Source organism: Corvus kubaryi, unplaced genomic scaffold (genome assembly GCF_017639235.1).
Source record: "Corvus kubaryi isolate FWS band 111438036 unplaced genomic scaffold, C.kubaryi_AGA036_p1.0 split1-131, whole genome shotgun sequence".
NCBI classification, from domain to species: domain Eukaryota; kingdom Metazoa; phylum Chordata; class Aves; order Passeriformes; family Corvidae; genus Corvus; species Corvus kubaryi.
In genome coordinates this window covers 19,335,273-19,407,361 of record NW_024582073.1, presented here as the reverse complement: position 1 = coordinate 19,407,361, position 72,089 = coordinate 19,335,273, and positions in this window count along the sequence as shown.

Genomic DNA, 72,089 nt, shown 5'->3' with positions numbered 1-72,089 from the left:
GAAGCTTCAGAGTACAGAGAACAGTGCAAGAGATAAAGACCAAATTATTAGTAGAATATGCAAACCAAGAGTCAATTCAAAACCCTTATGCTGCTCTTCATTTTTGCTTTCACACGGAGGGTTTATATATGCCAGTCTTGGTGGCAAGGGCCAGCATCCATGGTCACTCAGAGGTCAGCTGCCTCTGACAGAACGGAGGGTCGAAAACTGAACGATGAAGGTGCCTGCAGCTAAACAGATCTCTCCTAAACATAAAGTGTTTCTTTGGCGACAAGTAAATACTTTGGGTTCTTTAAGATTAGAGAGATCTAGTATGGTTGGCCAAAAATAACAGAACATTCAGAAAAGTTTGGCTCCAGAGTGTATCTCTATCTTGAATAAGCAGACTAAGAATTACTTATTTTAAACTGTTTTCCTAACAAGAGTGAGCTTGAATGTTTGGCTTGCTGCAGATGTACCAGTCAAGAGATACTAAAAGCACAAAACCTCAAGGATTGAAGCTTTTAAATTCATGTTCTGCCAGCTCAGCTTTTCCAGAAAAATGCAAACTTGACACTGCTCTCTGATCCAAGCTTTGAGACTTTCATTAACATCATGAGTCCTTCTGGAAATATCCAACAACATTTTCTTCCCACTTACAGTCCTCTCACGGTGTCCAAGGGAAGGGTTGCTGAGGCAGCTCACTGACATGGTGGAATCTGGTGAAACAGGGATCATGTTGGAGCATGGGACACAATCCTTCTGCTCCTTCCACCAGGTCTCAGAGGTCCTGTCTCCTTGCAGAAGGACTCACGTAAGGAGGCACTGGTGGGCTCAGCTCCTCACCCTCCTCCTATGCATTATCAGTGTGACAAAAGCAGTGTATCCCAAGTGACCAGCCTCAGGAAATTGTTTTTCAGGCAGTAAAACACTACTAGCTTCTAATACCAGTAACACTGGGGAATGAGTGGTTGTGCTGGCTGAGTTTGCTCCCCCACACTCCACTGCCAGGCTGCATCCCAACAGCACCCCTAAAGCAAAGGGCTCAGCTGCCTTACACTCACCACCAGAACAGTGGGGCAAAAGCATCTGTTGGGGCTCAGGTACAACAGGAAGAGAGAGGTAAAACCAGAGTTAAACCAGGAGAAGATAGAAGAAGGTGAAAGCTCTAAGGATCGGATGGAGCTGGCAGTACGTTACAGGTAACAGGCAGATAACCAGTCCCTGGCCAGAAAAACAATACTGCCATGGAAGGTGACAGAGACACGAGCAGGAGCTGTGCTTCAGTGGCTTTTGGGTGTCACTTTGGCTCTCTGCTGAGGGTGAGCAGCTTTCTTGGATGTCAGACCATTGGAAAAATTCTGTTTTCCACTCTGCTGTTCAAGGGATGCAATCATAGCTCTAGTCCTTTACGTGAGAAGTTTCTGCTCCATTTCACTCTCTGGGAAGTCCCTTTTGCTCTAGAAGCCCTTTTTATTGTTCACTACCCAGCAATATTAACAGCTCCATCACAGGCATAAAGGTTCTCCATCCTGCTTTAAGGAGAAATGAGCGTAAAAGCATTTGTTACTGCTGATAATGTAACTAATAATGTTTTTACTAATAATTGTTATTATTTGATGCTGTCACTGAAAAGCAAATAGCTTTCAAAGGCAGAATTTGCACCAGCCCCTACAGATTTTTATGGGGAGTTTGGCATCTATCTGACCCCAACAGTGTTGTAATTCTCCACTAATAATAACGAAAACAATACACAGCACCTAGAACATAAAAAGACAATTTTTATTTTATTTAACTCAAAGTTAAAAAAAGAAAGGGGAACGGAAGGTTAAGGGGAGGAGGACTGGGAAAGGGAATGAAAAGAAGAAGGGGAAGGAGAACAACAAAGAAAAAAAAAAGAAAAGAAAAAAAGGAAAAGGGAAAAAAGGGGGGGAAAAAGGAAAAGTTGGGCTGAGACAGTTCCAAAATCCAAACTCGCCCTCTCCTCCCACTCCCTGCAAACTGCTTTCTTATGCAATGGATTATGAAGTTTTCAAGGCTGTATTAGAGACTGCTATAAAACAGTTTGCCTGACACAGAACCACATTTAAATTAGCAATGCCATAAACGGCACTGAGAGGGAGGGAGGGCCTGCTCGTGATTCAAGGATATCATCTTTTGTATAATTTTTCCAGTATCATAAATTTCTGCCCTAAGTTCCTAGCAGAATAGCAATGCTCCAAAATATATTGAATAGGTGTCTTTCATAAAATGTTATACATGGAACAGAATTACATTTTGTGGATCACATTTATTTAAGATTAGCATAATTTATATAGATGAACCTCAACTGTATGATTTAAACCCACAGGTTTTTAAATGTAATGTTTTACCTTTCTAAGACCTTTGTGCTTAGCTGGAGGGTGTTTACTGTGACTGAGGTATTTTTCTAAACAGGGCGGCAGATTATTTAAAACCTTTTGGTATGGAAAACCCACAGTTTGTCCACCTCAAACAATCTCTTCCCCAGTTGTCACAGCAACAACTTCAGCATTTGAAAGGAATCTGCTTCAATAATCTAAGCCTCTGATCTTTGACAGGCTTATAATGAAGGAACAGTTTGTTAATGCTGACATAAACATTTTGAAAACTTAAAGGTACAATTATTTCATGTTGTTTAGGAAGTCAGCACTACATGGTCAAGAGAACAGCACTCTTCAAAAAATATTTACTCATGCAATTTCCTAGTGAGAAAAATAACTGCTGACTGTACAGCTGAACTGAGATTCCAGCCCTGTGGTTTGAGCAACAAGAATTTTTCTTTGTCTCCTGCACATTTATAGTACATTTTTTTCTCTCTTATGATCCCACGATGATCTTTTGGATAATTCCAGGATACATCAGCCCAATCTCTTTACTTTAAAAGATAAAAACTCAGGCTGAATCAGACCCAATTCCAAGTGAGTCTCCTGACTATGCTGCTTGTACTTAAAAGCCAGAACTGCTTCTCAGCCAGCCAGCTGTGATGGAAGTTGTTTCCCTGTCTAGCAAACAAAACTGTTATTTCTGCTGAGAGGAGGGCAGAAAGCTGACAAAATGACAAAGTTCCCCAGGCTGTGCTCAGCAAAGTAGTCCCTGCACTTTCTGGGCAAAGCAAAAGGCAGAGCAGGCTGCGAACTCGGGGCTGCACTTTGGAGTCACAGCTCCAGTTGCTCTGGGGACACCATCACTCTCAGAGCAATTTCCTACAGTAGCGCGAGGGCTCCAGTGGTCCTCGGGGGTGAAATCCATCATCCTGCATGCTGCACTCTATCAAGTGGGGCTCCGAGAAAGGGTCAAGTGGTCCGCTGCCATGCTGTTTGAGCTCATCAGAGACATATTTAATTTAATTAAGGTTGTCAGCACTATTGATTTTGGCAGTTTCAATTACCGTGCTGTTATGGCTTCTGGATCTACTGATCTGTGATGAGCCCTATCAGCACTGGCACACATTGAGGAAAAAGCCCTTTGTCTCCTTTAAAACCTGACACATCCTGCCATAGGCCATAACTTATTGCTTTTATCCAGCCCAGCTCCTCTTCTGTTCCTCATAATTAATTTCTCATTAGACAGCTCTTTATTGTTTAATTTGTGCAGTTTATAATCAAATTGGGCACATTAATTGTAGTTGAATTTAAGGCTAATGAAAAATAAAGGTTTTCAATAACTTACTCTTCAATTATTTCAGACAAGATAAAATAAAACACTTTAAGAGTTGTCAGCTTTTTAAATTATAAATTAGGTTGTTTAAAGAGCATGGGCATTTAGGAAGCAGTTATCACACATTTAGTAATTATAAATCCTATGCTCCAATACAATTATTAGGATATATTTACAATTCCTCTTAGTTTTTTTCCATCCTGTTGTTAGTTAACTGCATAACATCTAATTGTTGGTGGATAAAAATAGCATAATCTGAAGTCTCTGGGCCTGATTCCTCTTCTTCCACAGACCAGGCTGTAAATCAGCACATCTGAGGAAGTCCATATCCGTAACACTGGAACAGGAGAGGTGTCTGAAACAGAAAGGTGTCTGGGTAAGAGGAAGAGGTCCCCACTTGGTAGAGATTTTATAAAATGCCTATCACTCTTCTAAGCAACACTGTAGGATTCAGTCCCTTTCTTTCAAGAAAACAGTAATACATGATTTACATTAGGACCAGGACATCAGCTAGCAAAAATCAGCAGTCCTCTGGATGTAGACTGCAGCTTGTTTGAAAGGGCACATGGGAGGTGAGGCTAGGCTGCTAGTTTTTTTCATTTGTTTTTGGTTTGTGGGTTTGTTTTTTTTTTTTAGTTAACAGTGAACAGGGAGGGTGAAGGAGGATGGGAACGAATAAAAATTCAGGTAGTACCCACCTTCTTCCTTGCCAAGACGAAAATCAGGAAAACTGAGTTGCCTTCTTTGCTCAACGGCTGCATTCAATGCACAGCATTTTAGCGGTGAGCAAGGAAAGCAAAGGAAAGAAAGGCGAGTTTCTTGTCACTGCTGAGGGGAAAGTTGGGGTACTGTAGGTCCATAGTTTGGATGTGAGGAGATGATGGGAGAATTTGACTCCTTGTGTGTTCTAAGACCTCTCCTTGGCCAGATGTGCAGGGTCCTAGAGACCAGCACGATACACTGTGTTAGAGTACGTTCTGAGCATGAGCCCAGGGCACCCAGGGCAGGGATCCCCGGTCACAGTGTGTGTGTGTGGAGCGTGTGAGCTGCTCCACATTCCCTGCTCAAGCAACCAAATGCTCTCCCCTGCTCCTGCCCAGTGAGAACTGAAGCTGTGCCTGATGGTGCATCTGCATCAAGGAAAGATGAGTCAGAGCCAAAAGCACGTCTAGTAGCTACGGACCAGAAAACGAATAAACTGAAATACTGTAGAGAAAATGGTCACATCCACTGCTGCAAAAGTGCAAGGCTGTTGCTTGCCAGTCACTTGATATTGCTCTTTTTAACTAAAAAAAAAAAAATATGCTTGTGCTGTTCAAAAAGGGTAAAATTCACCCACGTCCTCACAAGACCTATTTACTAACCAAATCTTGTATATAAAAGAAGACAATGTCAGATATTTTCTTTGTGTACCCCAGTTCAAATTGAGGTTATTTTTTACTTCAGCAAAGTATCTTTGTCCAAAATTCCTTGGTGGGGACCCTACCCTTGTGGATTTGTAGGAATCTTCCAATTTACATATTGCTTCCTGTCTGGAATGAAGAGCATGTCACTGTTGCTAAATATTTCGGCATCATGTACATCCTCTAGTTCAAAATTATTTGGAACAGAAGGAGGAGATACTGTTTCCCAAATACTCCCAAACACTCCGCATCAACCACCAATTGAATATGACAATCTGCACCTGCCCAGCTTTTGGGAAGGGAAAAAGAGAATACTTTCCTGCAATAAGAACACAAGAAATGCTGGATGCAGGAGTTTTGTCACCAGGTTGTGCATCCAGGGAACAAGGGAGCTGGGGAATCAGGGAACCAGGCTGCACTCCCCCAGTGCTGAGTGCAGGGGCAGGAAAGGAAATCAGTGCATTGGCAGGAGAAGAGGGCTGCTGGAAACTCAACATCTGATAAGGGTACGTGGAAACAGCAGGGGAAAAACAGATCAGGAAACCTTGAGTAATGTGTGATGGGAAGGCAGCACTCTTTGTCCTCGGCCCTGCTTGGTATGACCCACCCAGTGAAAGCACTGGTGCACCTGGTGGCCACCACAGGCAGAGGTTACACTCTTGGGGCCGCTTGGAGTTACTCTCCTTTAACAACTCTGTGTGCACAACTCACTTCTGAGATGCTGAACCTACTGCTGTTGTGCTCTTTCTTCTCTTAACCTTCACGTTCCTGGACATACTTATTTCCAAAAACCCTGGCCTAAGGTCTGCACTCTTTCTAGGAACCAGTATCATCCAAGTAGGCAAGAGCAAAAGACCTTCCGTGCAGTTTGTCATCACCCCTTGACAGCAGTTCAGTTGGTTTCGTGCCGTATCACTCACAGGACAATCTAATTTCTGGCTGGCATCTAAGTAGAACCATCAGACCTGGTTGTATATGCAGGGAGTAGGCATCTGAACCCTATAATTATCCTTCTCTTTTAATTTAAAAACAGCAGAAAGATTTTTAAAAGGAAATCTACATTAAAAATATTAATAACTTTCAGCCAAGTTTCAGCTGTGAGGAAACTTTTATTAAGCAAGAAATGAACTCATGAAAGGAGAGGTTTATAATGGAACCAGTGAGAGACTGCAGCAGCACTGCTAACAGGTGCCACTGTTACAGCAGTGACAGGGTGAGTAAGACTTCCAAAGACACAATAGCTATGGCTGTGCCCACCCATGCAGCTAAAAATCTACCAGGATTTCTGTTATGAAGCTCTGTTTGCAGGATTTTGATATTTTAGTCATAAAAGCATACTGCAGGCTGAGAGTGAGAAAATAGAGACACAGCACTCCAAGGCAGTTGGAACAAAAAATAATAAAATCCACATAGGTGTTTTGAGGATCTCTTTGGGATTTTTTAATTTAAAAAAACCCCCACGCTTCTTCTGCAATTTAATTTGGCAGATTATCTGTCAATAGCCTTAACTTGTTGCATTTTAATTTAGAGCCCCTAAAATGCCTGTGGCACTTTTTAAGCTTAAAAAAATCTTATAGCTCAATTAAGGGATAACAGAAATAAACCAGTATTACCTGTGTGTACTTACACAGAGTTAAATCCAAGAAAACAATATACTACCACAACTCTCTTGGGTAATTTGAGCAGTCTCCCTAGGATCTTCAGAGGCAATAAAAAGGAAGGTTGTCTCAGCTCATACCTGAGCATTTACTGCAATATAGCAAAAGACTCTGAAGTCCAAAAGACCACAGAAATAGATGGAAAGACCTCTCTTTTTTCTTGATCAACCTTTTAATAGCCTTAAGGGATATGTTGCAGAACTGAGCAAACTCTGTACTGGGGCACAAATTAGATTCAATGCTCAACTGTCAAACTTTCTTATTGCGCTTGACCATTCTGCTCCCACTGTCTTCCCCATGTCCAGCAATATAGTACTGCAGTCCAGTCTGAGCTTAACTACACACACTTGGCAAGAAATAACTCAAATCAGCTAAGTGTACCCAGATCTGAAGGCAGAAGCTATTGTTTAGTACTTCCTAGGAGGACTACAAATTTTCTGTATATGTCAAATTATTCCTCAAACTGCTTTAAGATGTGAAGACACACTGCAACTATTTGAAAATATCAAAGTCAACAAAATACCCTGTCCCATTCCAAAGAACAGGAAAGTAGGGCAGAAGAGTTGGCTGGGGAGCAAAACAGCTTGTTCTTACCATATTGTGGGTGGGACTACCTAAACTCAAGGCATTTTTTGACTACCAATACCTGCAGCCACAGTGGCATGTTAGCTAAATTTAGCTCTCTGTGTTTGGAAATTGTATAGTTGGATGAAATTCCATCTGTTTGGATTTAAAATTTTTTGTCCTGAATCATTTACCCAAGCTTCAGTATTTACAGAGTAAATGTATATATGAATTATATAAGTATATATGAATGATATATGTATATATGAATGATACATAAGGATAAGGGGACCCACACCTTGACTGCTTGAGCAAATTGACCATAAAACCAGTGCCAACCACTTTCTTCCATCAAAAACTTCCAAAGGGAATAGATTGAATCCATCTGCAATTATAATATTAATTTCATTATAACGATCCCAACCTGGATTTAAACATGGGTATGTGAATAGCAGCACAGTACACACCGTATGCATGTAGTACTGGTATATGCCATGTCAGTAACTCAAAACACATGTCACATGTTTCTTAAAAGCAGCCAGGTAGAGTGTATCGCTGCCAGAGTTCCCTACCTGGACCACGTCTACATATTTATTGGTGTTAGACATGAAGTGGTCCTGCCCTCAGCTGCATTCGGTTAAACTCAGTATAAACGGTACCTTTCAATCCTGAGGTCCCTCACCAGCCTGGTGATAAGGCATCCATTCCTCAGTATATTATAGCAGTATATTATAGCCTGTGAGCTGGGTTAATTTACACCAGCTGAACTAGTCCTGCGCAGACTGGGCAGACACAACACCAAGACCCTGGGAGGCTCCTCATGTGTTACAGAAATCCCTGGCCTCCCCTTCGGAGCAACCTTTCCGCCCTCACCACTGTGGAGACAGTGCAAAGCATCTGAAGCTTGGGCCCTAACCTTTTCTCTTTGAACTTTTCAAATTTATTTTTCTATGCCTGAAGTATTTGCTTATAAAACTAACATGACCACCAGAATAAAAACGAGCAGTGACTCTAAGCTTTGTCTTTTGGACTCTGTTCGACAAGATATGTCTGTACACTCAGACAGGGAATGCACAAGGAGCACCAAAGGCAAGAGCTTGGAAACTGAACACATACACTACCTCTGTTCACCAGGGGCAAGAATCGATTTTCAGACCAAGGAGTGCAAATGGATATTTATTTTATTTTGCTGCTTAATTTTAAGATACTTGTAATCATTTCCCTGGCAGCAGGGTGTTGGAGAGGATGAGATTGCAGACTCAAAGGAATGACCCTTTCCATTCCATCTGCCGTTATTTAGAAATGATGGCCTCCATTTCTTTTTTAATTTTTTTAATAGAAAAAAAATCCTCTTTATTCTGTCCTTCAGGCAAGTTCACTGAGTCCACTGTATTTCAACGGGAGCTAAAGACATGGTTCTACTTACCCTCCCCCAAAAGGTCTCTATTAATTGTTTTCAAATGTTGGCAGCCATGTGAAACCCTGCCTAGCAAGTCTGGCTCCTTATATGATTTTTATTAAAATTCACTTTGCACACAAGGCACATGAGATTTATGGCTGAAACTAATAGGTTGGTTCTCACTAAGACATAAATCCATAGGCTGTTTATTGAGGCTCATGGACATTGAGAACACAGGTAATTGTTACTGTGAGTGTTCAGCTTAAAAATAGTCAGCTATGTCTCCAAGGGAATTTGTTTAACTAAGCAAACCACATAAGCTCCTGAAAAATTACTTTATCTGTGATGGTGAATGGAAGGACTGTGCAGGGTAAGTTCTGTATCTCATCTGTACGTTTAATTTCACTTATAACACTTTTCAGATTTTCCTTTTACATGGTGTCTTACATTATAAAGAGCAACTGTAAAAAGGATCCCATTCATTTTCTTTCCATGCCTGTTTTAGCCATTCTCGGTTTATACAGCAGAATTTCTGCTTTCTTGATACCAACTCTTACAAACTCCAGCTGAGGTTTTGCAAGTCCAGTTCCTTCTGGCTTGCTCATGATCACAATCTGCCACATGAACATCATTCTGGTGGGAACAGACAAGGTAGAGCAGATCCTGGACTGATCTTTTCCTCTTAGGGTCCGACCACATTGCCACATGCTAACAACAGCCAGCTAGACTGGCCAGGGAGCCAGCTGTACTCTGGAAACCATTTAGAGCGTTAGCTCAGTCCTGTGCCCAAGCAAATAGGTCCTGCTTCTCAACACTATGTTAGCTTTCAGCAAGACCCAAACCTGTCTAAATGGCTTTCACCTTGCATGTGCTATGCAGCAAGTCAACTCACAGGGGAGAGAGAGGTAGCTCATTCTGCCTGAGTGGATGTGGGTCTCACACGGGTGCCAGGTCATATCTGCCAGATTCACGCGACTGTCTTGAGTACCCTCAGACATCTCACATAGCTCTTGACATTTTCATCTATGCACAGGAAACCTCAGTGAAACGTACCAGCTGCTTCTAAAACAAAAATAAGAATCCCAGAATCATAGAATGGCCTGGGTTGGAAGGAACCAGAAAGATCACTTAGTACAAACTCTCCTGATGTCGGCAGGGACATCTTTCACTGGACCAGGTTTCTCAGGGCCCCATCCAACTTGGCCTTGAACACTTCCGGGATGGGGCATCCACAACCTCCCCAGACAACCTGTTCCAGTGTCTCACCACTCTCACAGTGAAGAATTTCTTCCTAACATCTAATCTAAACCTACTCTCTTTCAGTTTGAGGCCATTCCCCCTTGTCCTGTCACTACATGCTCTTTTTAAAAGTCCCTCTCCCTCTTTCCTGCAGGTTTCCTTCAGGTACTGAAAGGCTACAATTAGGACACCCCAAAACCTTCTCTTCTTCAGCCTGAAAAAATCACAATTCTCCCAGCCTTTCCTCTCAGGAGAGGTGCTTCATCCCTCTGATCATCCTGGTGGCCTCCTCTGGACTTGCTCCAACAGGTCAATGCCCCTCCTGTGCTGGGAACCCCAAAGCTGGATGCAGTGCTCAAGGTGAGTTGCTATTGCTTTTCTACCACTTTCATCATAGTGAACTTCTGATACCAGATTTATTTATTATTGTGGTCATATCAAAACCAGCCCAAACAGGTGAGCATTTCATTCAAGGTTGCACACACACGTAGGAAGGCTCACACACCAAGGTTGCTTACTGAAGTCTCCAGGAGTGTTTATGCTATGCATAGGTGTCGTATAAAGCAGTGTAGCCACATCAGTGTTATTTTGGGTTCAAAATAACTAACCATTCTGACTAATGGAGTTTAGTAGCTTGGCACATTGCTATAGCATTGCAGACATACTGCTTCAGCAATTTAAGCTCCCACCTCTCAAAATATTTGCTTAGAGGTAGACTTTTGTCTCTTTTGCAACATGCTGCCAAAACCAAAGCAAAGCAGCCCTACAAAATAAGGATAAAAGGGTGGAAGAGTGCCTACAATGCAGCTGACTATATTTTTAAGTTGATACCTCATTCATTTTGAAATGGTATGTAAATACTGAAACCCCCCAGACAGCTAAAGAAATACCTAAAATTCCATAAATTCTTTAGCAGATGAAGAATTAGCATGAGTACAGACCTCAACAATTTGCAGGAGCTTAGGTATCTTTATGGAAATGGTGTTTACCCCAAGTTTCTCATATGTCCTGGTACTGGTGCTGAGAGAAAGAAAAAGACATCTTCGGAGCACTTTCTTTCTCTCTCCCCCAGTTTTTCCTTCTCAACAAGCAGCTTCTCCTTTGCTCCTTTTTGCAACATTTGCTTGGTAGTCTATCAGTTTTCTGAATCTGTTAGGTTGTTGCTTGCTGATGAAGTCTCAACACTCTTGTCTGATCTAGTGACTAGGTCAGCAAGGTTGTGTGTCCTGGGGACTTGGGGAACTGTATGGAGGTGACCTCTGACACTCATCAAAGGCTCCACAGCACTGTTTGGCTCCTATCAGTTTAATCAGCTGGCTCATTTCTGCTCCTTCACCATTCATGACATGATTCTCTCCCTCATTGCCTGCCTTTCAGAGCACACAGCCCTGCCTACACGCTGCTCCCTCACACTGAGCTTGGCTCCTGCCAGCAGCCTCATGCAACGTACCATTCATTCTTGACTTGACTCGCATTTTACAGAAAACTTCCTTCATGCTGAAAGGGAGGGCAGCAAATAGGAAACTTTCTTTTATTTCAGAGACACAGAGGTCAGTATTATTCCTGAATCTTATCTGGCAGTTCAAGGTGATGCTTAAACTGTAAAGCCCATGTCTGTTACATGCTTTCCAAGAATTAGATGTATTTTCAAAAAAAAAACCAAAACAACCCTAAAACTACAAACTAAATAACATTTCCATTAAAATATAATGAAAAACACACATGAACCTCTACAGAAATCTGTCTGGTCTTATTTAGTGAAAATAAGAATAAGAAAAAAATGTCTCAAAATGCTACCTAATTTTTTAAAAAATTAAGACCCTATAAAACATTTCTCCAAATTTCTTCTGAAGTATATAAGACAGAGATTTATAAACAAAGTTAAAGAAGCTGCCCCAGGTCCCTTGCTGCTCCCTGGGTAGCTCCACATATTGGGAACACATACTCCATGTTACTTGATGCAGAGGGTATGAAACCTGGCTCCATGGCTTTGTCGTGGCTTCACTTGGCCTTGCCAGTGGAGGACATCAAACACTAAAGGTATGAAGGCAAAACAAAAATTTAAAATTTGTCATCACCAACCCTTAAAATCTATTAGGGGCTTTGTAGGAAAATTTCTCCCCTGTGATTTTTCAACTAGATTACAACATAAAGACAGTCACACATCCTGAATTACTTCAGCTGTATATCTTCTCCCCAAAACTATCAGAATCTCAAGAGTGATTGAGAAATTAGACTACCCAGGAACACTTCAGCCTTCTGATGGAGTTTGATTTCCTGTGAGATAAAGGACAAATATCATGTTCTTCTGTGCTTCATCCATGCAAGTGAAGGACAATTTGGAAGCAGAATAACATTCCAAATGGATTTAGATTAGCAAGCAGCCACTGCAACCACTGCTCCTTCAGACACAGAGAGGTATCCCACAGTATATCACAAGAGCTATCCACAACACAATGCCAGCAGGGCTCAGGCAACTTGTCTGCAATGAAAAGATCATGGTATAATGCTCTGTGGGCATTGACACAACAGCATGAATGTGTTTAATTGGTGCAATACCAACTCAGCTAAAGCAATATAAGTTGTGCTGACAATACTTCTCTGTGCAAAGAAATGCTTAAATGGTCTTATCTGAATGCATTTTTTTGCAACACAAGAGAGGTAGATTATATAGATTACAGCAGTTAATAACCTTTTGATTCATCATTGAATCTCACAAAAACAGAGAGTCTGAAGTGATTCCTGAGGTGGATAAATTCTGTTGTGTAATGTGAAGATCAGTCTTGTAATCCTTGGTAAATCAACAATTCTTTGCTCCCATTGAACTCAAAACCTGTCCTGGGAGAGCAGGAAGAAAAGTAGTCTTTCACTATAGAAAACAAAACTATTTCTAAATATTTATTACTTTTTTTTCCGGTAAATGTTATTCATCAAAAAACCTTCATTTTCTGTAATATATTTCAGAGCTTCTTCTTTTAGCCCTATTCTTTGCTATTCACTCTACATTCTGTAGTGGAAACTTAGACTAGCAATCTCTTTAGCAATTGAATTTGTCTGTCTAGTCTGATATGCCTGGCAATGACCTGTTAATATTAACTATTAAGTTTCCTTCTGTTTACTGAATGATCTTAGCCACTCAGCTTCATAGAATACACTAATTAAAGTGCATAGATTTATGTTTTCTTTAATAACTAAGCTAAAGTATATAAAAGACCTAAGAAGAGTTACTTCATATTTCTGTGATGATGTTTTAGCAAACTTTCAAGTTGCAAAATATACACTGTTGCAATGAAGATAACAAGAAGATGAACTTGTATTTCTAAGCTGTCAACTCTTCAACTGTTGCTGATTATGAAGCATTGCATCTTGGTGTGTAAAGTGAGGTTTTTCTCTGCCTTCTCATTCCTTTTGCTGAGTAGGTGAGATTTCTGCAATTAATGTGTATTTAATGCTATTTTTCAGGATACATCAACATCACTGTTACACAGGAAGAAAGTGTAATTATATATTTGGGAAACTGAGGCACAGACATGAAACATCAGGTCACTAGTAGAGCCAAGATAGCAACAAACATCTATCATGTTCCAGATTTTATCTCCAAACTCTGGTTCACCCTACCTTAAGAAAGGAAGGAATACTTCTTCTGTCATATATTTTAATTTAATAACATGGATTGGACAAATTCACTGTGACCATAAGTGAATTCCATAAAAGCTCCCTTAAAGCCACTGTTATTTTCCATATTGCTTTCCCAGAAGTACCTGGGTGGGGAGTCCCTGGCTTTGTGCACCTGCAGTGCCATGGAAATGAACGGGGTTCCTCTCACACACAGCCTTAAAGCTCTGCAGGGCAGGGTCGGAGAAAAGCGGGGATGTGCAGGGAACAGAAAGAAAAACAACACCACCACCACAAACAGCAAGTACTCAGCTTTGGGTACTTGCCCCATTTTTCCAGTAGCATGTAAGTAAAGGACTAGAAGTTCATTCTATGCCACCTTTTCCACTTTTAAAAGGTAGGAGGAAATCAGTTACCTTGTCTACCTCTTTTATTGAGGAGTAAAAGGCTCCTCCACCTGTGCAACAGTCAGGCCTCACCTTTATTTATTTAGCTAATTACCACCAAAAAGTTACATGATACAAATATGCATGTCCCTGTGACTATATTATGTTACACAAAGAGAAATATTATTTAATAGCTCAATTAAAATAATGAGCAAATATTCTGGATCTACCATCCATAGTTAAAGTTTCTAATAGGTATGAATTTCCATGGATTTTCTATAAAATTTTAGACTCTTAAAAAAGAGGAAGTGATTTTAAAATTAAAATGGTGCCATACAGCCTGCATGGAAGTTAGAAACAAATTAATACTTTAGAAGATGTCCCAGAATCTCAAGTACAATTTTTAGAGGTTGGCTACTAGCTCATTCAAAGATAAGAGAATGGCAAATATTAGTGTTTATTTCTGTTTACTATCCAACTAAAGATTCTGGGACTAAAGTGAGATGGTGTAGGCAGGTGATTTTATTAATGTAATGGTAAGACACTGATGATGGTGACAATAATGTGATGCAAGTATCCACGTGGGTCAGTGGCCCTGAGGCTACAGAGGTAATGCCTCCTGAAAGGCAACTTGCTTGTAGCATGACGGGGTCAGTGTTAGAGCAACTGTGCTGTGCAGGAGATCTTCTTCAAGAACAATTAATAAACAAAGGGCATGTTCAATAGGGAAAATCTAGCACCTTTCTTTGGATGCTGCATTAACTATTATTTAGCTAAAGCTTGGCCCCATGTTCAGATGAAGGAAACAGATCTGTGAAAGTATCTTCAAGAGTTGTCTGGTTGGAAATGATCCAGAGTCACTAATCCTGTCTTTAGGCATTTGCTTACAGCAGTTACATGCTTGGGCTTATAAGAGACATGGGAAACACGTAGCTATACCTGGAACATTCTGTCTTCAAGCAGGCACAGTTGGAGCTGGCAAGCTAAGGCAGAGATTTAGTGTCCTCCATCACAAGCTTTCCTTCATTCATCAAACTGGAGAGCTCCCAATGGGAACTCTTCTCGGTCACTACCTAGAAGCAGAACCAAATTGGACTTGGAGGCTCTTTCCAGCCTAATCTAATGTGTTATTCACAAATAAGTATGCAGATTAATTCTGTCAACCAAGGTCTAAAAAGGGAATCAGTCTTGTTTCACAGAGACTCTGTGTAGCATTTACTATACTGGCACTATTTTGGAGTAAACATTAGCAGTGCCAGCTAACAGCTCGGGAAAATACTGGTGCTTGAGACATGGAGGAAGAAAGTGGAGACAGAATAAGAGAATGTTAAAGTCATCTAATTAAATTTCTAATCCAGGTTTACATAATTAAGCAATAATGACTACGGGGAAGGGCATTTCCTGGCAGTTAATGACCGGCTGGAGGATTTGAGGGCTTGAGGTAAAGCCAAGTGTTCTTAACACTGTCAGTCATTAATTGCCAGGAAATGCCCAACTCAGGAGGTTATTACCGCTGTTATAAACCAAGAATAGAAAAATATAAAGAAAAAAGACAGCAATTACCTTTTTAAAGTGTTGAAAGCTGAGCACTGAACTGCCTGTCACTATGGAGACAGAGTTTTATTTATAGCATCAGTCCTTTGCTAGTGTTTAAAGACTGCCTCAGTACCCAGAGGAGGGCAGGAGTTAGTTCTCAGGGCTCCATTAGGTATATAATTGGTAATTCAGAACATCAGCTCTGTGCCACGGGCCACATAACATCTGCAGACATCAAGAGTATCACAAAACTTTACAACACTGATTACAAAATACTGGCAGCCACTCAAAACATTTTATAGTTACACATACCTTCAGAAAGCATTTCCAGTAGTTCCTGCTTTGATCTATAGAGTGTGTGTCTCTAAATAGGATCCTTGTAATGTCACATTGTGCTGCTTCCTAGAAATTAAGTACTTAGGGACCAGATCTTTAAAACTGATTAATGCCACAGGTCTGTGTAGCCAGACTATGATCACTAACTGATTTTACAATTGTGTGACTACTGATTTCATTGGAACAACTCCTGATTTACACCAGGTAGTATAAAGATTGAATTCAACCCACAGTGAGTAACAAATGCAAAGCCCAAAATCCCCTTCTTTCAAGCCTCTGAGAGAAATGATTCAATAGCTGATTCCTAATGCAGCTAGAAAGAAAAGTTATTTTGCTCCTTTTAATGTTTTAATGTTTTGCTCCTTTTTATGTGATACTGTATTTGAAATTTGACCAATGCTTCAATGAGCACAGTCTTCCAAATGAATTGGTCAAAAACTTAATTTCTACCATTTAATTAATTTGGAAAAATAATTATAACAAACAAACAAAATCCAACCCAAAACAAAATGAAAAAACTCCAATAAAGGACTTAGGAACCTAAATCAGAATAAAAGAAGGACTGAGGTGCCTGACAATAAAGTTCAAATCAGAAAAAATATTGCTTCATTTTTCCATCCTGCTAAGTTCACTGATTATCAGATTTATAAATTCTCGCTCTGTGCAGACACAGGGCCTGATCTCTTAGACATTCTCTGAATAGATGAATCGGACTTCAATAGAATAGTTTCATTTTAAAACAAAATTAGATCCAGGTAGATAGGTGGCTTCCACTCCCACCTCTCCTCTCCTCCACCCCATGCAGCAGCCTCGTAGTATGAGTACTCAGCCAGGAATACAAGTACTATACAACATCAAACACTGAACCTAGGTCTCTCTAATCCCTGCTAAGTGCCCAAACCATTATTACAGGGTGAGGATTCCTTTTGTCCTTGATTTCCAGCCCCATTAATCTTGCATCCTTTGCTGACTGCAGCACAGATCAACAGAGGGGTACTTGTGTTTCTTTATTTGGCCACATTTCAAAACAGAAGCCTGGGCCTTCTGAACCAAAACAAGTCCATATCTCAGGACTGATTTTTGAAATGTGGATCTTTAATCACCTCTCTATAAAAGCAAGCACAGAATTTTATGCTTAGTAAAATTAATATACTCAGAAAGTATTTACCCTTCAGAGAAAGGTGAAAGCAGTGCCTCCCTCTTCTCTCTTTTCCCTCACCTTGTAATTTTCCTTTAGTATTCCATCCATTCAGAGGTTGAGCCACACAGCTGGCTGTAGGCAGATGTGGCCTTGCTTTGCCTTTTCTGTGAGGTGCTGTGTAGAAGCTTTATTAGTTCAAGCCCTGTGCCATGCTGGAGTGGCTGTAGGGCTCCTGGACTGATGTGATACACAGCAGTCAGAGTTATCTAAGGTCAGAGAGAACACATCTTCAGCCTGGTGACTAAAGTAGGAGCTGCCTAATTGTCCAGAGACACTTCATGAGGAAGTCACATGCTGAGTACATGAAGACCAGACTCCATCCTGGGCACCAAACCCCTAAACTTTAGAGGCTACAAAGCCTTCATTGTGTTTAGGTGATGCTAGATACCAGGTAAATCTTCCATACATTTCCAAGCACTCCTCAACCTATTTAAGATAGATGCTGCAGCATCTTCATTGTAAGCTGTAGTCTGCCACAATATGGGCAGTTTTTACTAATTCCTGAATTTAGCACCTTAGCCTTGAAAAATTAATAATTTTCTTCAGTGCTGACATTTCCTCTGTTCTGATGCATGAGCCAGTGATATATTGGATGATGCCCCAGGAGACACACATGTCATAGCCAATGCAAGGACACAGCAGACGCCTCAGTCATGTGCAGTGATGAGGAAAGCTTCAGGATGGGATTCTGCTTTGAACATGATGCTGCGGCTTCTCTCCTGCCAGGCACAGCTGATTGGCAGAAGTGGCCAATCAGCCATATCTTGTACAAGAAGTCATGGCGTAGTGAAGAGGATGTGGTGCTGCCCTGTGAATGCACAAGACACAGATCTAGATGGGGAAGAGAAGGAGGTGAAGATAGAGGCATTGGCTTTGTCCCAGTGGAATCAGTTTTCTGCACTTATAGGGGGGAAGAAAGAAAGGGTGATTTTTTTCTTTAGGTCAATGTAAACTCTTGGCCTTTGGGTCACAGCGTCAAGTTTTTCTCTTTCATCATTAAATCGTGATAACTTCCAGATTTCTTGATGAAGTATAATCTCTATATATTTTTCTTCCTTTTTTTTCCCTTATAGAAAATCTTTAATATCACCATTCCATAGCATATTTTTCTCTCCAGTTCAGTAGTGACATACTTCCCTCTTGACTAGAAAAGGTCTATCCTATATCCAAATACAAAAAATGCTTCAGTACAGACCCAGCTGCTACTTTGATTGTTTTATTCTGGATTCTTTCACTGTACCCTTCTTCACTGATCCATAAACTACAAGAAATGAAATATAGCTAAAATATTGGAACAGATGCATATTCTTGCAAACACTGCTACACAATCTTCTTTGTAGGTGTTTGTAGGAACATAACATTGCTGTAGAACTCATTGCCTGTAAGACTGAGAACTACCCAGTGTGTTCCCCAAAGCAAAGTTAATAACAAGATTTTGCCAGCTGCTATCCCAGTACTTATTCTAATGACCAAACACAGTTGTGAATACTACAAAACTTTGGAGGAGCTCATGGCCCAAAGCCATGTGGCTGCAGCCATGTGCCCTATCATAAGAAACAGGAAGGAAAAACTGGGCTTGGAGTTTCCCCCCTTCAAACCAGTAACGTCCAACTGTCAGCAATGATCCCACACTCTTGCAGATTCCAGGTTCCCCAGCACGCATCAGGTAGTCTGTTTCATGTCCCTTCAGAAGACTGCAAAACAACAGCTGTATTATTTGGTTTTGGACCTATTTAGATAAGTTTAGCCCTGCTGCTTAGATTGGAGAAGAAAACATGCTCTTTATTTTCAAGGAAGGTCATAAGGCTTATGCAAAATTCTACAGAAAACCTTTAAGGATTCTTAAAACAGAAGATACTTATATAGAGAAACAAGCAGAAAGTTGTAATTTAGCTCTTCTTTGCTTTGCAGGCTTAGGGATTGGCACGTGGCTCCTTTGCATTCTAGCTTTGAACAAGGAAGCATTTAGATACAAGCTGGAGTTCACTCACTATAACTTAGATTTACTACAAACCTTGGAGATTATTACAGAGTCTCTATATTTTTTATTAAATATTTTTAAAGTAACAAATTGTAAGAAACTGAAACTATTAATTTAGGAAATTGGAATTTCACTGTTTGTAATGCTTTTCTTATTCGATGGCACAGTTCATAGGGGGAACAATAATCCAACATTGTAAAATTGGATTAATTTAAGATCCACTATATACAGCTAGAGCCCATTATCCCATAGCCTAAGAGTCAGCATGTTTCTCAACATTTACAATAATCTTTACTATTTTATGCCTAATTGAATGCCCATCATCAACTTTTCAGGCAAAGGTAAACCTGGTAACAATCTTAACTGTAAATCTGCTGCCGTACAGAGCAGCTGAGACTGTCCTCAAGTGTGGCCCAACAGCTAAAAGTATGGTTTTTCTCTAAGTCATCATAAGCTGATGACTTATAAAAGGAAGAACTCTCTGGAAGAGTTTAAGGCCAGGTTGGATGGGACTTTGAGCAACTTGGTCCAGTGGAAGATGTCCTTGCCCATGGTAGGGGTTTTGGAACTGGATGACCTTGTAGGCCTCTTCCAACTCAAACCATTCTGATTCCATTATTCAGCTTTCATGCAATTTCTTGTATTAATAAGCTTGCTCATGAACAAATTTCTACATGACTGAGTCCCTAAATGCAGTCATTACAGGCAAAGTGAATGCAGATATACCAATGGATATTGGAGCCTGCAGTTATCAACTGCAAAGCTGAAATGTCACAACCACACTAGGCTGGGTTGCATGTGCAGGACTTGACAGACCTCTGAGCCATGTGGTGGTAGCAAAAGATAAATATGAGAATCAAAAAAAAGATAAAATTTCTATTTCATAAGGTTTTCAGTAAATTTCCCTCATGACTGTCCAGAAAGTCCTACAAATTAAAACAAAATGCATAAATAAAATCCTTAAAAAATTTATTATGGTCACAACATTAAAAATAAGAAATTTTATTTGTTTTAACTGTGTCTTGTCAAATATAGTGTATATATACTAACCAAAAGAGAAATAAACTAATTTCAATATAAAATTATTAAATGCCTTTGCTCACTGAAATGTACCATTTCAACAGTTCTTATCTTCAAACTTTCATAATTTCATTTCACTTTGGCAAATATATTATATATTACTGTGAATTAGCATTTTAATTTAAACATAGTAAGTACTCCCCAGAAAAAAGGGGGTTTTTTAAAGTCTTTTTTTTGAAGAGGAAATGCTTTCATATTGAGTATAATTTTTTTCATATCTTTTGCCTTTCACTTTTATAAAAAGTGCCTTTATGCCTTTTATAAAAAAGGGTACACCTTTAAAATCAAATGTCTTTCCACCAAAGGGGACTTTTTCCAAAAAACATATGCTCGAGTCCTGAACACCTAGATTATTTGCCAAAATAATATATTTTAACGAGAAAAAAAATGGGCAAAAAAGACATCTTCTATTTGAAAACAAAAATTAAAATTGCTTTTTAAAAGATTAATAAATTTTGGATCAGCAGTAAATTAAACAATAGGAATGATAGTGATTTTTGTATGTGCATGATGAAAGGACATGTAAAAGTTTTCACTTGGAATTCCTAACATGTACTTTGGGGTGAGCATTAAGTCACCAGGTGATTATTACACATCAGGGAGCCAACACAAGAATCACATGGATATCTGTTATTTTCTGGCAGCATAATGTACAAATATTACAAAGCCAGTACTCTGACTCTAGTTTGGATTTTCCAGATGCTTAGGTCTCTCTATAATTCATTTACAGGGAAGTACCATCACACTATGGGGTCAAATGGGCCTCACTACACAAAAGAAGGGATCTGTAACGCTGGAGTCTGCAGCTCAACACAGGATCAGTAACCTGGACCAATAACTCTCTATAAGAGCAGGACACACAGCCACTCCTCAAGCTAAAAAAACCTTAAAGAAATTGTTTACTTAACGTATAAGAAATTGTTTTGATGCTGAAGTACAAGTACCATTAATCCAAAGACCACTGAAAGATTGCAGTGGGCTTTGGAATCCAATTTCAAAACTCCAGCGGAACCTCAAGCCCAAGCTACTTCTTGCACACCTCCTCACATTCAGTTTGACAGGTCACTGCACTAAGTCGTGCCCTGTTGTGCTGGTTTGGCCAAATTTAGAAATACATCTTCTGAGAGAAGGCAGGTTACAAACCACCCCTCCCCCACCAGGTTCAGGGAAAATAAATTTTCCTCAAAGGAAAGTGAAAGAGATAAAAACTACTTATTTAACAAACACACAGAAAAAGGAAAATAATGCTAAATAATAAAATCTCTCACTGTGGAGAAAAAACCTGGGAAAGTGTTGAAGTCCTCCCTTTGGTCTCCTTGGAGCTGGGACTTGGCTCAGGGCCAGGCCCTCTGTGCCCGGTGGAAAGTCCTCCTGATGTGCTCTGATATTGAAGCAGTCCAGTAGAAAAGGGAGAAAAACCAAAATTCTAGGGAAGGGGAAAAAAAAAATTCAACTCTCAGTCTCTCTCCAGAGAAAAAGAAACTGAACAACTGGCCAAAAACTGACCCGGGAGCAGCCAGCCGGGTGCTTCCCCTTTCCCCAGCCCCAGCTGAAAAAAGTCTCTATCTCTGTGTGACCTTGAACAAGCTGCAAACTGCTTTGAAAAAGTTTTGCTCAGTTTTTCCTTCCCCCTCTCAGGCTCAGTTTAGAGGCATAAAAAGGCACAAAAATTAATTTCTGGGCATAGGGCAGCAATATGGGATACACATCATAAAGTCACCCCAAGACACCTGTCTTCTTGTGCTGCTTAAGACTGAGCAATGCTCACTTGACAGCTGCAAAGGGTGTGATGGAGCTCAGCAAAATTGCCAGAGCTTTCTTCAAAGGTCTGACTTGCTTGTGATGGGCTCTCCATGATACAGCACAGCTTCTCCTTCACAGTCTCAGTGCTATTCTGTACCTCTTGCTGCTGGATCTCTGCGTCCTGTCTAAATCCACAAGTTCAATAGCTTTAGAAGGGAACTCCCAGTTGAAAAAGAAGAATTCGGAAATATCCTTTTTTTGCGCGGAGAGCAGGAAAATATACACAGGGCCAGAACATGGTTTGACATGATGCATCAGACAGAAAATGGGTAAGTAGTGCTCATGTTCATATTTAATTGGAAACATCCAACATGCAGAGGTTATTCTAATGTTAAAAAAAACCAGTTACTCTTTAGGGTATATAATGAAATATAATGAAATTATAAATTTTGGTTAATGACCCACAAAAATTTCCTTACCAGATCACTTCTACAAGTATTTTTGGGCACATTGCTAAATGATCAGTAACAGGCAGAGTTTTCCTTTTATGAACTAAAATTCTCTCAAGGAACAACTGCATTAAGGATTAAAGCCATATCTTCAGCACAAGTGGCTGGTTTTAATGACTTTTTCATCATATAAAAAACCAATCTAAAACCAGATGTTGTTTGGTATTCTGAATACCTGTTGAAATTTATCCCTTCACACACAAACAAATGAAACAAAAACCCAAAACAAAATAGAAATTGGACAATGGCTCCTGGTACCTCTTGACTCTGAATACTACCTACAAACAGAAAAAAAATCTGTTGCCTTTCTGAAGCTTTTCTATGGAGGTTTCTTACTCCTAGATTCTGCTACTCTTGTATTAGTCAGGGTTTCCAAGTTGCAGCACGCAGGTCCTTCAGAGGAGAATATTGCTCACACAGCTGAACACTTCCTTCTGAGCTCATTCATGTATGTGCCAAGCAGAGCCAAGAAAAGATGCCATTGCCAGTACCAAGGCAGTCCCAGTACAGTGTGAAACTGAGGTGAAACCTATGAGGAAACACAGGCCACCGTTTCAGCTGCACAAAGCTGGTGGAAACAAGCACTGGTGCTAACATCACTCTTCTCACTGTGGAGCATCCTCTTCTCTTGCCCTGGCAGGCCATTCCATGCCTTTGTCGTTTCTTCCATTGTGCCAGCGTGAGAGTTTGTACAGCTGAACAATGACTCAGTGTGGGGAACTGATCCAACTGAAAATTGATTTTTTAAAAATTTTTTTCCTTTTTTTTTTTTTCTGGCAGTGTTACTCCTACCCTCTCTCAACTCTGGTTCACTGTGTGGCCACAAGAAAACTTGTTCCAGCAAAAGTAAAGGCTCAGCAAAAAGAAGCAAGTTCCACTGCACTGGAAGTGCTGGATTTTATTAAGTGAAAATGATCCTATGGAGCTCTAGAAGACTACTCCCAGCAACAAAGCTAAACTGCTGTATGGTGTGTGGCAAGTTGCTCCAAGTCTCTCTCTTCTCAATTTCAGCCTATTTAGACTATACATTCTTCAAAGCAAAAATGTTTTGCTTATTATATATTATATAATTAATTCCAAGTCTATGTTGAGGAAATATCATAATAAAAAGAAATAAAAACAGTGATTTCTAAAGCAAAAAGCAGTTTACTTTTAAGGGATTCTTGTTAGCTAATGGAAGTGCAAACCAATAATCACCTCCTGCACTTCAATCCTATACTGAAAACTGCAGAACATGATACTCTGTTTATCAGTGAGATCAAATTTCTTTATAAAGTCAAGAAACTCACATGAAAGATATCTACCTAATAAAGGAATTCACATTATATATAAACTCTTTAAAGATAACATTTTGTTCATAAGATAAAATAATGTAAACCTTTTTTTCTTCATTTTAATTGTTTAGGTTACCTGGATATATATTTAGTCATAAAATTACTAAAATTGTTCTTTGCTGTTATCTGGGGGGAGAAAGAGGGAGATATAACTTTTGGATTATTTTTATAACCTTTATATTAGTGTATCAGAACAGCGTGAATGGATTATACCTGAGACAAGGAAGTGTTCCACATGCAAAGAAGATTTAACAAGGGGCTCCTAGGACCTCCCGTGGATCCTCTTTGGCACTTCATCACCTTAGAGACTTCAGTGGGGCTGTTAGTGCTCAAGGCTTCACTTCTGCACCAAGACTTTTCACTGGGTCTGTATTTGTGTTTCCCTTTGCTACAAACGGGGCTGATGGAGAAACATTGTGATAGTTGTTAATATTCCCCTTGAAAACGCACAAGGCTGTCTACTCCAGATTTTTCTCCACACTTTTTTGGTTACTGGTGTACATTTCATAAAAGGGAGGATCTCTGCATATTAGCAGTGGTTACCCTGGTGACAGAGACACAGTTCAGCCAGCATCTCTACCCTCACGACTACTGATGGAGATAAGCAGGGATGGCATCAGTAGGGAGCAGCACTGTAGGACAAACCAAGGAGACATCGCTTTTCTCTCACTGATTCAAATTAATAGTAACAGTGCTGAGTGTGATGTAAATTCCTTGAGCAAGAGCAGATTCCTTACTTCAGGGATCCTGTAGGCTATACTCAAGTGCCAATGCTTTTTAAAAATCATTTTTGCTTTGCTAGTGTCCCAGTAGGAGTTTAAGAAGTCAGTTGCAGCCAATTGTACTTTCTCCTTTCTCTCTAAAAGGGATAAAGCTTTCAAACTATTTGAATAAACTGTGATTACATCTTCATTTGTCAGTAATGGGATTACCACGCTGATAAAAGAGACTTCAGACAAACATACATGTTTAAGATTGGTGTAAATTACCCAAGAGGGTCGGGAAAATCCTTTGGGCTCCTTAGGGCCCATCCCTCCCTCTTTGAAAGCTGCCTGGCACCAAGAGTCCTGAAAAGGCTGGGACCAGCTGACCATTCCCTGCTGGGGGTTGTGGCTGTTTTCCTGCACACATGCTCACTGAACTGGAAAATACAATTATGCACATCCAAGTTCACAGTTAGTTTTTTGACTTTAGCTAACAAGCTAAAGATTTTTCAACTAATTGATTTTATCTCTAGATGAAGAAGATGTCATAAATCTCGGTCAGCTAATAATGATTAAGAGATAAAGGCAACCTGAGAAAAATATAAATGCTGTTGTTGCTAAATGCTGATGGACTCCATGGTGAGATAATCTTTTTAACATGGTGACCCATCCCACATACAAAATGTTTGCCCAAAGCTCCATTTGTGAAAGAGAACAAACGGGAAATCTGAAAGCAAGCAGGAAAGATATGAGTGAGAAATGAAACGCAGATTCAAATCCTGTTAGGGCTAAAGAAAAAGAAAGGCTGGAAAATAATCCTACTTTGAGTCTCTATAATGAATTGCATATTACAATACGGAGGGATTGCTCAGGAGGATTCTAAACTCTGCAGAGAGCAAGCATAGGGATTAGTTAACTCTGTAGTTGTCTTCAACTTTATGAGGTCTTGATTCTGCCATCCATATACCTTTTCAGTGGGTTTTACTTGTATTGGCACCAGTGGGATTCCTTGTTTGGCTAAATGTAAGGGCTGCAAAGCTGGGTGTTTATATTGGAAACTGAGAAATATAATTTGAGTATGTGGGTTAATCTAGTGGGAAATAACTTCACTGAATTACATCAGAATTACATATGCAAAACTCAGGGAAAAAAAGAAAAAGAAAGAAAAAGTATGGTTTGGAGAATTGCTATATATATTACACAGCTTTGAGTAACTAGCCAAAAAACATGATGTGGTAAATTTGGCCAAAGATTTGCTGATGACACTTTTTACTTCTGACATATTTCCTTGAATACATTATACTTCTTCGTGGGAATTCATCGAAGTAGTCAGAATTTCCTACTACAAGGAAGAAAAACTTCTGTTTTCCTGTTATTATGTTGCAGGATATAATATAACAAGCTTCGGATTAAGTTGCAGTATTTAAAGAATGTTTCATTCCGGAGAAAAGAAAGTCTGTGAGAATTTTTTTCTCTCAAAGTTTCAGAATGTTCTGGAGAATGGATTTCCATTACTTTGATCACATTCAAAAGTAGAATTTATTTATAAATTAAGAAACTAAATGTGTAAGAACTAAAGCTAGGTTTTTCTGGCTAGGGAAAGTTTATCTTCTTTCTAAAGGCTTTCAAAGATTGCACTACATGTATGCACATGAAACAAAAGCAGTGATTTGACATCATTTAAACCTTGTTGTTGCTAAACATTCTTCCTTTGGAATAAGTGAAATTACTGACTTTCAGGCATCTTATTTTCAATCCTGATAGAGGAATCTGTATTTTAAGGAAAAACTGAGGATTGATACTATAATGATTCCCATGTTATTATTCAGGAAAAACAAAGCCATCATGCCAAGATGCAAGCAAAACTAAATAAATGAAAACCCTGTGACAAAGATCCTATCAAGGCAGGATTCAACAACTACCTAGAATAAATAATGAGGAGTAGCATGACTGAGATAAACCTTTCAGTCTCTCCTGAGGATTTCCTTAGTTGCCAGTCACCAGTTTCCCTGTGATCCTGCCGGAAGAAGCAAGTTTTGAGCCATTCAAAGTGTTCTGTGCATAAATGATGCTATGGAAGAATAGAAGCACATGCAATACTGAGAGGGCGCTGAGCTGCCATCAGAGCTGATCATTAGCAGTGTAATAAAGTTGTATATAACACGTGGGAGGAGAAGAAGAATTCAAAGGGAGAGACAAAATGCTCAGAATGTAATGCTAAACAAATTTACAGTGATAAAGAAACCATCTGGACAGATATGTGAGCATGGTGTAGGCACCAAGGAAGCCATAGATGAGAAGATTACAATTTTGGAGATCCTCTGCTTGATTTTGGAAGAAGAAAAGGCAAAAATTCAGAGAAAGCAAAACAACAAGGTTTTTGTGATATGAAAGATGAAAAATTGAAATCAAGAATGGCTTTCCAGAAAGGAAATGGAATCCCAGTTGGCATCCATTTTTATAGTGACAACTATAACATAGTAGTCATAATCTGTGAGAAAAAAAAAAGAGAAAAAGAGGGAAACCTCTTAACATTCTGATGAGTATTAACAACAAGTGACAGGTTTTAATATATCATATTTCAATGGACCCACAGGCAAAGTATAGATGAAAAGTGATTGAGGATATTGGTGAAAGTAATGGACAAAACCAGATTTTTGAGTGTTTGGCACAGTAAGGGTAGTAGAAAACCACCACATAAGAGGATGATGTTGTGGAATCAAAAAGTTGAGAGAAAGCAAAAGAAAGCTCTGTCAAGTGGTACAAAAGATACAACACCTAATTAAAGAAAAAGAGCAACATTGCAGGAGACAGAAGAGTAGAAGGGGGTAGGGATAGACAAGAGAGTTAGTCATAACTGAAGGAAATAGCGAGTCTGACAGAAAAGTAATAGAAGGATATTGTCAATGGCTCAGTAAGAAGTTGAGAGACAGGCAAACAGTGAGTTGGCAGGGAAATTAATGAGAGAGTGTTCAATAACGCAACAAGCTAAGCTTTAAAATAAGGCAATATAGCTGTTGAAAGGATTGCCAGGCAACGGGACCAGTGAGCTAATGAGAGCCAGTAGGTAAATGGAGAAGAGAGGCTTCTGGAACAGTGAAACTTAAAGCTCAAGAGTTTTCAAATTATGCCAGAACTTGTGGGTGCCAGTAGTGATCCAAAGTCATGATGTGACTAGAGGGAGTTCTCCTTCCCCAAACCCTCTCACTCATGTTGCCTGTACTGCCTGGTGTCTGTCTTCAATTCTAAGCACTAAAATTGGTCAGAAATCTCAAAGAGATCTCCTTCACTATTCAAGCCATTCTTTTCCCCTTCCTCACTCCATTTCTAATCTGTTCTGTAACGAGAAAAGGCCCAAGGAAGGATGTGTCTGATGTTCTTGAATGCAGTAAACGCAAGTTCTATAATCAGGACCCATCTGTCCAGAGTGTTCTTCCATTAGATACAAGCCATTCATAAAAATTTATGCTTATATTTTTTCCCCTTCCTGTAGGACAGTTCTTTTCCTGCTGACAGTGGAACCATATCCTTCTGAATAGTTCAGCAATCACTTGTTGGAGAGAGGATTAACGAGGTTTTTAAAGTCTATAATTCAAGGCACTGTTTTATAGGAGTCATTAATCATAAATCATCATGGTGTCATGTTAGAAGAGACACCAAGAACATCAACTATAGAGAAATTCTTTTATGTATCTAAGCAATAGCCTGAGTTTCATATATGTTGAACATCCACCAGCTTCTTAATAAATGTAATTACTTAAATAAATTGTTACAAACTGCCAAAAACTCAAGTCTTTTGGAAATTCTATCCTAAGGAGTAATCCAAGAGAGTTAAAAGTCCAAGACTCATGGTTTCCAATTAAACTTATACTCCTACTTCCCTTGTGTATGTTTAGAAATCCTATTCACAGAAACTTTGATTAAAAAAATTGCTCCCGATTCTCAAATGTATTTCTAAGTTCTTGTGATTTCAAAGAGAGCTAAGCATGAAAAACTTTGGAGGATTAGGTTCTTGGTATATAAGAGCAGCCCAAGCCAAGTTACTCCAAGGCTTTACTGGAAAAACACAGACTTTAAAACTTGAGAGCTGATAAACATCACAGCAAGCAGTAGCAGCATACTTTGTGTGGAGCTGCACTTAATGATCAGACACTGTAACAGCTGCAATTTCTGGGCAATTTGAAAGTGCCATATTGAAGCATCAAACACAGTGTTCATTGTGGAGAAGGATGTATCAAAAAGAAAAGGTAGTAAATACTCTATGGAACACACAAGCTGGGAACAACTGCACATTTCCTATCCAAAAGTGGTGGGATATCTTACAAAGCATTTTTGAATGTGAATTGGAAATGGCAGCTATGGCCACTCAATCAAGGGCAGTAACATAATCTCTGCTTTTTCATTCAATTATTTCTCACAGTCTAAAGGATTTCTCAGACTTCAGTTCTCTGTGGGGAATGAAATTCTGTCCCTGAAGACGTAAAACCCAGAATCTAATTCCTTACTCTCTTATACATGTTTTCAGTGACTTCTATTAAAACTGTTTGGATGATCCCTGTTATTGCAATCTGAAAGAATAGTACTAAGTTTTCCTATTTAAAAATCACAGAACTGAAGTGGAAGGATGATAAGTGGGGTGTCTCATATCATAACAAGGAGTCTGTATCCAAGACTCTAAATCCAAGATAAGTGCTCTGACCCGTGGGACTTAAGTCTTTTCTGCAAAAGCAAGCTATATGAAAGCAGCATGTATGTCTCCCATCAGTGGTTTGGACATACATCCTCTAAACAGCTCGCATGTCTCTGATTTTATTGCAGGACTGTTTATAACATCAAATGCTCGTATTTGTCCCCATCACCAAGCCACAACAAAGTTTTACCTTTGTGTGTCATGCCAACACCTGTCATATGACCATGGATGCCTCCCTAAGGTGATCAAATGCAAACTGAGCACATCTCTACCATGCAGGCACTTTTCAGCCCACAGGAAGCACTGCTCATACAAAGATTTCTGTGTGATTACCTGGGCCCAGCACGCAATGGCCTGGCTGCAGTTTGTCACATTATCATCCTTCTTGAGTGTAGGACACAGTCATGAAGAACTGTGCTGAGAAGAAAACATTTTTAACATTTAATCACTCCTTGCCTAAGTATGAGGCCATCAGGAAAGAAGACAATAAAGAATTAGATACCTGCCCCCTCAGGCTGTTGAATGCTTATCTCTGCCCTAATAATTTTGTATTCTTAACAAAGAATTTTGCATAACTCAGATGTAAACATAAAATTTTTTGTTAATATGTTTGTCATCACAAAGACAATGACTGGAAAATCCTCAAGGGAAGTGACTTCCCAGTTTTAATTAGCCAACATCCTTGTCATTGGATGTTAGGAGCAGAGGGAGTCAGAAAGAAGGTTTCAGAATGAGAGACTGGAGTCACACTTTAAAAACCTATGCAGACTTCTCTTACAGGAGAAGAACGAAGTGATCCCAACATAAGACAGCCACCAACCTAGTTGGAGAAGGGAAAGAGTGGCATTTGCTATCTTTGTACAGCAGGAATGTAGCCAAGAACTATTCGAGTGTTTGTTAAAATATATAGCTTTTAGTCTATTAGGTTTCTTTGTTCTGCATCCTTTGTCCCCTGGTTTTAGATTCCATATCACTGGATTTTTTCTCATCTGTAAACATCAAGGATACCCTGAGGACAAGCCTAGATGGTCTATAAGATGTAAATTTTCTTTGGCTAAGAGAATACTTGTGGCTGGGTCATGTGATACTGCCCTTTCCTTTTATTTGGAAACTTTCAGATTAGAGAGCAATGGCCTTAAAAACTCACACAATACTCTGAAAAATAGTCCATCTGTCTATCAATCATTAAATTCCCTCCACAGCCCACTGTGGTGATTATGAAAAGGACAGTAGTCCCTGGGGTGACCTTCAAGAAGGAGTTTCAAAATAAGTCTCTTCATAGGATGTTTGAAAGGAATAAGTATGTTTTTTCTAAAATATTATTCTTCAATTATGATAAAATTTCTCTAAAAAGGTTCTACTTCTTTATAATATAGCCTCACAACTGTATACACACAAGTACGGCATATATATGGCTACATGAGTGGGTTGACATTTCTAACCCTATTAAATATGAATCTATGTATTTCTTTGGAAGCATGTCAAGGTCTGTATGATGAAAGGCAGATCCAAATCCACAAACTATTTATAAAAGGACAAGCTGAACAACTGTGGTCAAATAAAATATAAAGAAAATATCACAGCTAGAAATCATTTCTGAGAAATAAATCATGGAACTGGAAGAAAGTTTAAATGTTGTTTTGGTTTTATTTACCAGTTCCATAATGTGGAATGTTTTAACATGCTCCTAAAACTGACCCTTCACAATGTGGGTAGAACACACTGATTGACATATTTTGGATCTAGGTTGGCTTTATGTTTCCAAATATGCTTTCCCAACCTCATGATTCCCTGTTGTAAAGCATAATGCCAGTGGAAGGAAAAAGAAAAATAGATTATGAATCAGAGTTCGCATTTTGGACATTGAGTAATGGTGATTAAACTTATCTAGACTCACTTACTGCCCTAAGAAATAGCATCTCAAATGCCATTCAAACTTTTTTTTGGAGCTGTCTGCAAAAGTCAGGGTAAAGACTACGGCTTTTAAACTGCAAGGGTAAACACAGGCTTTAGAACTTAGAAAAGACTGGCCTGAAACTAATCAGGCATCTGCAGATCTGATCACTTCAGATGTATTGACTGGGCTTTGGATGTCTTCTTGCACATTCCTTGCCAACAGACACCACTAACTTTCTTGCACAAAGCTACCGAATTGCTACATAATGCCCAAAAGCTAGCATTTCTTACTTGCCTTGCAGTTTGGTAGACAATGAATGTTACCTTGATGAAGTTTAGAGTGCCAAAGTCCTTCATTTAACACAGCTGAAAACAGTCACTAAGCTGTTCTTTAGAAGCAAGGAGGTAAAACTACTGTTATTTGTACCTTAAGCATAAATCAAAAGGCAATGCAATGCAATGATGTTTACAAGTTGTGTATGCAGGAGAAATAACATAATACATATTTACATTGAAAGGTGTGAGACTCCCAGATTGGCTAATGAGGATGAGAGAAAAGGCAAAAATACCAGATGTAACCACAGAAGTAGTGTAAAAGTAGGAGAGGACTTTTTAGCCAGAGGCTGGATTACAGACTTTTGGAGCGCTCTGTGAAGAATTTGTCTCCGCTTTGATTTCTTCTGTGCTTAGGAAAACAGGACTCTGTACACTGTAAATGAGCAGGATTGCATCAGAGATGCTAGATTCAGTTATTGCTCCCCCTAATGAAAAGGGTTCATGAAGCTCTGTACTTAGGTTAATTGTCCTGTTCAAAAAACGGTAATAATACTGATGTTAACCTGATGCTCTGTTGATTCTTCATTCAGAAGAGGAATTACAAATAATGTCATGTGGCAGATGGATGCACTAAAAACAAAAGGGACAAAATGGTGACTTGTACTAGTTTGAAAACAAACCAGTGGGAGGCACTAAGTCAGAATAACAATTTAATGGAAATTAAAGAAAAGGGGAAAAAAAAGGTAAAAGAAAACACTGTCAAACTGACAGAGTCAAGGTACAACCTGACACCCTGTTAGGCAGGGTGGTGGTAGCAGTCTGGTAGAATGGTGGCTGCAGTCCTCTGAAGCGGTGATCCTGTAGTAAAACAGTCTGCTCTTCCTCAGGAAGTCCAATGGTGGCTGTGTAGCTCCTGTCCTCTGGAAATCCAGTGGGAAGCCCGGTGTCTCTGGTGTTCAGCCTCAGATTATATCCACGATGGGATGCTTGGTTCCTCCCTCTGGGCGGAGCATCTCACAATGGGGTAACGAGTCATGAGGCCAAGTGTTGATTAGGCTCATTAACAGGAGAATAGCCCGGAGGGAGTTATCTCTGAGTCAGGCGGCAGGACAGTGGTGGGCAATTAACAGAAAGATAGTCTGGGGGGAGGAGGCAAGGAAACACTGCCCCACCTGGTTTCAACGGCTCCTGAGGATGGTAATAGAATACACTGCAACCCAGGACATGACTGTATGCTGCACTAGAAGTTTGACAACGTATAAGGAGCCTGCCTTCTGATTTTTAATTTTTTTGTAAGTGAGAATTCCCACAGCATTTAGATCACGTTATAAGAGGAAATGAAATGAAGCTTATAATTTCAGCAAATGACTGCTTGGATTTTCTCCCCACACAGAAGTAAATTTTTATGCTAATCTGTGAACCAGTGTATCTGAGCTGAGCTCAGCTGTGGAAATTTGAAAATTGTAAAGAGAGTAGAAGGGATTTTCCACTTGCTTGGGTGGTCTGCTACTGGTATCACTGATGATCACTGGATTGGAGTACGTGTCTACCAAAGAAGAGGATAGTGATGTATTGTTTGTATTTCTACAGAGAATCACTCTGCAGCTAACCAAGATCACAGGCGCCTGCAGTAATAAACAAGAGTCTATCAGTTTGAGGTAAGAGGCAATCTTCATGCTTACCACAGAAATTGCTGTCCTCTAGAGCTAGGATTTTATACTTGGAAGAAGAAAAAAAGCCATAGATTAGCTACTAAATAGAATATGTTGCTGCTCATAAAACTCTATATGTCAACATAATTGTTCCACCTGCATGTAAGTAATAAAGTAGCTTTTTAATAGTTATATAAATAACTGTTATATATGACCACAGAGTGGGCATGGTTTGGAACTTGACACCATCTTGGCTGGACCTCAGCAGAGCCTCAAACTTAAGTTTCTTGGAGACATCTTTAATACTCAAAGGAACTTTTTGTAACAACAGCTTCAGAAGACAATAAAAGTAGAATGATTAGCATTCTGAGGTAATATATTACTACATAACCCCACAGACCCAACCTTACTTGTGACCATTAAGTTTAGTAAACATTTTTAAAAAACAAAACTATGCCTCTCACAACTGACTAGCATTTGTTGATAATTAATAAATAAACCCACAAGTAGGCTCTCACTAAACAAATGGTAACTGCAGACACCCAATATTGTTATTCTTCTTGTCATTTAAATGAGACTCTCAAGAGAAATTCAACTGATTTCCAAGACTTGGATCTTGGAAATTCTGTTGAACTAATCAGATTTCTTAGGAGATGGTGCCAGGCTAAGCATAAATCATTTATTTGACATCAGTTTGTGATGTAAAATTTACCTTAGAATCATTGAATAAATACTAGTGAGGAAAGTGAGCTACCAGGTAGCAATGGCCCACATAGTGCTGCACAAATCTGCCAGAAGGCAACACTACTTGACATTCTACAAGTGAAGGTAACAAGGCCAAAATCTGGAACAAAAATGAGAAAAAAATTCATGTCATGTACTTGAACTGCACTGTGGTTATTAGGAAGCCCTTTTTCATCACTAATTATGTTAGAGTTTAACAAATATCCAGCCATATAAGAGTGAGTAAATTATTGGTGTAGTAACAAGATAAAGAGAATAAAATATTTAACACCTGCTCCTAATAAATCTCTGGAATGTCACATTCAAAGGGCTGGTAGAACAGATTGAAGTCTCTATTTCACTTTGCAAACAGAAGTTGTGGAAAAAAAGCAACAGAGGGAAAAAAAAATTATACTTTAATTCTCATGGTCATGTCTGCATGCTTATGTCCAGATCACAGTTCTCAATTTTACATTTCAAATGCATGTCTTCAGAACTTCAGGAAGTAAGGTCCCAAGACTTCAAGTTAAACAGCAAGAACATTGAGAAAGAGTTTTTCAGCAGAACTCTGAATTATTGACGCTCCATGAACATCTGGTGCAAAGTGTTCATTTAAAATGGAGGTAGGTGTTGTCAGGCAGATAGTTAGGGGCCTTCACCTATGGGAATTCACACTTTTAGCATTATTTTAAGTCTTGAATAGAGTTAATAAACTATTCACAAATGAAATTAGATACCAAAGAAGGAGATTCATAGCACCTTACAGCTAATACAAATAGAAAATGATACATGAGGTGTGTGAAATTCTCAACTCACTTTAAACAGGAACTGAGCTAGGTATTTTAGCATTTGAAATACATTTATCATCACAATTCCCCATGAACTAAAGCAAAACCTTAATGCCTGAGAGGCACCTGTGTCTTGTGGCTGATAGGCCTGATATTCTTGGCAAGATATGTTTAAACTCATCAAAAATGAGGCAACTCTGGTCTGAAAGCTGTGAATCTGCTTCAGTGCTGTGGTATACCTAATTTACAGACCCTAGAAATAAAAAGCTTAAAGATCACTCTTCCTTTAATAGCTTTGTTTTTCTATAGTGAATTGCATAAATTCAGTAAAGGAGCACAGAGTTAGGCTACTAGCTTAGGGTCATCAAACGATGGTCAAGTACCATGGGATGCTTTAGGAAGAGCACTGCCAGCAGGTCATGGGAGATGATCCTGCCCCTCTACTCAGCCCTGGTAAGGCCTCATCAGCACAAGAGACATGGAGCTTCTAAAGCAGGTTCAGTGGAGAATGGCAAAGATGATTAGAGGATCTTTTTAGGTAGAGTGACAAACATGATTAGGACATTTCTCTTGAGAGGAAAGGCTGAGGGAACCATGTCTGTTCAGCCTCGAGAAAAGACAACTTCATCATGAGGGGAGCTTATCAATGAACCCTCTGGACACAATCCTGTGCCATGTGCTCTAGGGTGACCCTGCCTGAGCAAGGAGGTTGGACCAGAGGATCCACTGGATCCCTTCCAGCCTGACCCATCCTGTGATTCAGTGATTCTGTGCGCATGACTGCACACTGGAACAGATTGTCCAGAGCCTGCATGGAGTCTCCCTCACCGGCGACATGCACAAGCTGTCTGGACACTATCACGTTAGGTTTAAAGCAGATATTAGGAAGAAATTCTTCACTGTGAGGGTGATCAGGCACTAGCATAGGCTGCCCAGGAACATTGTGGCATTGTGTATGCCCCAGCCCTGAAATTGTTGAAGATCAGGTCAGATGGGGCTTTAAGCAACCTGGTCTAGTGCAAGGTGCTTCTGCCTATGGCATGGGGAGTTGATCTTCAAGATCCCTTCCAAATCAAACCATTCCATGATTCTAGGATTCCAGAATCACATGCCCTTAACTTAGACACTTGAGACATGATGCAATGTAGCTGTTATTGATAAGAAGCAAATCAGTAGAAGAATGGGGCCAAGGATAGCTGAAACACATGATAAGACAGGCAACTATCCTTCTCTAAACAAAATCTCTTGGCCAATATGAGATGTTTCTACAAATAGATCATGTCAGAAAATAATTTGTACATAACACTTGATATTATAAAGGTTTTCTGTAGCTCTGACTTGTGCAGACATCTAAGGAATTAAAATCCTTTCCCACAAGCAATCTGTCTACATTATGATTCCCAGCACAAAGGCCAGATAGATATAGCAAACAAAGAGGAGTTTAAAAATTATTAGGAATTGTCCTGCCTCCCAAACAAAAAATATTAAGAAAATACTCCTGCAAAGGAGTAGCAAGAGATTATGGGCCTTGTTTGCCTTTTCTACTGTAATAATGACCACAATAATTACAGTTTGGTGCATGGGAGGGTTGCAAAAAGAAACAACCTTCCTTGCACAAAACTTTTCTGGCAGGAATATTCTAACCTATATTACTTACCTGGCAGAGAATCAAAAGCAAATTGACATTGAGTTAGCTTTTTCTTTAGCTTTGATTAATAACTTCTCAAGAATGACAAATTTTGATAGAAATTATGGGTTTGCCACAGTCTTGAGGAGATGCTGGTGCAGGGTTCATATATGCAGTAAACTGTAGAGAAATGGTGCAGGTAGGGATAGTGTTACACCTTCAGTTCATCACCACACTCAGCCGAAGCTCGAAGGAAGAGGCAGATATAACCTCTACTGCAGGCACTGAGAATTTCTGCTTTTCAAAGTATGTGGGTGCAGGAACTGATGCCTTCTGATCAATGAACCAATACGATTTCACAGAGGCTTCTTATTGTTTAAAATACACTCCACTGACACATGTCACTACTTTGTATAAATAAGCAAAGTGTATAAGTAGGGTATGATGTCATTCTGCCTACTTATCTTATACTGCTTATACATATCACTCTACTTATACATTTTCTTACTTACTTATACTTTTTACAACTTCTACATAACACAGTACTTATGCATTTTACCTACTTACACATGTTACTCTACTTATACATCTCACAACCTTTACATGATACTCTACCTATACATTTTACAACTTATCCATAAAACAGTACATATACATTTTGCAACTGCTGTGCATGAGATTTCACATTTCTTGATTGGTTTCTCTATTCTGTCCATGAGCTCCACACACACTTTTCTGATAATATGATTGCTTTTAATCTAGTGCAGCACAGTCCTTTTTTATCTATTCCTTGCTGTCTTGGTAGTTAGTCTTTCAGCTTCTTCTTTCCCAATTCAGCACAGTTTATCTTTTAGTCCTTGATGAATTCCTGAGGGCTCTAACAGGTGGAGCTCCTGATCCAGGCAAGCAGCATCAAGATGATGACAACAACAACAAAACCCATCCAGTATTCAGCAGCCGAGTTAGTCCAGGAAATCCAAACAAGAAGCCAGCAAAGGACAAAGAACAAATATAAACCTACCCCACCCCTCCCTCTCTAAACCTTCCGACTGGAGCTTAAAAACCCTCTTGGGGCAGATGTGCTGCAGCTGAAGGTGGAAGGACCAGGTGAAGCCAGTGAAGGTAATTCCAGCCTGGTCCCACTCTGAGGGCTCTGATAAGAATAGCTAAAGATGGTTTGGCTGCGGCACACTATCAAGGTTCAAATACCTTACAACATGTGGGTGAAGGCAACTTTTATAAACAGACCATACACCCTCAAACAAAGGGTGTCTAACCCAAAATTTTTCTTCACAGACTTTCCACAAGAGAAATATTTGTTTGCTAAGGGATTTTTTGTTGTAGAAGGATGACAGCTATTTCAAAAGTTTGGTCAATCCTATTAAAATGCAGAATATGTGCCTTTCTTGTGCTTCTGCATTCTGCCAGGGAGCCTATGCTGCTGCTGACCAAGTGGGTGTAGCGTAGTATCATGACTTGCAGAGGTAGTAGCTTGAAAGCTTTACATAGCCACACTAGCAATATTAGCCACATTAGCAATATTAGCCACTGTAGTACTGAAGTCAGTAATGATTTTTCCCAGAAAAGCTATTTTCTTTCTAACTTTATGCTACACTGTTTTCAGCCAGCAGGCTAGCTCAGCAAGAGCTATGTGAGGACAAATGGAGAAGATGACAGAGGCAGTGTCCTGTCCCTGCAACAGGCTTCAGTGCAGAGCATGCAGTGTCTCAGAAAACTGACTCCACCACTTTCATCTGTCATATTTCATTACGTTCCCATACAGCATTGTATTGAAATGAGGAGATACAGTGAATAAAGCCATTGTAGTCTTCAGTTCATAAATGCAAATTGTGCAAGTTCATTCCCCAAGAAAGCAATCCAAGTCCAGCTCCTAGAAATCTAACTCTGATGGAAATGGCACATTAAATTCTTTGGGGGTAATGGATGTGTAAATAAAATGTAGTGCTTCCCGCAGCTGATATATTTGGATTTAAACCAGAAGGTTAAGATTGCCTGAGCACACAGTTCAAACACTCCAGGAAAAAAATACTCAGGTCCCAAGACAAAGTAGACAAGTATGGGTTTATGCTCCTGGTAGAAGTTTTTTTAAATTACCAGAATCTTATCAGTTAAATAACAGCAGCTGCCGTAATGAAGATATGACAGGAAATCTGTGTTTCTCAAAACCCATGCTTTGGACAAAAATTTGGGTTATTAGGCCTCAATGCAGACAAAAAAGAATATATTTTAAAGCTACCAAAAAAATACAGAGGCCAAATATATATTTATAGCTGAAAGGCCAATAAATAAGGAACAGTTTTTAAACCACTTATTTACACTACTGAGATCTTACAGGAACTAGACAAATATATAAATAACCGTTAATAAATCTTTTCAAATGGTTTTGTTCTTAGGGCTGGATCCTTATATATCTCTTTAATCTGCAACCTGATTGATGTCTTTAGGTATTTTAGAAATAAACATGACCATGGAAATGTATTTAAAATGTGGTTTACTGTGAATGGCCTCTAAAGTTGAGTGTATTAGCAGCTCCCTGAAATCTCTTCCATCTCCCTCTGAACTGCAGGACCTTACTGCATCTCCCTGTGTTGCCAATAGAAATGTTAGCAGAATCAAACCCTTAACAAATGTATGTCCACATGGCAATAATAGATTCCAGTCCTGCACAGACTTGTGTGTGTGCTTAATATCAAGCACATGAGTAACTCCAGGCTAGAACCTGAGCATACAAAGGAGCACAGTCCAATCCATTGAACTCCTGTGTACTCTTTGACAGGTATTCTTTTGCTTGTCACCTCCGCTCCAGCCCTCAAAACACAAGCCTCCCTTTTATTAGTTTCCTAAGCATAGATTTTTACCATCATTTACTGCTTTTAAGGTTTCAGAAGAAATAAAATATCTAAACCCATTGTAATATATTAGGCAAATGCAAAAATTATCAAGAATTCTGGATTTTTTTTAAATAAATTAATAAACTTGTGCCCTGATTGTCTATGTTAAATATGCAAGAAAGGCAATAATTTAAGGAAACAAAACCAAAGCAAAGTAATATAAACAAACAATTTTCAGGTAAAAAAATCAGTAGAAATTCTGTGAATTTTAGGATGATCCATTAAGACATCCTAAGTAGGGCTAAAATCTCATCATGAATTCACCTTGCTCTTCTTTGGCATGCTTTTGCCTCCAAGGTGGCTTAAGAGAGTGGGTGATTGTGTCCAACATTTGAGGTGCTTCGTTGAGCACCTCAGGGTAAGCTGGGAACAGTTTTGGTCTTCACTTCCTGGCTTCCTTGGGCTTGTCAGTAGTCTGTCAGGGTGTTTGGGGTTTCTTTCCCCATGTAGGAATAGAATGCTGTACTGACTGAAGCCAGGGAAAACATTATGTCTTTAAACAGACAAAGTTTTCCCGTGTTACAGTACTACTTGCAAAGAATTTTGAGCTATGTCTAAATGTAGAAATGGCTGCATAGGCCTGAATTTAACTTCCAGTGGATATCAGAAAAGTACTTTTTAAGTAAAGTGTATTGGCTTTTTGATTTCCAGCTGTAACAAATATTTGTTTCATTATTTTTTATGTATTTTCAAAAAATACTATCTGCTGTATAATACCTATTATTTTACTGTTTCATGCCCTATAAACACTGTTTTCAGTCTTGTCTCTTCCTGCAATAGTAGCTTGTTGTCAAAGTAAAAGTAAACTGGTTTACAACATCAAAGAATAAAGCTGGTCTGGATTAGATTGTCAGCGTGTAAAAGCCAGCTGGCATAAGAGCTTACCTGTCTACTGCAGTCACATGCAGCTCCTTCTCTGTTAAGGTTTGGATATCAAATTGTGAAATGCAGTTGTTTCTAAGCAATTTATTACGAGGTGAGAAATTCCCATTACTTTAATTCAGACATTTAGCAAGGACAGAACATCAATTCGGCCCAGCACCACTGGTACAACACCTGTGCTCGTGGCCATCGGAAATGGCAGCCTTGGTGTGGTTGCACAACTTCCCCACGTGTATCTCCAGCTTAGATGCTGGTCATCAGTGGTGTTAGGTCTCTGCCAGGACTGGGCTCAATTGGTTCATGGGGATGAGATCTTACTCTCTTACAGATAAGTGTATGGTGTGAATGAGTGGGAAGAATCACTGTAATTAGTGAGTTTGAGTGGATGCTACTGTGGGAAGGATTTTTTTAATAGACTACTTGAGTGATTACTGCTATTCAATTTTCTTTAAAAAACAACTTAACCAATCAGTCTTCTCAATGTCAAGCAAAATACTTTGTGGCTTAAAAAGTGACTCTAAAACCTCATTCCCAAATCTTAATAGTTTTAATAATAAATCTCAATTTCTAACAAAACGAGGTTACCTTTGCAAATTTACTTTGTTTACAGTTGCCTGTTTTAAAAATAACTGCTGTAGTGGGAAGCGTAAGAGGCTTTTTAGTAAGTGATACTTTCTCTGTGCTTTGTTTTCACGGCATGACCAGACAGCTAAGGGCTAGCAGAGAAGCCCTGTACACATTCAGCTGGCCAGGGCTCAGCAGTTCCCCAGATGTGCAAGGCGTATCTGGCCATTTAGCAGGAGTGGCCAGGAGGCAATAACTGACCAGCTGTCCCCCGATAAGGGACAGACATTTGCATCCCAGGACATAGGCTGGCTGATACTTGGTGAAATTGTGCAGTCTGAAGTGCTGTAACCCATTTAGCCATGTATGCAAATGACACATAAATCACTGCAAACAATAATAAGCCTGGGGAAATCCAGGCACTGGAATAAAATACTCCTTTCCCACTCTTGTCCCTCATCTCCCCACCAGTTCAGCCAGTGTGCTGGATGAGGTCTCTGCCGACCCAGCTGTGCTGGCATTTGCTCCCAATAATATTTCTGCCCTTCCCTGAGTCTCCACCTCCTCCCTCCTGCAGCAGAAGCCATTTAGCCCGGGTGGGTGCCGCAAAGGGGAGGCAGAGCCATCCCGATCCTGACAGGGTGTGGCAGGCGTAGGGCTGGCCACATTTGGGAACCCCCTTGTTCTGTCCCCTCAGAAATCATCCCCAGGGATGGAGGGCTGAGGGGAGCACCTGCTGCAGCGGCTCTGACTGGTCATCGGTGCCACACGCCGGGGAGAGTGCAAGAAAAAGCCATTCAGAGAGAAGAGGCCTGGCCCCCGTAAGAGATGGGTCTGAGATGGCTGGGGAGGTGGAGGAAGAACTTCATGAAGTTCCAGAGCTTTATGTCCTTACAAAGAGAACAGCTGAGCCTGGCAAGGTCTGTGGACAGCAACACAACCCCCTCAAAGCACGTGGCTGCCCTCAACTATCCCGAAAGACTGCAATTAGCCTGTTTTAAAACCCGCTGTGGCCAAGGGCTGCTTTGGGCAGCCTGCTGAAGGTGGCTGAGAGCTGCTGTGGGCACCCTGGCAGAGGTGGGTGCTGGTGAGGCAGAGGTGAGGAGCTGTTGCAGACAGATCCCGCATCCTGCAGTGGTACGGGGGCTTTGTGTGGGGAACAGAGAGGCGGTGGTCCCCCTGCTTCATTGCCAAACACAGGTGGCAGTGAGAGCAGTAAGAAATATTTAGTTGTGTGCAGGAAGTGTGGAATAACAAAGATCTTAGTGCAAAATATTCCCTCTTTAGTACTTGCTCTTTCACATCCTTCTCCCATACCACTGCTTTCCATGGCAATTCAGGAACGGGTATCTGCTTTGCACTAGAGGTAGATGTCTGATGGTAGGCAAGTATAATCATAGTCTTTTATTTCCATGACAATCCAACAATGAAAAGTTTCCCCGCTGCCTCCTCATGAAATAAAGCAGAGAGACAAAGAGAAGTGGTCAGGCAGAGAAGTGAAAGACCCTCTGGAGCCAGTCATTTAACAATGATTACTTTGCAGCTCCTTGCCCAGCAGAAATGAGATGGAGGTGCATTAGGGTAAGAAAGTGATTACACTGCCTCCCTTTCAAGCTCTAGACCGGTGCTGTGACTTGATACGGTTTTTATCAGAGACTGCAATGCTGCATTACCAAGTAAGCAGTAAATTATGTCGAAATCAATTATACTACCCCAAGCAGAGATTCTGAGTAGAAAATGAATGGGTCTGGGGGTGGAAAGAACAGACACTGCTTATGCATTTTGATTAGATAGCTAGCTATCATCATCCACGAGAAAGGAACAGCCAGCAAGTCATGAGATCAGGAATATTAGGGTGACTTTATCACACTTTATATTTTATGTATGTTTTACTGCTGCCTACAAAGGGGGATTATGGACCTTACTAGGAGTCCCCTTGTATGATACAAGCTTTTCTGTTTTCAAGTGCTTTAATCCAGCTTCTGAAAAAAAAATAATTTTATGACCTATATGTATAGGCTGACAGAGAAGATACTCACTATGAGCCTTTATGTCCAGAAAGTGTATGGATCAATGAATCTTTATTTTTAAAAGGCAGAGAGATCAAAAGAATAGATTTATGTTGGAAAAAAACCCCATTTTGTTGCAAATTGTAGTGGCGTTTGCATGGAAATGATCAGACAAAAATCCCTCCTGAAATTCTAATGGGTGGAAAGATTCTTGTTACAGTAGATTACTACAAACAAAAACCAAAGCATTTACTGTCAGCCTGCTAAACAGAGCAGGAGGAAAATTACTCAGGCTGACATTCAGAGTCTAGTTATAGGCTTGTAAAGCTGAAGTAAGGGCAGTTAAATTTCCAGAACTGGGGTAACTCCCAAACTGGTGAGAAATATTTCTGTCTTCTCTGAAGATCATGAGCAGTGCTTACATTTGTTGACTGACATCTCTGTATTGAGAGAAAAATAATCCCTGTCTTTGGGGTTGTCGGGATTTGTGCTGGTGTACTTCTGACTTATAATGGGGCATCTGATCATTCTTGCACACAGATTACCATCGAAGCACACATGTTACCTTGCAATTTTAGCTCCCTCAATCTCACTCCAGTACCACTGAAGCAATATGAGATGCAGTGGAAGGCAGAATTTATTTCCTTAGGTGTAAATATAAGCTATCCCATCGGACCCCTTCTGAGTTTGATTCTTCACCCTAAAAGCACTGTCCTGGAGTTTCTTTACACTGCAGCAGTAAAAAGCGGCTTCTAGAAGCTCCCAACAGGTTGATACGGCTTTTCTCTCACAAAAATGCATACTTCCCTGGGTCACGACTTCTTTTCCCCATTTTTGCAGGAAAAAGAGCTAGAGAGAAGCCATTAGAGAGGTGCTAACCCTTGAAAAGGCTCAGGGGTCCATTCTCTAACAGCTAGTCCTGGGAATAAATTCCACTCGGAAATGAAACTGTATTCTCTAGAAAGATGAGACCTAAAATGACCTAATTTGTATTATAATGAAAATAAATGTAATAGAAAGTAAAAATATTGAACTAAAAGTGTTCTATAAATTTTAGCAAATTTTTGAATATTCTGATACTTAGCTTACCTAATATTTGATTTACCCTTTTCTTGCCTGCAAAGACTTGTCCTATTAAAAAATAAAACCTGCTAAAACAGTCACACCTGTTGAAAGAACCTCTGGAAAGTTGCTTATTGAAGAAACATGGATTTGATTTCATTGGATTTAAAATTTGGTTTCTAGTAAAAAAATATTAAGTTCCATACCTCACTAACAGTTTTCTACAGTTTATTAGAGGCTTGCTTTAATTTCTTCTGTGGTGGGATGCTGCCTGGATAGTTTTCATGTCTGAACCACTACCTTTATGGATGACACCACTTTAATTACTGTGTGCTTCAGTTTCTGCACCTGTAAACCAGGAAGTTTTATCTTTCAAGATGTTTTGAGATCTATTGTGAAAAGAGATATTTAAGAATTTACCACTGGAAGGATAATTAAATTATACTATTGATGATAAATTCAGATGTTATGACAGCTGTCTATGTTAAACCTGATAAAAAAGGTGTTGCTCTATGATGCTGTCAGAACTCTGCTAGAAGTACAGTCTTTTAACAAAGTTGCCTTCCTAAGCACTTGTGAGCACAAGATTCTGGCAGTGTCTGTGCTATGTTTTAGCAGTACAGTTTACAGAGCTGGCTAGAGCTTGCACATTCCATAGCCCAGCTTTTTGGACTAAGTCACAAGGATGTAGGATGCCTTCAGGATGTCTTCTCAACATTTACCAGCAACCTTAGTCTTCTGATACCTACAGCTACCATGTTTCCTCTTGGCACTTTGTGTCATGGCCCATGTCAACTTTTCTGACAACAGCTACATGTTGGTGCCACAAAAGCAAATGTCATTCAAGGTTCAGGTCTCTCCCCATTACAGGTTTGGACAAATCTGTTCTTTGTTCCAAACTAATGACCTGGTATGATGATAACATTAAGGCAGGCAAGTGGGACCTCAAGCACAGATTCAAACTTTGCTTAAATTATGCAACAGGCATCCGAAGTTCCCAACTACCTCATGTGAAAATAGGTGCATTGATACATTCCCTTGCCTGTTTCTCTTGTGTTCTTTTTCTAAATTGTATTGTCTTGGACAGTGAAAAAATGTCCAGTTTTCACTCCTGAGGATGATGTTCAGTAGTTGCATGTAGTGGCTGCTAAGTGCCCTACACCAGGTGGGATTTCCTATAATTCAATCCCAAATCCCATGTCCCTTACCAAAAGCAGATGGGATATGGCTTTACTTCTCTTTCATTGCTTACAACTGGGGAAACTGAGGACGCTTATAAAGTGCCATGAATTCTCTAAAGTGTCTATCCTGCACTGACTTAGACCTTATGTGTCCTGGATGAGGGGAGGCAGGGTACATCTTTACACTGAACATCTTTACAACACTAGCTGCACAGTGTGAAGCAGGGTCTTGCCTTCTATGGAAGGAATCCTTCCACCACCAATTTAGACCTGGGTTACTCTATGCTTGCTGTTCCTATTACCTTGTTTGTGTCTGTCCTGTCAAGCTGTTAAATAACTTGATCTGTTTTCCTCCCTCCTGAATCAGAACTGCAGCTGAACTAGACAGAGAACTAGTCCATTTCAGTGGAATGCACAGGGCATAGAAGTGTCTGTCTACTTGTTAACACAGCAGAAGAGGCAGCTAGAATGGGAAACTCCTTATTCCCTCCCATTGGAAGTGAGATATCACAAATTGTGATATTATTATTTTCATATGTAAAGTCTGGCAGCATCAATAGAGGGTACAATAACCTCATTCTTTGGGACTAGGGTGGGTAGCTGTGTGTGCACACCAACACTTAAGGAGTAAAGTGTGGCTGAAGCTATCCTTGAGAGGCACTTCATCCTTTAAAAAAGGGTAAAGTTCCTTCCTTGTTAAAGGAGTTACCTGGGTGCAGAAACATGGCTGTTGCTGTAAGAGAAAACTTTCAGGGACATTTCAACAAGTTTGGAACTCAGATGTGAATGGCAGTTGTGGGGACCCAGGCTCTTAAGCAATTTCATTGTGTCTGAAAATGTTATGTATTTTTTATATGTTTATAGTTTTCCAACAGGGCGTTTCTCTGTGGTGCTCTTATAACTTTCTGTCAAGGCAATTTTACAGCATAATTTAGAAAATCTCAAAGGTTATAATTTAGAAAATATTGCTTTTTCATATTATTTAAATAATTTTTTCTTACCCCTTTTCTTCTTGCATCTTTAAATTTTCTGCATATTTAAAACCCTCTTTGGCCCTTCAACATACAAATTCAAACTTTAAAAGAATAAACAATAAAACAAGGCTCTCCTCCATTTGCAGGCAAATTTACTTTAGTGTTTCAGAGCTCTAGGGGAAAATAAAGCACTTGAACATAGTGGCTTACAATTCCATGCTCAATGTAAAGGCACTATCAGTGTAGTGTATACAAAGTGATAGTGTAGTGTCTGTTCCCTGAGGAAGAGTAGATAAAGTAATCTACCAACACAAACGGACTTCAAACAGTAGTTTTCAGCTAACAAAAACAAACACCACATCCCAGATTAAAAAAAAAAAAAAAAATTCCTTGCACTTCTCAGCTTTCCCCCAGGAATATTCTTCCTTCCTCTGAGTTCCATGTTGTCATGGAGAATGATGTGTTAAGGTCTGCGAAACTGGCAGACTGCTTACTTTCAATGTTTTAATTCACAACTAGTGTCCACTAAGCAAAAGGAAGCCTTGTTACTGCTGCAAAAACAATAACTTTATAGTGCAGAACTGGCTGCACGGTAGGAAATGTAGGCATCTTTCCCTGAGAGTCCATATTTGCTCAGGTGCTTGAATTAAATATTTCACTGAAAAAAGGTGCTCTGGTTTAAACTTGTGAGTACTGTGCATTACTCAAGCAGGGTTTCTTCCACGTTGATTCAGGATGAAATTACTGAAGGGGGAAACCTTTAAAATTTGTGTCTGTATTTGACACCTTACAAGAGTCAATTGTTTGGAAGAGTTTGATTTGTCAATTGCTACCAATTTACAATTTCAAGGGAACAGCAACATTCAAGGAACAACCAGAAGACTGTTTGAGGAAAAAGATCTGAAAAATAGTTCAAGGCAAGACATTGCAGAGAGGAATAGCAGAATTAGCAAGAAAATCAAGAAAGCGACAGTTCTTTTCTTAAATACTGCTTCATTTTTGAACAGGGTGCTCACAAGAAGGATTCCAAAGTAATTACCATTACTATAAGATAAATACTTGGTATATTCTCAAATTTGATTACCTTCTTTCTTATAATATGCTTACCTTGTTTTCATCCTGTATTTCATGGTGGTGAGTGTGTCTTAAAAGGCAAAATCTTATGAAAACCAATGAAAAATGTGTTTGTTATCACATAAGTTAAAAGCAGCATTAGCCATTTAAAATTAAAAATCATATGATTATAGAACTAAAACCATAAAGAACTTATCTGTATCTGTATTGAGAACTACAGAATATCTTATTTGAATATATTGCTGACTGTATACATGTAAAGAGGCAGCATAAATTAGCTATTGATATAGATTCCTTCAGTCCTCAGTGTAAATGCATGGAGTTCATAATCCAGTTTTTCATTTTTTAAGGCAGTACTGAAAGCAGCTTAGTTGTAAATTTGTTGGATCAAGTCTGATATTCCAGCTCTTTACTGGTGATACCAAAGAGCTTGTAGAAATTTGGCTAAATACTTTGGTAAAGATGCTGTCTTCTTCCTTTCACCTAGTATACTCAGTGCTTTTGATAAATGAAGGTAATGTCATTCACATTGGGCACATTACAGCAAATCTGGAAAAAATGGAATTATTTTGAAAATAAATAAATCACCTATTTTATTGATGGTATTTGAATTAAAGAACAATGGCAGTGCTCATCACTTCTGCAAACAATCTAAGGAGACAGAAAGGCACATTTTACACTAGATTTACTGAGTATATTCCTATTGTTTACTAACATAATATTTTCTTCCTAGCCTCGGGTAGAGAGTACTGATTACATTCTTTCCTGTTCTTATGCAAATTCTCTACACAGTTTGTTGCATTTTTGCAATATCTACTAATGCTCAACTACTTTGTTGTGTGGGATTTAGCACATAAATAGTTATGCCTAGTTTTTGAGACTTTGTGCATCCTGTAACTTTTTTATGTCACCATGTCACTTAAATCACCACTACTTCATTTTTATTCCTCCTGCTCTCCATAATTCCCTGTAATTTAGGTCTTTGAAATGTTCAGTGAATGAATCTCCAGAAACATTTTCTGTGACGACACTGCACTGATCATAGAATAAAATGGCACTCTAAACTGTGAATGGACTGCTGTGCTTCCTTAGCTTCATATCAATCAAAGAGAAATTCCTTCTATTTCTGTTAACAGGGATTATGTTTTAGTAAGAGATAATGTATATACATTATTCTTTGTGATCAGTAAAATAACTTTTACTTTCCCAGTCTTGATAATAAGTAATCTGTGCTGTGCTTTCTAGACTAACTCTTACAGCTTAGAAGCCTTTCGGGATAAAAATGTATTCCAAAATCAGTGGCTATGAATCCTATAAATAGCTGAAAACAAGAGAACACATATTGGCATATTTCCTCCACTGGACAAAATTGAGCTAAATTCCAACCAGGAACCATTAGGTTAGCAGCTGGTCAACATAGCCCTGAAAAATTAATAAAATAAATTTAAATACAAAATACAAAAAATCATTTGTATTTTACATATGAACTTCAAAATCCTGCAGATTAATTTTGAGACTGCATAATTTGAAAAGGAAAAAAATACTGTAAAAGCTTTTGACAGCCAGTGCATGCTATTCAACCAGAATAGAATTAATTGGCTTGGAGGAGAAATAATCTGCTGAAATAACAATTAATACATGTCATCAGAGCAGTGATTGAGCCAGACCCACTAAATCATTGCTGGGATCCAGCCACTGTGCATAAGGCAAAGGTGCTAATCAAAGAATTTTCAATTGCTTTTGTGTGCACTAAATATTTGAGAGAGCCATCTGTCTTCTTGAGTCTTATTTGCTGATGTATGTTTTCCTAGGTTGCCTTTAAATGTGGAGTAAGAATGACTGAGGTATTTCAGTACTATGTAAAACGTATTTTCACTCTATAAATCCAGAAGTGCTGACCTACAGCACCTTTACATTAGTCCATATGGGTTTGGACTGACCTTTAAGACTACTAAAGTGCTTGGTTTATTTGAAGGGGTTTTCTTTCCTTTTATTTCTTTTTTTTTTTTTTCATGCTAACATGGAAATGAAACTACCTCGAGTCAGTGTCTGACTCTGTTAGGCAGAAGCTACTTATGTGCATTTCCTTCTGCATAAACCCAAACCCTTCTCTGTTCAGCCAATGTGACTGATGGAAGAAAATGCCATTAAATTAGAGGTGACCAGTCCCTGCCATGTGCAGAGTTAGTGAGTGTAGTGCTGAGGTTGGCACAGCTTTGGAGAGTGCCCGGGCAGCTGCAGCAGAGTTTTGGCAGTGAAATGAAGTGAGTAACAAAACACAAAACCAGGGGCAGTTACAGAGAATCATATAGGACAGCACTGTCACCAAAATAAAATGGGTTAAACTACTTACCCTTGTGTATTAAGTACAAATGTTCTGACCATCTCCCACCACAGAGCCTGGTGTGAAGTTGGGAAAAACACACATGCAGTGGTATGATTATGTTTTCCCTTTGCTGGACATGACCTACTGGTTATGTAAGAATTCCCAAGATTTGGGTTCTCACATTTCACACCACTCATATTTTTTTGCTTAAAAAACCCCCCAAAAACCAACCAACTAAACTAACAAATAGAAAAGAAAATCCACTAAAAATTGCCTTTAAAATTATATTTCTTCCTTCTTTCTTTTCCCTTTAAAAGGAAACCATGTAATCTGTAGAGAAGGATCTTGTTCATGTTTGGCCATGTAGTTATATTTTCCTATGTTCTACATTGATGATTAAAAAAATAAAATCCCCTGTAGAGCCACAAACTATCTAGACAAAAGTATGTGGATCAACTCTTTGGCCTAGCAACTGTATCATCCTACTTTTAAGCTAATTCACAGCTAAATGCTGAGTTACAGCAACTGAATGAAGGAACAGGCTCTGCATGCCAGAATGAGACACGTATCACAGTACAGAGTAGCACTGCACACAAACTGTGATGCAAGATACTTTAACCATAAATATGTAAGCCATAGATGTGTTCTGGGGGATAAGAAATACTATCATTTTGATGCACAAAGTGTAAGAAATGACTGATATTACAGAATTTTCCTCCACTCATGAACGGCCTCTAGATTAGAGGTGGGGGAAATGAAAAGATGCGTATATGCAATCTTTGCAGTCTTTGGGGGATAAAGCAAATAAAATCAAAACTCTTTTGTTTATACTTGAGGGTAATTCAATTTCATCTCATTTAGAACATGACAGAAAGATGAAAACTAAAATGAAAACAGCTTTTGAATTAAAGACAATCTTCAAATCAATCAACATTAAAGAAGAAAGGAATTGGAACAATAAGTGAATGATATGCGCTATTGCTTGGAGACTTTTGAAATCTTATCTTTGTAAACAAAAGCAAATCTTCTATATTTGTGTATTGATGGGACTAATTTCATCACTTAAATTCCCTAAAACCATAATACACCGGGCGACTCCAGTCATATTCTGTTCATAAAGCTGTTTGAAATTTACTCTGATCTTTTAATATTTGGATAGTCTTTATATATCTAAATATTCTGTTCTCTTAACAGAGAGTATCCATCTGACACAAAATTTGTAAGTAGTTCTCTTTACCTCTTGGTTGATTAACACTAACCTATGGAGTGGATTGCAGAAATGTCCTTGCAGGCTGGTGGAAGAGAACATTCAGGATGGACTGAGCCCAGTAATTCATTAGAATTAATTTATGCATGACATCTCAATCTCCTAATCCAATTCTTAGTAAGAATTTTGGTGTATAAAAGTCTATTTTATATACTTCCATGTCATTTTGGGGGATTTGGACATTTAATTAAGGAGCTTTAAAAATAAATTACAAGCTACTCTGTTCTCCACTATATTTCCCCTGAGAATGTATTAAATTAGGTGACAATAAGGTGAATTTATATTGCACTTGATTGAATAATTGAGTGAATTAAAATGGAACTAACTGGAAATGCATGAAATGAGTGGTTTGTACTTCATCTTTTTTTTTATGCCACATGTTCAACTGTAGTTCAAGTATGTGTCCATGATATGCCCAGTTGCAAGAATACAGAGATATAGATATATACATATATATACAAAAATGGGTGTTCCTGTAAGAAAGTTCAGCTGAAGATACTCATGCAGTGGAAATATTAGGCATTAGGTCTACTGGTGGTATTGATGGTATGTTCAGATTACTGCAAAGGCTTTAAAGCCACTTTTTGATTTTAAAATATCATACTTTTACTTTTTCTGCTTGTCCACTCTCATCTCTCACACTTTCTCCATGCTGCCCACTTCAGCTGACATATTCTCTATTTGCTCATAAAAGTCTCTGTTGCCTTTGTGCACTGCTCCTAAAGTTAGGAATTTCTTGCCCAAAGTAAATATTCTTCCTCTTTCATGTGTCTCTTCTATGGTTCTACCACAAAGCAGACAAAAATTAGCTAACTTTAAATGGCTAATTGAGAGTCATTCAGAGCCTGAGGGACTAGTGGAGAAAGACTACTTTCATACATTTAATCAAAACCTGCTTAAAATATATATAAATACAAAAAGGTTTATATTAACAACCTGTTTTTTTTTCCTCACTCATTACCTTTTGATTTTTCCATAGTTTCTTTGTGGAAGAGGCCATATTTAGTTTCTGTTATACAGTACCTTGTACAACAGATCAGTTCTCATTGGAATTTCTGGGCTTTGCTACAGTGGAACTGTAAGAACAGTAAGGCTAAAGTTTTTCCAGTGTTATGCAGTCATTTTAGGCTAGCTGTTATTCCAGTAGAAGTCAGCAGAGTAAAATTTGGACTTTTATGAAACAAATCACAAACTCCAATTGATTCTCCCCTTTTTTTAAAAGGAGTGAAAGAACACCAGAGAACAATAACTGCCCCCATGCTTGAAGTTTTATCACTGCCTTTAGTGAGAATGGTCAAGTACTGCCAAGTAAACCTGGCGTCTAAACTGCAGTGCAAACCTAACACAATATTTAAAAAATCCCCAAAACCCCCAAGAAACCAAATAACACTGTGGAATACTTTTTTGTTCTAAACATAACTTCAACTTGTACATCTGTAATTGAGTAGTAGCTATGATGCTTAATAACCATGCTCCATTCAGGAAATATCCATTATTCATTTCCAGTGTACCTTCTGGCTGATTTTCTGAATCTACCTTCTGTTGGAGAGTTTTCTGCTAGATTGAATCGGCCTTTATGTGGCAGTGCCTGAGTGTCCAGGTTTTTTAGTTTCAGCTTTTTGCCATGCTCTGTGTCTGTAACTCCACTTGACATCAGCCGAAGTCTTGGGAATTTCCAGCAGGAAATGCTACCCCCAGTATGATCAGACACACTCTTGTAGTCTGCAGTTGATGTTTTATTTTGAACACCAAGCATTCCTCCCTTCATATATCTGAGAGTATTTCAGTTTTGTGATTAAGGCGGGTATTAGATGACCTTTACTCTTCTTTCCCTTGCTTTCCTCTTAAGAGTTAAATGAAAGCCTTCCGTTCCTCTACAGAGTACTTAGAACTAAGGCACTATGGCGCTAGCAGCAGGTTGGTTTCATTACATTGATAGGATACATGTGCTGTTTTTTATCTCTAGCATTTTCTCAGTAATTCAGCACTTTAAAGTCTCAGCTGTCTACCGATCTGCAGACAATTGTTTGGTGTAATACTATCCGGAAAAAGCTGATAAAACACAGATGTGACTAGGTCTCTGAAATTTGTGGTTTGCTAAGTGGGTTTTTTTCCCTTTTTTTTTTTTTAAGGCCACTCTTGCCCATGGCAAGTTAGCTTCCCTACCAGGCATGAAGGCACAGACTTTTATTAAAATGTTGCAACAAGAAGGTAATTGCTAAAAATTAAGAAAGTTAGTTGAAATATAAAGCAGAAACATTATAACAATTTTCCCTTTTTTTTCATCATAACCCCTGGCAACCATTTCTCCTTATTTTGCCCAATACATACCCAAAATAGTTTCCTTTTTGAAAAACTTCCCATTAAAGTGTGGATTTCTAGCCATCCTATACAGATCTGTTTTAAGAAAAAATGGGTTTTAGGCTCTTTTAGGCATTAAGAGCCAACAGTTTGATTTTTCAAAGTGGCTGAGATTTTACAGTCACAGTGAGGCTTGCCTAGATAAAAGATTTGATTGTGCTGGAACAAGATTGGAAGCAATCTAGTTAGATGGCGGGATGTTACTGTCTCTTAGTGGTTAGTGTTTAGACAAGGACAAATTATATTCACCATAGCATCAGCTGAACACAATTTTTCCTGGCTTCCATTGACCTCTAACTTGTGACTGGCCTCCCGTCCTCTCACTCAGTTATCACAATTCCATTCAAACACAATCACATTTTGTAGTGTAGGCAATCCTTACTGACAGCATAAGAACGTTTGCATGTGCTCAGTTCTTTTACAAACCAGCCCACATCATCTCAGGCATTTCTGCGTGAGGGTATTGCTTAGACAGTTGAAGTATTGTAGATGTTTCTGAGCATGGTTGGCTTCCTTTCTGATTATCTGAATTATGATTTTACTCTGGTGGTTAGCTTATGATTTTTTTTTTTTAATTGATGTAACTGAACTAGTACACCTTTGAATGTGAATGCAGTTTGTTGGCACAGTGGTACTTTGTTTACTCACACAGGACTTACCACTATGCTCTGTCCCTCCTCCCAAAGAAACTCAGTCCCAGCATTGTAGTAACTAGTTTTACTTAGAACTTTACTTACTTATTCTTACTTACTTGCTCTAGGTTGCAAAGTAAAATGAGAATTTGCAAAAACTAAATAAACGAACATGTCCAAAAGAAACTAGACCATGCTGTAATATTCCTACTTAGCTGCAGAGTGTGGGGGAGGGAGACAAGATTGCAAAAGGCTGCTGATTGACATCTGTGTGTCTGTAAGATAACTACACACAGCTTTAGTGATTTATGTGCTGGACAGGTTTTCCATTCCGATTCAAATGAAAGGCCATCTTGCAATTAAAGGCTCAGTTTGCAGTTCCTGATTTCTGAAGGAAGAGGGCGTTTCTATTTATTCCAGAAATATTTAGTGGTTACATGCATGGCTGGCAGCAATTTCCCACAATGTGTAAATTAGTCAATCCCAAAGTCAGTAAACTTTTGCTTTGAAGTGGACATTAATGAAGTGCACCATTAGAGCCTAATGATTGTTCACATTTGTATTTTAGGGGCCCCTCTTGCTTTTGATGTCTTAGTGCCTTGGTTCCTTGACTTTAGTTATCTAAATGCCAGGACTGCTAAACTCCTAAGAGAACTCAAAAAAATTTAATGAAAAAAGTTAGTACTAGCCTGACTGATGTTGGCACTTCAAAGCTGGAACAGACTAAATTGCTGTAGACTGCTTAATTCAAAAGTGCTCCCTTGTGGATGACAGTGCATGGTGACAAAGTTCAATTGGCAACAGGAGACAGGCAAGATCAAAGACCCTCTATTGTAATAGTTTTGTTCCATGAAGAATTGCTTATTGTCAGTAGTTTTTCAAGCCTTTACTGGCTCCAGCTTCATATCAGGATTCCGTGGTTCAGAACCAGCTTAAATAAATAATTGTAATTACATCCTTCTGATAATGCATTGCAGTTCTAAATGCTGGATGCTGTGTCTCTCCAAGGTCCAAAAAAGAAAAGTGGGTGTTAGGAACCAGGACTTGGGGGAGAACCTTCTTTGTTCAGAAGCATCCAAAATACAAAGTACTGCAGACAGTTAATGCCATGTTAGCAACAACTGAGACTTGCTCCAGACAAAGCCACACTGCCCTTCTATCACAGCAATGATGCTGCAATTTCTAGTTTGCATTGCCTGCCAGTCTGATTTAACATTTAGTTCAAGATTAAACTGAATATCATCCGTAAACAGTGCTTTCTCTCTCTGGTTAAGGCACAAGTTTGAATGAACTTTTAAGAAGAGCTGAACTCCTTGTTAACAATGTAAAGGCTACAGAAATCTCAGAAATATTCATCATTCACAGCATACTGCAACTCTTTTTCCTCTCCTGACACATACCCTTCTGAAAAGTATGACTTTTTTTCCCAATCAGAAGCAGAAAAAGAGGCCCTGTCTGAAGTTAGCCAGTGACACTGGAAATCCTGTTAATTTTCAGTATTTTTGCTATTGTGTTGTTTGGGTTTTTTTCCCAATAGTGTTCACCATCTGTAAGGAACTGCTGAAAGACAAGAAAAGTACCATCCCTCAGTAATGGCATTCAGGGATGTTGTCTCATAAAATGTACATGGTATTGTCAGAACTGCTTGTCTTGAACTAATTATGAAAACATGTTTGGTGACAATTAAGGAAGCCACTGTGCAATCATTTTCATGCATCTTATTGACAGAAGTTACTTTTATATTTTAATAATCACAAATGACATGTCTTTACAGAAAATTCCATCATATTTAGCATACAATGAGCAAGCAGAAAGGAGGGATGAGTAAGTGCACTTAGAAAGGAGGCAACAAAAAGAAATGCATTGCATTTAAGTCATATCTGCAATGGACTCAGATCTGTTGATCTGATTTTATTGATAATTTTAATTTAAAGAAACCAGAAGACTGCATACTAGTTTCAATCCTTCCTTAAAACTCATTTATGAAAAGCATCAGAAGTGTGAAGTGTGGTTGGCTTATTTCTTTCTTTTTTTTTTTCTTTTTTTTGGCAAGATCTGAAAAAGCATTTTAAACAGGATTAGAAAGGTACTATGTCTATGCAATTTAGCTCTAGCGACTTCATGGTTGTAAATTATGATGGAACACATCATTAGCTGCAGACTTGTATGTTCTCCCTTAATCATGCTGAAGTACACATAAGCCCCAGCTGAGCAATTATGAATAATTAAATCAATTAGAGACAGTCTAACACCAGGTCTTGTGGCTAAACTGGTGTCAGCATCCATAATATTTTAACAGTAAATGCAAATGTGTGCATTTGGGTGGAGGGAAGGAGGTGGACAAAGGCTTATACAAATGCCAAAGCATGTTGCTTAGTGATGGCTTTACAATAATATCATGAAGATTATAAGCTGCCTTCCCAAGGAAAACAAGGGTAATGAAATTCCAATAAAATATTTTTGTACAAGATTTAAAGCTTAGAGATGAGTTAATTAAAAAAGGATAAAGTGCAAGACCTAAAAAATATCCTGAATAAATTAGGACTTTACATTCACCCAAAACAAATACTTTCCTTCATCAAACATGCCCAGCCTCATGTCTTTTTACGCATTATTTTTCTGTAGCCTGGTGCTGAGAGCAAATAAATAAACCAGTGCACCTTCCTCAGAACCCTGTCAGGAAAAAAGTTACACATTTTCTCTGCATTTTGTAGAGAAAACTCTGAAGAAAACATGGGGATTTTGCACAGTGCAGTGACAGTACTGTTACCTTGTAGAGCAAACCCAATGTGTTTGCTAACAGAAAGGCAGGTTTTAGACTCTTTCTAGGATATGGATGTGAAAGAGTCCCTTTATTCTCTGGCCAGAATGTGCCAAACCTCTGCTGAGCAGTGATCTGCTCTTTGTGCCAGCTGCCAGACACAGCCCTTGTTCTGCCACTGCATCGTGGCCATGGCTGCAGCAGGTGTTGAGTGCTTCTCCTGCTACCTTGTTCCTCCCAGGGAGAAGGAAAGAACGATTTTGTCTCTCTCTCACCTTGACTTCTCATGCAGGGAAATGGCATATTTCCCCTTTCTCCAGATTAACTACAGACTAATGGAGCGACTCAGAATTAGCATCTATTTAGAAGGCTGGTCTCGTAAATGTATGTTTAAGAACACATTTCTATTCTCTTCACTGAGGTCCCAAACAGCTCCTCACAGACATTTAAATGCTCTCCTGACCTAGAACACAGTTCTGTACAACAGTCACAAGGAGTTATGTTCAAGACTGTTTCCCCTCCCAAGCACAGAAGCCAATAAAGGCTGAAAGGAATGATTAGTTGGTTTTTTTTCTACAAGTCTATTAATTTTATCAACAAAATTACTTGGAAAGAGTATTTACTATAACTGATAACCAAGAAATTGTACAAATAGTGATTCTGCTGTTGTTATTATTTGATAATGTCAAGACTTATACTCTCCATCACACAAACATAAATGAACCAAGTGTCCTGCTTTGAGAAGGCTCGGGGTATCTTGAAGCACTTGCAAGTTGTTATTACAAGAAACAATTTAATAGGAAAGTGTCTAATTATTACAGACATAGGGAAGGACAATCAGAATCAAAAACATTTAATGTATATTGTATTTAAGACTTGCTGAACATATGAATTGCATAGATCTACCCAGTTTGTGCATGCCGCATAAGGTCTTTGAGTACGTTACAAAAGCAATTATTAAAGCCTACGCATCACCCAATGAGGGACCCAGAAATAGGGTCTGTTTCCAGAACATCAGCCCACTGCTCCATCTACCAGGCAGCTCTGCTTCCTTGCCCCTGTGCAACTTGATCTATACTGAGCAATTCTTGTATTTCTTGGTGCCCTTTGTAAGAAACAGAGCCTCACACACGTACCAATGAACCCAGAAAATCATGGTAGACAAGGAAAACTCTACCTTCTTCTTACTTGGGGAGAATAGGTCAGTTGCTCTGTAAAAAAGAACAAAATCTTGGATTATCTTGGAACACTTTCATTTTTGAGTAGGATTTTTCAAATTTACTATACAAAAATATGCATAATTATGTCCCAATCTCACTACATGATCTGCTAAGAAGGCATCTAATCCAGAAATCTAATATGAACTGCATGACAAGAAAAAAAAAATCTCCAAATCTTTTAGAGGTGGCATTTATTTCTCTAGATGGGACATTCTGAGTTTGCTCATATGGTCTATTGACCACTGTTTATAGTGAAATAACTCTCCATGTGAACTCTCTCCTGGAATAAGGGGTTTCTTTCTAGAATGCTGACTCTTACTTGGAAAAGTAGCGATTGTTTCAGGATTAAATCACTTTTCTGCAAGAATAGACTATCCCTGAGTGGCCATTCTACCATAACTATTTCAGCGGTTTTCCTCTTTAGACAGGCCCTGGTGAAGTTCAGGGGACTGGAGAGGTTCCAGAGCAAAAACTAAGACTGGGACTGTCTGAAAATAAGGCTGCAGCTACAATGGTATGAGGCTTTTCAAAAAAGAGTCCTTGCCAAATTTCTTCCTCTGCCTCTTCACCCTATGGGAGCTAATTAGCCCCAGCAGCCTGACCTCACACACTCTTCTGAGGACCTGCATAAGCTGCTGCAGGGGCTTAGTGCCCCCTCTCAGGGGAATGGTAGCACTTTATACTGACTGCTTTTGCATAAGTGCAGATGAGAGGAAAGCGTGATTCAGGAGGGCATAAAGCCCTGCTAAAGAGCAGGACTGCTTAAATATTTGAGCGATTATGCTGCTTCAGTCTGACCACAAGGCAATGCAGAGGTGCCAGAGATGGATCTCTGACAGCTAACCTGAGAACTGCAAAGTCTGTTGAGCATTGTGGGCTGATACCTGGACTGTTTCTGCATCAGCCAGCTCGGGCAGAAAAACAATCTTACCTAATTTGCTGGGCACTTTGCTAAGGAGAATAATCCTTGTAGGTGAGCTGGCTGGTAGTACTCACAGAGTCTTTTCACAGCCTTCCCTTATGTGGTGTTTCATGATTCATGTTGCATGAATCAACTGGCAAAAAATTATATGATGATGACAAGCACTTGAATTTGAAGATCTTACATACGTAATCCTAGTCATTCAAATAATTGGACATGAAATTCCTCCTTGGAACTGGTTTGATGAGGCAGGATTACTTTCTGAAGGACTGGCAGATCAACTTTCTATAAAAGAAAGAAGAGATGCAACTTTTGTGGTTAGTGGCCACTGCAGAATCAGATCCAGTTTTTAATTTACCATTTCTTTTATATACATATATATGCAATAAAAAACTATACTAGCTTGAATACGCTTTTCAAACATTGGCTTATTTTTATGCTGATCTTGATAAAAGGCAAGAATAGAATAGAATAGAATAGAATAGAATAGAAGAATAGAATAGAATAGAATAGAATGTCTTTTAAAAATCCAGTAAGCATTCAGGTTTTTCTGAAATGCAGCACACGTTGCACTACAAAATAATTTGTGAGATCCATCAAAATTGCTGCTTCTATCAACAGTTTTATGCAATGTCTGGTGCTGTATCTGAAAAGTCTGAGAAAAACTTTAGCCTGTGGTAAAGTCTGTGGTATAATTGACAGTAACTGAAGGAGTCAGAGTATTACAGCATTGTTTTTGCAAGCAGAATTGTGAATTTGTTAACATACCTTTAAAAACACATTTTTAAATGAACAACTTGTTAAAAGATTAGACTATAATTGCATCTTTGTTAAAAATTCATACTGAAGGGAAATAAATCCTGAAAAAAAACCATTAAAACTGCCCAGCTATAGGAAAAAAGAGTCTTCCTAGTTTTGTTTTTCTACATTGCCTTTAGGGAAAAGATAATACTGGAAAAAAAGCTTTATGTTAAGCTGTCATTATTACTCCTTTTGTTGTTCTTTCTGGTGATTACATATTCAAGGTGAACTGATTTTCTGAAAACAGAAGGGTTTTTCTTCCTGTGCAAAAAGAAAGGGAATAAATTGAAAGCAAATTCAACCATGTTTGGATTTTTAATTTTTTTCGATTTTGTTTTCCCTCAAAACATTTTCTTCCAAATACATTGTCTTGTTTAATTTTTTGGCAATTTGAGTGACTATTGGTCTGGTGTGCCTTTGTTCATGCATGTGGAACAAAGTTTCCTTAAATATGAAATGAAGCCCTAAATATACTGAATTCTCTGGAATTTTATTTATGAGCTGTATCTTGCCTTTGAGTAGATGTGTGAGTGCATCTGTAACCAAAGTCACAGTAGAGTCTTATGTCTTGAAGAATCATTCTCTATTCCTTCTTCCTCCTCTGTTGCTCCTGGGAGAAAATAAAAGGTATTTCTTTATTGTTCAGTGCAGCATATTTCCTTTCTCTCCTTGAAGTGCACTGAAGTATTGGTGAGGCAACATACATTTCTGTTTTCTCCTTGGCTACATATTCCTCAGGCAGGAAATATGGGATATTGTCCAGTGAACTACGATCTACCTCATGATGAAATGCAGATCAAATGTTCAGCTAGTTCAGTTTTCTATTTCTGGCAACAGTATTCATAGAAGAAACTTTATTTTCCTGCAAAACATATAAGGCAAAATCTGTTGATGACCTCAAATTTCATATTTAATGTAGGGCATGCAGATTTGAGAACCTTTTGATGTCTGGTGCCTCCATTGACTTAGAGAAGTCATATACTAAAGTGAGGTTTTTTAGGATTAATCCTCTCCTACTTTGCCTTGCAGAGTGCTAAGTAATTTGCTCACAGTTGGACAAAATTTTTACTTTGTCATTTATCTTACTTTGCAATATTCTGAAGTCAGTTATCAAGTGGAGCTATGGAGCCATTCCATCCAAGACAAAGTACTGCATCAGAAAATAAATCAGGATATCTTAAATTTATTTTTATTCTTCTTTTGGGGGGTTATTCTAAATCAGTTTTCTTATTCAAAATCAGAATGAATCCGAAATAGTTCTTGCTGCACATCACTAAGTATATGCAGAGTGTGAAGTGCTGTGTGGCGGAAACAGGCATGAGATTAATGAACTACTGTGTTTGTTCAGGCACTTTTAACAGGCAAACAGAGAATCAGGTTCAGAAACAGTTTGTTCAAAAGAAAATCAGACTATGGTCTTTAGCATCAAATCTGTGCTCCCTCTACATGAAGCGAGCCCCCAGAAGCTTCTGGGTGTCCATGACACACCTCTGCTCAGCAGAGCACCGTGGAGGTGCCTGCAGCAGAAATATCTTTTCTTGTTTCTGAAGGGTTTACTGCCTAGAGAACGGAGCCATCTACTACAGGAAGCTACAAAACAAAACCAGGAAAGCAGTTTTCAGGAGAGAGAGTAAGAACTTTAAACAAAGAGGTAGGAACAAGATAAAATGTAGGACTCCCAACTATCACTGTAAACTTGTTTGCTCAATTTCTTAATAATATGCAAAGTAATGACAAGAATCAGATCTTTATATAATCAAATCAGATATCTTTATTTTAAAGTGACATTTCAATTTTTTACAGACATTATTAATGTAGCATGATTAGCTGGCCAGGAGGGGAAAATTGAGGATAAATTGTATGGTTATCAACTGCAGGTTTATTGGTCTGAGACTTCCACCACAGGGAGTGGCTGCTGTATGGAACTGATAAACATAGAGATTTATAAGGTCAAGTTTTACGAGTCTACAGATTCCTTGTGGTGTATTACCACATCCTTATTACAAGCCCCTGCTGCTGTCCAGCTAAGCCACCAGAGTTAATATATTACACTTGCTTGTCTGTTCTTCAGGTTTATTTCCAAAGGAAAAGAGGAACAGGTCAAAATAAAATACAGCTTTCTGGGGTTGTATTTGCAGCTTGCTTTGGGAGATGTGAGAGCAGATTGTCAGGGACTGGGGAGTCAGGATGGAAAAGGTGTGAAAAAGTGATTGTTTGTGACATTGGAAGAAACATAAATTCTTATGGGGGTGATGATTTTGTTTTCAGAAAGATAAAGAACAGTTGCATTTAATTGTGATATCTTTAGCATAAAGAGACTCAGTGGCTCGAGTACAGTAAGGTAAGTAAGCATAGGGGTCTCAGCAGCTGATGTCTTGCTAAGTGGTCATTTCTAATAATTAGCTAATTTGGGAAAATATGAAAAGTCAACAAATTGCCTGTTCAGTCTGAGGTGTTCATACATTTGATAAAGTTGTATATGGTCTGAGCAAGCTATTTGTGAGATCATCTATTAATAGGGTTGTTAGCTGTCCGAGCTGTAACACCACACATAAAACCATCTCTCTGTGCTTTTGTTCTGGTTTTTTCACCATGGTTTCCTCTCTATCATATTGACAGAGAGCTATTGCATGTGCTGTTTATGACAGTGATTGAAACACACTGATCTCATAGCTAATTAATGAAAATACCCAATTCTGTGATGTGTCACAAGAAGGGACATGACTAAGATGTCCTATGCAAGTATTTTGACAATTATTTAACTCAAACTGATAGCATCATGCTTTAGATGGCAAAACTGATACCATTATATTCATTCTGCCTATTCCTTAGTTAATTCAAAACTGCTTCTGTTATGAAACCACAAACTTTATAGTTATTCAGGATGAATGTAATTTGTGTTATTTCAGCGGCATCACATTGAGTGCCCAAAGAAGGAGCAGCTGGATAGAATGATAGTGTAAATCCATCTTAATTCACACAATATGTAATCAGGCCAATTGATTCATTCATAGAAGACACAGGAGTGAAATGATACCTCTAAAAGTTACTTTGCCATGTTCTTAGTGGATTATTCATGTGTAACATTGCTGACAGTCATTTATCCTAACAAGCTATGTTCTGTCCCTAGAATCTGATGCAACGTTGTACAGGACATAAAACCTAACCAGAAAACAACAATTAAACTTTCTAAGTATTCATCACATAACTATCTTATTATGTAGTTGTGAGCATCCTTCATTATGTTCTGCCTTGCATACAATTAACAGCATTGTAGATTGGATGTGTCTCTGATCTTTAGCTTTTAATCAATTGCAGAAGTAATTTATTGCCTGAAATAGTACAAATTAACAGAAACATGACTTGAATGGCCAAATTCCTGTCCACGTAACAAGCCTCAGACACAGACCACAGAAATCCTTGATGTTGATAGTGAAAAAAGGAAAAGCAGACTAACATTAGCATAATCAGAGTAACAGCACATAGGCTGAAAGAAATGACATTATGATATAGTTCCAGTCATAGGCAAATATGGTTATCCAATGGAAATGGCTCATTCACAGTACAATTTAGCAGGGTTTGCATCCAATGGACAAAACATGGTTTCAAAAGAAGACATTGTTTTCCAGGAGTTGATGATAGTAGTACAGTGTTGTATCTGGTCCAAATCAGATACTTTGCAATATAAAATGATTCAAAAAATCAAAAGGTAAAAATTGAAAGAACTATGAACTATCAGTGCTTTCAGGATTCTTCTATTCCAAGAATGCCTCTTAAAAGTCTCTATTTTAAATCTAGCTCAGTAAATAATCTTACTTGTGTACCTGTACATGTCTACATTCTGCCTTCTTCCAGCAACAAAAACAAAGCAAAACAAAAGAGTAAATTAATGGATTTTTTCTATATTTTGCAACTTATTCACAGATTTTAAAACTGAAAAACATTAGATCATCCACTCTGACATTCACCTAGCTCTAGTCCTCCAGACCTACAAACTCTTTCTTCAGAATTTAGGGAAAGGAAGGACTGCAGGGCCTGTGAATGTAATTATACATATGGACATCATTGGCATTTAGTGCTACGGTTTAGCTGACAAGGTTGTGTTCAAAGGTTGGACTTGATGATCTTGGAGGTCTTTTCCAACCTTACTGATTCTATGATTCTATATATATATAAAAGCAATAGCTTTGGCCATATGGTAGAGGACATATAACAGCATAAAAATCACTTAGGGTCAGAAATTAAGTCCTTCTTAGTGACTGGCAAAGCAAAACTACTTCAAAGGAATTTCATTTGATGTCAGGGCTATGCACTGAGAATGTCAGAGAAGAATAGAAAAACATTGATAGGGAGATAATTATTTTTTTTTAAAGGAAGAAGAATCTCTTGAAATGTTAAAATCAATAAAAACATAATGGGAAGGTGTTGATAGCAAAAGAGAAAAAAGGGAAATAGACATGAAATACTGAATGTAAACAAAATAAGATGGTTGAGAAAAAGGGACATGTAGCATTAAAGAGGAATTATTTGACTTACCCAGACACTTTATAAAGTAAATACTCGTACTGGTAATAGTAAACTTCTCTGTCTGTTTTGACCCTACCTCTGGATATGAGAATTTGGTCAATGATGTTCTGTGGCTGCTGAGAAGATTGTTGAGTGACACACAGGCCTGGAGATGAGATGAAGTTCTTCAAATGACAGCCTGATAGATGTCTGCTGCCTTTTGCTGGTAGAGATGATAGAAAATTGGAAAATATCTTCTCTCCCATGAAAACAACACACATTGTGTTGGTCTCTTTGGATTTAAGTAACAAGTATTTAAACATCATATACACTTGTTTTAAGGCATTTATGTAAAATGAGTAATAATTAATAGAAAAAAGTGAGCGAGATTACAGAGCAGGAAAAGAGATTTCAATAGATGAAACAATGCAACTGGAGAATGAAAGAAAAAGAAGGGAGAAACATAGTGAAAGCAAGAAAAAGAGGAAATTTTTTTGTCCCCTTAATGTCATTTCTGTCTTTGTTCTTTTCATATTCCTGCTATTTTCTATTTCTCTTCCCTTCCTCTTTTTTAACTCTCTTTCCTCACAGAGGATCTTTCTTTTTCTTCCCCCCCTCAGTTTGGAACTGAGTGGGATTTATGTTTAAAATGGAATGTCCTTCTACCCTCACACTCAGAACAGACACTGAAAGAGATCTCTGTAGGGCAGAGAGGAGAATGGAGGACTGCTCTTTATGTCATACAATATTGGTTCAATACTGAAAGAGAAAAATTCTCTAAGGCTGTTTAATATGTGTTTCCTGACCCATGGGACTTGTCAAATCCTCAAACAGTTCCACTTTATTAAGAAGTAGTTAGAGCAACTAGAAAGTGCTTTGACCTGTTGGCACATCCTGAAGAGCCTCAGAGATTCTTTTATACTTAAACTCAGCACTGAAACAACATTAAACCATTGAAATTTCTAGCTCTTTTTGTTTTCTATTATCTTCTCAAAGCCTTAAGAGAAAAAAAATGTTTTATTTGTTCCTACAGTTGTTGTCAGCTTTACGCATTATTGCATATTTTAGCCTGCTCATTGAGCTCAAACTACATCAACATCAATTTTAGAAAAAAGTTGTCTCTGTTTTCTGAACTTCAAGCTTTACAGTAAAGTCATGAAATAAGGCAGTGATAAATTTGATGCAAAAAGAGGAGACCAGTCTTAAATATAAATGCAAAGGAGATGCAGAATTCCTATTCATACAGCTACCACTATCTTATTTCATTTTATAAACTTTTAAAGCCAGGAGAGGTGAACTGATCCCTGGATACTAAAACCACAAGGAACGTCTAAATCTTTGCTCCCTTATTTGGAATGGCAGCGCAATCATTTCTACTGCATAGTGACATATGGTGCTAGGAACATAAAAGAGACAGATAAAAAGACATGTCATAGTCAGTTGCTGTAATATCCAACTTCGCCCTCTGTTTATATTGTAAAGAGACAGAAAATGTCCACAGAAATGGTGGATTTGTTTTGTACAGATACATTCAGCAGAGTAGCATTACCTTCACTGCCCTCCTAGGTGCAGTGGAGCACAACTACTGCAGAAATATTGGCAACAAAGAAGCTGGACTACTGCTGTTATCCAAAGAACTAGGAGTTTGATCCAAGGTTCGGTGGATCAGAGAAAAGTTTGCATGGGTTTCAGTGAGTTTTGGATCAGGTCCCATTTCTTAATTCCTCTTTGCTGCCACGAGATTTTACACTTATGCACTTCCATTGATTTCAAATGAAATTACTACTGACTGTAACTGAAGATGCCCAACCCTGAAACACTTATGTTCCTCTTGAGTCTCATACCTTGTACCTGGTAAAAAAAACTAGAAGGCACATAGTGATTTTGAAGGCAGTGAAGGCACTGTCTTCTACAGAATCTCTGTTGAAACCAATGATCTGCCCATTACTTCTTCACATCATGGTCGTAGTTCTGTTTATTAATAATCAAGAGCTATTTGAATTTGGGTGTTACCATTACTTAAATGCTAGGTACTTCATCCTGATAATAAAATCAATGGGAAGAGATGAGCATCTGCAGCAGGGAACTCACCCTAACTGTTTTAGGAAGGAATTAATAATTTTCTAGAGTTACCTCCTTCTTTTTAATATGTAAATGGGAAACTTCATTAAATTATCCACCTAATTTTTAGACAGGTTCCAAGTCAGAGGAAACAAGCTGAGTTGTTAATGTCATTAAAATCAGTTCTTTTTATTATGCATTCACTAGATACAGCACTGCCTTCTGTTCATTTGCAAGGAATAAATGTGACAGGTGATTGGACCATAATAACAGAGCAGCCCAAACGAGGTAGAGTTGGCTCTTCCTTCTGGATGGCTAAAAGCTATTTGGGAATGGTAGACAGGAAATGCCCAGCCACACTCTGCAGCTTGTATGTTTTAATTAAGATAAACAAAGAGGAGAGCGGACTTTATTGCATGTAAATGTAAACATTTACATTTACATGATACTGTAAATCTCTAAACATATGTTCTACTCTATGGCTTGAAAGAAAATTATCAATTGCACTTAGAAAGCAGTATTGATATTTTTTTGAATCTTTTCCTCTCCCTAGCCAGTCAGAGCCCTGATATTTTTGTGACATTGAGGACTAGCATGATGTGATGGACAGTGTCTGGCTTTAAGAGTCTCATAAATCCTTTTGTTTCTCATCACCTCATCCTTTCTTCCTCAAAGACTACTTCTGATATTCCAAGTTCAGATTCATGTTTTTGTAAGGACCACTGATCAAAGATACTTCACATGTGAAAAACATGAAAATAATCACAAATAAGAATCAAAGACCTAGTTTTTAAATGGAGAATAATTATGCAACAATCATTTGTGTACTTGGCTCTCTTTCTTCACAGGTCTTTCCTCTTGACATTTGACAAGGTCTGTCACTAGGTGTGGGAAGAGTGCAACTATGTAACATGTAGTTACACATAGGAACTTTATTTTCCTGAAGACCTAACATTTTAAATGCTTCCCTTCTGTTAGACCTTCTAGGGATCTTAGGATCTAGGTGACTGAATCCTGGTTTGCATGTCAGCTGGTCCTACCTGGCAATGGCTAGGTCATTTTCTGTAATGCTGACTGAAACCATTCGTGACGGTTTAAGGATAAAGGAAGGTTAAGAGAGGAAAAACTTCCAGCAGAAGAAGAAATGAAGGTGTTTCAGGAAATCAGTGGTTTGGCTTGGAAATTAAAATTTTGGTTTTGCTCAGGAGTATTATTATCGAATTCCTTTGGTGTAAGATCAGGCCTTAAAATTTTCTCAGATGGTAGAATGCTTATTTGCCCCAAAACACCAAGGAAAAAGGCATAGCAAAGTTCCACAAAAGCTTTGCTCTTAGATTTACATCTCAAGCTGCATGCCAGTTCATGCTTCACAAAGTGGACCCTTGTCAACAAAAATAATATGTCCTTTCCTATCGGCTCAGCCAATTCCAAACTAATCAGTCACCAATAACTAGTCCCAACTGCTGAGTTTCACATTTTACTCAAGGAAGATCATAGGTTCAAGTACTGTGAAATCCCAAGTTGTGTCATAGTAGTAGATCAAAGAATGAACCTTATAGAAATCTATTCAGAACAAGAATCTTTGCAGATTTTAACTAGTAAACTTTATAGTAGTTTAAAGGATATGAACGAAGCAGTTATGAAATCACATCTTAAGCATGAGTTAAGCATTGTTAAATTTTTATCTGTAGCATTTCTTGAATCTAGATAAGAATTATATTAATTATTCCTATGTACCTCCTGTGCACAGGAGCATATGTAATGGAGCAAGAGCTGTTGCAGAGAAAATCACAGGGAGACTTTGCTTGGACATTAACCTTAAGCCAATAATGGACAACTAAAGTTAGGCTTTTATAGCATGAAATATTTGACATCTTAACAGTAAGAAGTGTCGTGAGTCTACTTCTTTTATCATGTGCCTACATTGTGGTAGTGCAGAGCAGGTTCATCTTGACCCATTACTGAATTCTGCTGTTGAGATTAAAACACAGAGGTAAAATACACCTCCTCTTTCCTAAAAGCTGTATTATGTATCTTCTCTTCTTTTATTATTATTTAATTAAATCTCTATTTGTAATTAGACAATTCTTTCAATCACAGATCATGTGTGATTATGCTTTTTGCTGTTAAGGTGTAATTGCTGATATAGCCATATATATATATATATATATGTATACTTTTATGTGCACTCATGAAGCAGCTGTGATTGCTATCTCAGAGTTGTACTTGCAGTCACCAGTGATCACCCTCCACTTCAAAAGGCAAGCACTGAATGTTGGGGAGCTGTTATCAACACGGCAACTCACATTCTAGTTACTTTTCTTGTTAGAGTTGTAAATTCAAACCACATTGACAAAGACAACAGACCTACGGCAAGTCGGTATTTGCACCTAAGAAGTGTAATGCCTAATTGAAGCCATTTCACTGGCTCAAACTGAAGTTCACATGGCATTACTTGACCACAGAGGAGCTTTACAGTGATAGTGCAGTGGTTGTGGCTGGATATAACCAGGGAAATCCCCTACACAGCACAAGGTGTATGTTTATCTAATTGCACGTGTTCCCATGTGATAATAATAATGCTCATCTGACAGATCAGTAAAATATTAGCTGATCCCTCCCTCAGTACTTTTAACAGGAATAACGATGTAGTTTCCTAAAAACAAAGGTGAGGGCGAGCAAATCTGTGTGAATCCTCGGTGGGCGGTGCCATCCTGTTTTACTCAGTGTCATTCTGCCCAAAGATACAGTTTTGACAAACTCTGAACAAGCCTATGGTTGTGTTCTGGGAGACCTGAGCTGTTCTGAGTAACACATGCACTACAGCTGCAGTGGAAATCTGTTTCATATTTAGTGTAACAAATTATGCAAAGCACACCAAATAAGACCCATTTCAAATTCCAGTGGGCCTTTCTGAAAACATTTTAGAGAAATGTTTTCTTTGCTGTTTCCCTTCTGCTCTCATTAAAAAGGTGAGTCACTAAAAGTAATTGTGTAACAAAGCAAAGTGACAGTCTGTTCAGAAAACAGCATAATAGGCTATGGAATACCCAAAGACCTTCATGCCTTTCATATTAGTGAGAGTTTGACTACATAATCCAGAATGGACACTTGGCTTAGAAACTGCATATTCCTTCTAGCCAACAAGAAAAGTTTCAAATATTTCTCACCATAAAATATTTTAAACTACTCTTTTTAACATTTCTCTGTATTGAATATTTCTTTTTATTTACATGGAAAATACCACATAAATCAACAAGACTGGATTATTTTGAGGACTGTTTAAAGAAGCAAACAGTTTTAATAGAAGAGTTAATTAGAAATAAAAAGGTAAAAGAAAAGACTGGAAGTAAATATATGTCCGTGGTTCAGACCAAAACTCAGTTGGTGGTTACCAAATTGTAGAGTAATTTATTTGGGTTCCTTGGGGGACAAAGTCTTGTTGTTTGTTTGTTTTTCACATGACATTAACTTCATATTGTTAACCTCAGATGTTAAAGCCATGTCAGGCCACAGAAATAATGACGCTTAGAAAACTAAGAATTTGGGGGCTTTATATTTGTTATTTTGGTTTATAGCTTTTCTTTTCAAAAACAAAACAAAACACCACAAATCCAATTTTAAGGACTGGAAATTTTTTGTCTGATGTAATTACATGGTTCCAAAACAGGGGCTTTGCAGAGCAGTATCAAATGTCATGACCATGATAAAAATCCCAAGTACAGGGAATACTCCTAATTAGTGGTTGGTGATGAGATGAGGGAAAATTAAATCTGACTAACGGTCTTGCCATCAGAAGTTACTGAGCCATTCCTGTCATGGCTGAGGTATAAATAGATGTGGGGAAAAGGCTGCTCTATTTGTGTGTCCTGTATCATATTGGCAATTATTTATAAGTCTGTGGTGTCAAGACTCAGTCCTCTATGAGGTCATTTGGCTCAGCATCCCCAGCTACTCACTGACATCATAATACTGATCTTTATTGGTAAGTCTATACAGCCATGCTAGTTTATGGCTCAAGCCAGCATGCAAGACTCAATTCCCCAGCCATCCATACTGCTCCTATAAGTTGTCTCACACTTTGGCTCAGACCTGGAGCAAGGAAGCAAATTTGCCAAGCAGAGAAACTCAGGGGTGGATTAAGCAGTATGGCTACAACTGAACCCAAAATGAATAAAAATCTGTACCTGGGCACAGCTAATGCAGTACAAAGACACCCTTTGAGATTCTCTCAGTGACTTGAACCAGCTACTGTCATGTGTAAAGGCCCTCACCCCATCAAGTGCTGGAAAAATCTTGCATCCCAATAACATGTAGGGATCACTCCTATTGCACCTGGTATTCTTATGCCTTTTTGCCCATTTCACCTGACAAAAAGAAGGCAACAAGCAGAAAAAATCCTACAGAATTTGAATTTTTACTCATGCTCAGGGTAAATATGAGGGAATTCCTTTTCTCATTTCAGCATCAAAAAGAGAAAACTGTTCACTCTTGACTTAACTGCATCTTTTGCATTGAGCATGATATTTTCTAGAACATTTTTACTATTTCTTCATTCCAAGGGAATGTTTTAGGTTTGTTTGCTTTTTTTTATTGAGTTGAAATCTTAAGCTATCTTGCTAGGTAAAAAAAAATTGTCAACAAAAATACATTGTTAAATCATCTCTTCACAATTATTTCTGTAAGATATCCAATTTGCAGCATGCCAGTATAAAAAAAATTAATTTCCTTGGCACATTTAGATTCCGTAAAATGTAGCCTAGATGGCTCTACTTCAGTTATCATTCTTCTTTTCTTTGTGGTTTCTGCAGGTGATGCATCTTTCTGACAATGCAGTTTCATGAAGTTTAATAGTCTTATAATCTTATAGGGGCTTATTATTGTATTCTTTAACAAATATTATTTCTCTAACAGTTTAAGATTGAATTTCATTATTTCCTTTTTGGCTGACATATTGCCTTAGAAACTCAGATGTGATGTGCAGTTCACTCAGCATTATTTCTATCCATGGTCTCAGCACTGCTTCTTTCAAAGCAGTATTCAGGATGAACTCCCAGCAAATATAAGAATTAAATATGCTCATGTTACTGGATGGCAATATCACATTCTCGTGGTAAATGGGTGTTTTGCTTGTATTTCTAGCCTTTCAGTCTCCAGCACCATACATTTCTTCGGCATTAGCATCAGCACGTTGTGTTTGTTGGGAAGTGCCGACAGCACAGCAGGTGCTGCACAAAACCTTGGCATCAAGGCAGAACTGTGCTGAAATGTCTGTTCTACGTGTGAGTAAATTTCAAGAAGGTTAGCTGGCTTCAGAACTGTCACTGTGTCCCACTACCAGACCACCACATGCCCTATTTCAGGTAAATGCCCCCTCTGCCTCGCTCACAGCCCCTGGGCAGCCAGAGCAGCATGGTGCTCTCCCTGCCAGACCAAGCCAGCTGTGACTGAGGAACTGCACTGACCATTCCACCAAGACAACAGTATCCTCCCCCACTTTTCTCATCATCTACTAATTTTGTTATGCTTTCCCATAAAGAAAACAAAACAAAACAAATAAACTCATCTGGCAAGAATTACTCCTCCCCAAGCAATTGTGGTTGGTAGTTCAGCTATCCTCTGAGAGAGGAATTTAAAAAAAAATTCAGCACTAATCCAACCAAAATTCTGTCAAAATCAGCATTATTTTTATCATTGTCTTAAAGTGAGCAAAGTTAGGCTAATGTTGGCAGTTTCAGTGCCACCCTATTTTCATTTTTGTTTATATTTTCTTAATTATTTTCAAGGAAAAACTTAAAATTCACAGCACTTCCATTCTCAGTGGGTTTTATTCTTATTATTATCTATCAAGGGAGCTGACTTTCACAGCTGATGTTGGGAAGATTACCACCAATTCCTATCCTCTCTCCATTTAGAAAGAAACACTCCTCCTCATATATTTGTAAAAGCTGAGTATTTTCTTCTGAAACCCTCTAAGACTTTTTCTTCCTGTTTGTAAGTTTTAAATTACCTTCTGTTAGACTGCACTTACTTCTCTTCCCTTTCCCTCTCTTCCTATCACTGTCCATATTAATCCCTATCTGACCTTAGATTATTACTATTTTCAAATATTTTGTGTTCATGGAGAGTGGAATTTGTTGCAGCCTACAGTGGCTCAGATCTTATGCACACTCTTCAGTTTGGTCATATTTGTAACTACCTTGATATTTAAATTGTTTTGGCTTTGGCTGTGGCCATGTGGCTCTGGATACTTTTATACAGTGGTGCAAAAATAGCATACAAGAGGTATACACCATTTAGTAAGGATATACAGAGTACTCAGTTTTCAGATGCCTTCAGATTTTACAGTTCTTGCTGATTATTTTCAGCTTTAGATTCAGCTTTACATCTTACGTTCTACTTGCATTGTCAGATTATAGCTGTGAGCTTGTTTTTAGTTATGACACTAAGGGCATCTCATCTTTCTGTAGATTTCTTTCTTATAGCCGAATTTAGATTTCACTTCACAATCCACCCATCAGAATTTTCATTATGCCCCCAAAGCCATAATTATTGTCAGATGCTGTATCATTCCTCT